This window comes from Psammomys obesus, unplaced genomic scaffold, assembly GCF_907164565.1.
Source record: "Psammomys obesus unplaced genomic scaffold, mPsaObe1.curated_primary_1811, whole genome shotgun sequence".
NCBI classification, from domain to species: domain Eukaryota; kingdom Metazoa; phylum Chordata; class Mammalia; order Rodentia; family Muridae; genus Psammomys; species Psammomys obesus.
Genome location: NW_026590062.1, coordinates 13997628 through 14069716, shown reverse-complemented (window position 1 = coordinate 14069716; position 72089 = coordinate 13997628). Strand labels below are relative to the sequence as shown.

At 46.6% G+C, this 72089-nt stretch overlaps 1 protein-coding gene across 1 annotated transcript; it reads right to left on the bottom strand.

Annotated features, from left to right (window-relative positions):
• Positions 1-15508: 15508 nt before the first annotated feature.
• Tmem132b (transmembrane protein 132B) lies at positions 15509-55633 on the bottom strand. Its single transcript, XM_055606201.1, has 5 exons — positions 55406-55633; positions 28253-28458; positions 23528-23798; positions 21977-22168; positions 15509-21103 (listed from the first exon to the last, which is right to left on the bottom strand). The coding sequence occupies exons 2-5, from the start codon at positions 28414-28416 to the stop codon at positions 19970-19972; spliced, it is 1761 nt and encodes a 586-aa protein (XP_055462176.1). The 5' UTR covers positions 28417-28458; positions 55406-55633; the 3' UTR covers positions 15509-19969.
• Between the last annotated feature and the right edge of the window lie 16456 nt (positions 55634-72089).

Here is a 72089-nt window from a genome sequence, read left to right as displayed (position 1 = left end):
ACACTCCAGGAGACATCAGGACCATGGAGACATGACTGGGCCATACCTGGCATTTATATTGACTGTTCTGCCTCCATGTAGAAACCTGGTGTGCCCATGCAAGCTGGAGAACCATATCCATCAATAGAGATTGCTGTGGTCTAAATGTTTGTCTCCCCACCCCCCAGGTAAGATGTCAAAGATGGCAGCCCTGGCAGGCAGATTGTTAGGGAGGATGACTTCAGGCATGAGGGTAGAGTCCTCTTGAATGTGACAGATGTTCTTATATGAAAGAAGTCCCACAGGGCTTACTGAACCTCCACACCACAGGAGACTATAGACAGAATGCTCCATTTGCAAGCCAGGTAGGCGGCCTTCAGCAAATCTGCCGGGGGCCTTGATCTTAGGCTCCCAGCCTCTTTATCAGCCATCGAGTCTCTGAGAGTATAGTGACAGCTGGCTGGCTGGTTCCTGGGTGAGACAGGTCACAGCCAGGACCACTCCTGGTACTCAAACACTGGATGGGAGTGAACATACCATGTGCTTCTGTTTTCTAGTCAGAACAGAACGCAGAAGAATGCCTCTAGGACTAAGAAACAGGACATGGCTTTGTTAATCTCAGGCCCCAAAAACTAACGCAAAAGAGAAAGATAGATTTTATGCAAGAGTTGATAGACATGATCATTAATCTTGGTTATCAACTTGACTGGCTCCGAATTCAATTAAAATACAGCCTATGGTCACTCCTGTGAGGGATTTTCTGGATCAGATTATTTGAATCAGGAAGACACACTCTAAATGTGAGTGGGACCCTCTGATGGCAGATTAAAGGACTTGAAAGATGGAAGCTTTGATTTTTGCCTGTTTGTCTTTACTCTTGCTGGCAAGCTCATCTATCCTGTGGCTGCTGCCAATATTAGAGCCACATCCTTTGAAATCCCATTGTACACTGAGTTTCCAGGAAATTCACAGGCCTTCAGGTTGGAATTGCTGAACCATCAAACATCACAGACTGAGCAGCCATGGCGTTCTCAGCCTCCTGTGTGAGACAGCCATTATTAGGTTATCCAGACTGTCCTGTAAGCCAGTCAAATAAATTACCTTTTTATTCGTGTGGTGATTTGAATAGAAATGGCCCCCATAGACTCATGTGTTTGAATGCTTGGTCCACAGGGAGTGATACTATTAGGAGGCCTTATTGGAGTAGGTGTGGCCTGCTGGAGGAAGTGTGTCTCTGAGGAGGTGGGCTTTGAGGTTATGTATGTTCAGGATATGCTCAGTGAAATGGATAGTCCCCTTCTGCTACCTGCAGATCAAGATGTAGAACCCTCTGCTCCCCAGCACCATGCCTGCCTGTGTGCTGCCGTGCTTCCTACTATGATGATGATGGACTAAACCTCTGAAACTGAAAGCCATGAAAGCAATTGTTTTCCTTTATAAGAGTTGCCATGGTCATGGTGCCTCTTCACAGCAATAAAACCCTAACAAAGACAGTGTGTGTTCATCCTACCAGTTCTGTTCCTCCAGAAATGACTAACACAGTAGGCCTCCAGAGAGAGAGGAACAGGTACCCACTAATCAATACAAATTTCAGTTTGTTTTTCTGGTGAATATAAATTTGTTGGTTGTATTTTTTTGTGTTTGTTTGTTTTGGTTTGGTTTGGTTTTTGGTGTTGTTGTTGTCGTTTAAGTAGAAACACATTAAACCTCTTCATCCCTGACTGGATGGCAAACCCTGAGCCCACACCAGCTCAAGTGATTAAGGCATTAGGAATGTGTGTACACTGAATACAAAGTTATTCCTGTCAAATTCTGATGGGAGATAACATCAGCCATGTGGGCAAGCCTAGAGCCTCAAACATTTAACACAGACAAATGGAGACAAACTGTCAGCAGCTGGTCTCGCCGCCTAGACGAGGGCCTGAGAGCTGTGTTGTTATTTTCCTTTATGAACCTGCAGTAACCCTGCTCATTCACTGCGTTTATGATGCTAACTTTGGCACTTTTCCTTGGCCCATCAAATATTTCCTCAACAAACTGTCAGCTCACCCCCATCTCAATGGTAATGACGTTCAGATTAAGTTCATCTGGACCACTGGGGTTTTCAGAAACCTATGCTGACAGAAAATACAGCAGAAAGAATATTTTTCATTATCTTCGAAGAAAGACATAGTCATTCACCTGATGCCTTCCCCCAGCACTGACTGTGCGCAAGTTCAGGGCTGAGCCCTGTGTCCACAGATACCTGGGCACTCTCAGATCCACTGTTAAGCCGGGAGGCATTGCGCAGACACAACCCTGCAGGGCTTCCTCACCTGCAGCCACCCTGGCCCAAGGCTCCTGGTCTCCTTCCTCCCCTAAAGAGGGGCCACACCCAGCATCACCCATGCCTCCAATCCAAAGCCCAAAGCCTATATCTTTTTAATTGGATTTATTTTATATTATTTAATGTTTTGCCTGCATGTATGTATGTGCACCATGTCCATGCCTGGTGTCTGAAAAGGCCAAGGGAGGACATTAGATCCCCCGAAATTGGTTAACAGTTGAATGTGAGCCATCATGTGGATAGTGGGACTAGAACCCAGGCCCTCTGCAAGAGTAACAAATGCTGTTAATGGCTGAGTCATCTCTTTAGGCCCCCAAATCCATGGGCTGTCCCTGACGATGCTTACCTATTCTATGAAGCCACATGTGAAATGTGATGCTGATCCTCAAAAATAGACTTCACCTTATCAATAGAGAGGATGCTGCAGCTGGTGGTGCTGCAGGTGCTAGGGGAACTCTGAGAGAAAGTTCCTTAATGTAGGAGGGTCCCATGGAAAGCAAGAGAGGAGGCACAACCTGGACTGGAGAAGGGATGGGTTGGGCCATTGCAGCAGGGAGAGGCGCGATGGGGCTGAAGACATTTGAGCAATCCCATGGACAGTTCAGTTTGGGGTTTCTTCACGTATATAATAGTTACAGGATTGTTTTAAAGTCTTGCTTAAAGACCCATGATGGTTGCATGAAGAACACTAGTTGGAACTGGGTGGTCCCCAAGGCCCCAAGACTGTAAAGTCCTGAATGTGGTGTACCACCCCGAAGCATGACATTGGCCTGTGTACACAGCCCCACCTGTTCTCTGCAACATTGCAATGTTGCATCATGTAGCTCTAGCATGCAGCCTCGTGAGTGCTGGCCTGTGCACATTCTTGAGACACACAGACAAACAGACACACACACACACACACACACACACACACACACACAGACACTCAAAGAATCAGGCCCAAACCTTCTATAGTTTTGTTTATGGCTCAGAACTCTGGATTGGTGGACAAGCGGTTTCAAGAAGAAAGATTGCTGGATGCAGCCAAAGCATGGAGGCCTGTGATTTCATTACAGAGCTGCGGGAATCTGGCTCATTTCTTTCCATACCACTCACTCTGCACAGCACATGAGACATTGGTTTTCCTCAGCCTGGATCATGAGCCCAGATAAGATTCAACTGCCCACAGGTACTGGGGAATACCAGTAATTGTTTTTCAGTTCGAAAACATCCATGCTTTTTAAGCACCCAGGATGACATCAGGCAGATCTAGGTGTTTGGGGTCAGAGCTCCTCTCTTCCCAAGGAGTCCCCCACCACCAATGAGGTGGTCACATGATCACAAGTGCACCATTCTCCTTGGCCCCATGACAGACCAAGAACACATGATTTGAGGAGACGAGATGGGCAGATTTTTAGGCCATCTCATGCATAGCAAAGTGCAATGTTGAGAGTGCTGGAGAAGAGGTTGGCTGACCCCAGGCCTTTTCTCATAGAAACAGCTGACGACCGCCCCACAATGTTCCAGCTATGGGTGTTTCCTGCAGTAACAGGGAGTTTAAAATAGCACCCTCGCCTCTCCCCCCTCCTCCGAGTGATGGGCGGCAGGCCCACGGGCCACCAGGCTTCCTATAGGAGAAGCCTCTTTGCTTCCCTCAGAGCAGCTCTCCAAGAAAATAAATAGCATGTGCTCATTATTCAAATGAGGCTTAATTAATGCAGAACTCGCCCCCAAACTTTCCAAGACACCCATGGTAATGAGCTCGTGGCTCTCCTCCCTCCAGCTTATGATGTCAAGCTGAAAAGCTGCATGTAATACTGATGTGGGGATGGACGATTGTGAGGACTGGACTGTGGTTTGGCTCAGTGGTCTCAGAGCTTGCTCAAGTATCTCACCTCCAAAGCCTGTGTGCCACCCTCCTTTCGAGGGTAAAGTTGGTGGAGTTGGTGGCTTGTCCTCAGAGAGCTTCCAGGGTTATAGAAGAGCCTCAGCTCAAAGGACTTTGAGGCTGTCTCTACTTGAACTGCCCCCTGCCCTGTACCAGCCGACACATTTCATAAATGGTACGGCAAGAGACACTGAGTCGCCCTGACTTTTATTCACAGCCTCATGGCCTTGCTCTCTAGAACCGAGGACAAAGAGAGGGCACACCCTCTGGAGTTCTGGAGGGAGCAACGTCATGCCTGAGGTTCGAGCAAGACAGAAAGGAAGACAGGAAAGTTAAAGGTGACACTGGAAATGGAACGAAGCCTGTTCTCTGGGGTCTAGCTTGTGTCTCCTGATGGTTGAGCACCAGAAACGTCAATGCAACTGATCCAGCCGGCATTGCCTACAGAGATAATGCGTGTTTCCTTAAAGATATCTTAATCAAGGGTGAGAAAGAAAAAAAAAAAAAACCCATACGAGCCTGAAGAAATAGCTCAACAGTTAAGAGCATGTTTCAGTCTTGTAAAGAACCCAAGTTTAAGCAGCTCACAACTGCCTGTAACTCCAGCTCCCAGGGATCTGGTGCCCTTTTCTGGCCTCCAAGAGTACCCGCACTCACCACACACACACACACGCACACACAATTGAAACTGTACTTACTGAGTAAGGGTCAGGAAGTACATGGCCATTGGTCTCACAATGTTACTGATCCTCTCTCATCCCTAAACCCAAACAATGTAACTCAAAACCATCTTAGAGCTTTATTTAAAAAAAAAATCTTAAGAGAAACAAGGGCTATAGAGATGGCTCAGTCACTAAGAGCACTGTCTGCCCTTGCAAAGGTCTGGAGTTCTGTTCCCAGCACCCACATGGCAGCTCACAACCATCTGTACCTCCAGCTCCAAGGGATCAGACACCCTCTCCTGATCTCTAAAGATACTGTATGCATATAGTGCAGATACATACATGCATGCGAAGCATTCATACATATTAAATAATAAAATAAATCTTAGGAAATTTAAAGAAAAACAAGTAAATTCGTTCACTATATTTTTACCTGTTTTTTAAACTCCGCTTCACCCTTCAATCTTGCTGTAAATTATACCTTTTGAACAATGGTGCCCAAAAAGCCACAGAATTGTGTGTAAAACACTCTCTAAATGGCCACATTCAAATCAGAAATATTGATGGTTACCTTCTCTGTGTAATAAACCTACTGATTCTCCACACACACACACCCCAAGCCCCGTGGTGTAGTTAGGAACACAGCTTTACCTGAGAGGGAACTTCTCAGGCTCTGACTGCAGTGTTCAGGCTCCATCACTGCTGATAAAAGGACGGCGTCCTCCCCAGGTCTCCCATAGACTCCAGGAGCTGGTGCAGCAATCCAGCCTCTTGATTTCCCCACCTAGAACGTAAAGGTATCCATTTACCCGCCGCAAAGGACCTGCAAAAAGGCAGGCTGGGTACCATGGACAGTCAGAAGCATGCTGCGGAGTGAGACCTCCTCCCCGACCCTCCCCAAGGTCCTGAGAGCATCCATGGGCTCCAGCCCACAGAAAAGATGGAGGCGGCCTGCCGAGGCTGTGGCAGAGAGGGTAGATAGAGGAGACAAACACTCTCTTCCTCTTCTGGTTCTCATTTCCTTAAATATGAAACACACAGCTTTTCAGCTCCCTCAAGTGTAACCTCAGGGGCTGAAGAGATGGCTCATCACTTTTGGGACCCAAATGAACAGAACTTATATATCCAGCACCGAGGATTTCTGCTTGGAGCCTCAGTCCTTCCAGCATGAGTTCTGCCAGCAGGGAGGCTTCCATTCTCTGCTCCCTTCCGGCCACGCTGTATAAGGCAATAATGCAGCCCCTGCCCCATCTCTGCCTCACATTCACTTACTAATCAGTAGCCATGGGGCTCAATCACTGGCTTGAAGAAGAGCATGAGAACACAGGATGTGCGCAGATCTAGGCTGGTCATATGACATTTCCGTGATGTCACAGCCATGGCCCTCCAGGACTACTCGGGGATCCATTCTCTCTGGTTTAACACCGGTGGAGAGGACATGATTCGAGGTCTCCAGAGAAGGCAGTCATCAGGGATGGATTGAGTCTTGCCAATTCCCCAGTAGGAAAGTGGTCCCCTGCCACAACCCTTTTCACTCCCTCATCCACTTTAGCCTGTGATTCATGAATGAAATTAATAGAAACCAACCAGGCGTGGCTGTGCCTACGGTGTCACGACCAGCAACAGATGTTGCCTGCAGTGATTGTGTCAGAGTAACCATAGCCCAAGGCTCATCGGCCCTAGATCACCTACACTAACGAGACTGATAGGGGCTCTGGAGAAGGCATCTGGGACCAAGGCTATGCCCAAGCTGGCCCTACCTGCTACCTACCTCAAAATCACTCATCACTGTTTCCTCCATGGGGAAACTGAGGTATCGGACGTGGATCTCAGCTCTGACATGTAGGCCTGTTTTAGTGAGTGTCTGAGATGACCTAGAGGCCCTAAGGAATCTGGCCTGGGAGAGGAGAAACACTTCTCATCCTAGATTCACAGTGGTTCCCCCAAGTTTTGACAGCTTAACATAGTTTGCCTGTTTGCTTGATGTTGTCCTGGTTGGTCTGCTGGCTAACGGAAGAGCAACACCGCTTCCTCTGCATTCAGAAAAGTCCACCCTCCCTCCTCCCCGGAGGCTTCCATAATATGCACACAATGACTCTTTAAAGGACTCTAGGACCCCAAAATGAGGAGAAACATGGAGTAATTGTCCATTTTGCTTGGGATGGGTTCTCCTGCTCTAAGCCCTTCACTACTTAAAGGACCAGATACCAAACAAACCCTCACAGGCCTATCTTCACTCAGGATCCCAAGAAAATACCCGAATTTCCAGTCCTCAGAGAATCCTGGAAATCCACCTAACTCTACCCCCTTTCTTGCTGTAGCCCAACACATCAACACACACAAATACACACACATACACACTGCCTGGCCCTTTCTTCTCCTAGACCTGTAGATAACAACTTCTGCTTTCCATCTTCCCAGGGATCCCTGTGGTCATTAAAAGGACCCTTGAGTCTTAGAAAACATGACCTGCCAGATCTCCAGCTCTAGGTATGGGAATGAGTACCATGACCAACCTCACTGTCCCCAGTGCCTAGCTTTTTTGTTCCTAGGCTACACCCCTAATTTCCTTACACAGAATCAGACAGTCCAGTGGTTACTCCTGGCCTAGCAACCCAGGCCCACAACTGCACCTCTGAAATGCTCTTTCCCTTCCTTCAAGGAAAAGAGTTATTGGTATTTGGAAGCCTGAGGCAGGGGGATCACTGCAAGTGTGAGACCAGCCTAGGTTAAATAGTGAGACTCTATCTAAGAAAGAGAAAGAAAGAAAGGAAGAAAGAAAGAAAGAAAGAAAGAAAGAGAAAAGGTGAAGAAAAGAAAGAAAGGGGAGGAAGGAGAGCAGGAGGGAGGCAGAGAGAGAGACGGGTTAGGGGGAAAGAGAGATGATGGAAAAGATTGGAAGGGAAGATTGGAGTTGCCTGCCTTTTCTCTTCCAGTGGCTGCTGTAAGCATTTATCTCTAATGCTCACCAACACAGCTATAGCCTTCATGGGCCCCATGAAGATTCCCAATGTGGGGGCTACACAGCCATTCTCTGTATATATACACACATACAAAATTTCATCCCATGCAAAGCCCCCGTCAGAAGAGAGAACAAGCTGCCTTGGCTCCGTAGATAGCAGTCAGCCTCAGCATTTGGACACTGTGCCGGTAGAACTCAGAGGATGCCTGCACAGTGTCCTTACTGTGGCACCATTCACAGTAGCTAAGACAGGGAATCAGCCTGAGCATCCATCAAAAGACCAGCGAGTAAGTAAGATGTGGTACACCCACGAGGGACTTTTATTCTGGATACAACCGGAGGCCACCATGTTAGCAAAATCAACCAGACACAGAGAAGCAAATGCTGCATTCTTGTCTCATTTGCGGGTCCTATAATTCTTCACAGAATCTTTATGGATTCTTTACAGATCCAAAAAGCCATCTGTATCCATATGGCGGGAAGGCAGACAAGGCATGGGGAAGGAAGGGAGATGAAAAGGTGGAGTGGATGGGGCAGAGCACAGGCCATGTTTAAAAGAAGTTGTCTTTCTGTGACCCGCCGCTGTGGAGAATGAATAGACACCGATAAAAATAAAATAAAATAAAAAAGAAAAGGCTACAAGTTCAGAGTCGAAGGCACCCTGATAAGGCTGGGGACCGCTGACTACATTCCAAACTGCACCAAGAGCCTCTGAAGTGGCTTAGGCATCATTCCTTCGCAATTTAAAAACATGTGCTCACGTGCTCAGTCAGAGAAGAGCATTTGACAATGCACAACAGAGGCCAGGAAGCCTAGGAAGGCAGAGTAGGGGGATCCAGAGAGCAAAGTGGCAAGCGGAACTAGTCCTATCGGTGAGCTCTGGGTTCGATTAAAAGACCTTGCCGCAGAGACTCCAAAGGGAAAGCAATGAAAATCCTTAACCTCACATCACAGATTTGCCTGCACAACAACACACATCCAAACATGAGTACATATACACAACACACAGACAAACACACACACAGAGGGAGAGAGATGGAAAAATAAAACAACTAAGTAGAAACTGCAATTAGGCTTTATTTAACTGTAAAAAGAAACAGGTTGATCTAAATGCCCTGATTTATTTTTAAGTGGCGCTAGAGAGAATCCAGGGCCTTGTGCAGGTTAAGCTCTCTCCCTGGAGCCCTACTGGAAGCCCACTGACCAACAAAAGGGCAGACGGTCCTCTCAAATCGGAGGGACGTGGCTGTGCCCAGCTCAGGGGTGAGTGTAGCTCGGACAGGTGTGGACTCACGGAGGCACCTTCCCTCTGGCAGACGCGAGAGGGCGCGCGTGGCCCGGAGCCCCTCAACGCATTCTTCACGCTCCAGAAAGGGTTCCTCCCTCACCCTGGAACTGGCCTCTACTCTTACAGAAAGTTTTCCTCTGTGAACAAAGGAAGAGAAGTCAAGTCTTAGAGATCCTGATGGTGACTTTTGCTTTGGGAGCAATGATTAGGAGTGGGGATTTGCAACAGTACCTGAGTCAGACCTCCCCGAAGGTGAATCTCTACCTGCCCTTTGCGTAGAATGAGCCTCTTAGCTGTAGGCTTGGGGCAAGGATTGTACACCATCCCCCACCTGCAGGGGCCTAAGAGATTACCTGTAGAGACCTGCGCCTGCACCCACCCACGCACAGCTCCGGTGTGGAGTTTCAGCTCAGGAAGAGAAATGCTTACTTTCTGTTGACCCACACGATGGCTTTGTGTGGCTAATCAGCTTGAACTCTATTCTATTGTTTGTCTACAGTGAGAGCTAAGCGTTGATCTAATTACCCAGGTCGAGAAATGGACTCTCACCCTGAGCTGGGAGAACAGCTCCGACAATCTACTCCTTCCAAACGAAACCCTTCTGAGAAGGCGGGAGTTCTCCTGGAAGCCTCAAAGTCACCAGGAACTAAAAGGCAGGTAGCAAAGGGAATCTTATTTTTCCCCCAAGCCCTAACTAATTATGGAATGTCATCACAGCCCGGTGTGTATTTACCCAACAATGCGCTGATTCCTGATCCAGCCAAAAGCTTAACTGCCATTTAAATGGAGCATGATATTTAAATCTTAATTTCATTACCTCCTGGTAATAATCTTACAATTATAAATCTAAAGTATCACTCGGAATACATTTGCATGTGTAAAGAATCCATTCTCATTGTTTCTCCATGGCACACACGGCTGTTGATTTGACTTTTGAACCAGAACTGAGTATCCTTTTATGGAGATAGAGGTAATATAACATGTTCCTGCCTCGCCGCCTGCTCAGTGTGGGAGAGAAACAACACAATGAAAGGGCAGCTGGACAAGTAGGAATGCCACATCCATCACCCGTGAGGCCTAAGCCACCTCTGTGTGGCTTAATGATGCCCACACTCTCTGCTGCCAAGTCAGTCAATATAGGAAAAGTCACCTCAGAATTCCCCAAAGTTCAACACTAATTGTCACAGAAGGGGTAGTGGAAATTGTCAACCGCTGTAAAACTCTCAGGCTGCGGTGGCTACAGTCTGGCCGTTATTTCTCCAGGGCAGCATCCTCCAGGGAGTGGGGATTGTGCCGTCCTAGCAGCAAGAGTGTGTGTGCGTGCACAGAATATAATGCTCTCAGCAGCTGGGAGTCCTGTTTACAGGGTGTTTCCTTCAGGTTGCCGTTTCACTGGAAATACCCTAAGACCCTTTCAACTCTAGCGGCTCTGATGACTAACCCTGAGAAAAAGTGGGTGCAGTTCTGAGAGGAACCTGCAGTAGTAGGTAGCCAGACAACTTCAAGCATTGTCCAAACCACCATGACTCCACTACAAATTCTTGCCTGGCTGGAAACCTCTCACCTTGTTGCCCCTGAGGGCTCCTTGGATAGCTGGCAATCCTGATATCCTTAGAGCCTTTGTCATTCCTCTTCTCTTTTTGGAACATTCTATTCCCTAGATATTGCCTAGCCTACCCACTCTATTCTGCTCGGGTATCAGTTTATTGGTGGCCCATCAACATTTGTCTCTACCTGGCACTGGCTCACCTCTCTGCTTCTTGACTTTTCTCTATAACTCTTTACCCTCCACAGTTCCTTGTTTATGGTCTCTCTCCACATCCTCTGTGCCTGGAACACTGACTCTCATGTAGCAGTATTCAATGAATATTTATTAAACTAGGCATGATGCCACAGATCTATAACCCCAGCTCTTGAAATGCTAGGACAAAGAAACTATCAGTTCTAGGACAGTTTAGTGTTGTAGGGGTTTTGCCTTCTGGCCCCAAGCTCCCAGAATAAAAATATCTATGAGACTCAAAATATTATTTGCAAATACCTTGGACATATAACTGGGCTTTTCTCTGACTAGCTCATAACTTAAAATAACCCATTATACTAATCTACATTCTATCATGTGGCTGGTTACCTGTGCTCAGGTACCATGCACCTGTCCTCACATCTTACCAGCAAATATCACAGCTGGCCTTATCCCATAATCTTTTCTACCTTCTAGATATCCACCTTATACCTAAGCTATAGGCCATCAGATTTTTTTTTTTATTGACAGGTATTGCATCCATACAGATACAAGATATTCTCTCAACAGTTTAGGCTACATACGGAGACTCTGCCTCAAAAAAAATTACTAACTGATATTTGTTGGGACAATGAATAAATAAACACCAACAGCAACATTACCCCATCATTGCCATTATCATCAACAACACCTTTATTACCATCATTATTGCAATACCATCATCACCATCACCATTATGACCACCATCATTATCACCATCATCATCAGTGCCATTATAGTCATCACTATCATCATTATTACCACCATCATCAATATCAGCAGCAGCAGCACCATTATTACCATCATCATTTTCAATACTGTCATCATTTCCAGTATCATCCTCATCACCATTATGACCATCATCATTGCCACCACCATCATCACCATCATCACTCCATCACTGTCATTATAATCATCACTATTGCCATTACCACCATCAACAATACCATCATCACCATCACCATTATGACCACCATCATAATCGCTACTACCATCACCACCACCACCATCATTACCACCACCATCATCATCACTGTCATTATAATCACCACTACCACAATCAACAGCAGCAGCAGTATCACCATTGTCTCCATCACCATCATCACCAACATCATCACTACAATCATTATCACCATTACTGCCATCATCATTACCAACATTGATATCACTAGCAGCACCACAATCATCATTACCACCACCATCACTATCATTTCCAGATGGAAGCTGTCAACAGAGTGACTGAGGCAAAAACAATTACACGTAGAGTATAGTACTTCCCATAAGTTCATAAACAAAGGCACCATGAGTAATTATCATTACCACCGATAAACTGACTCTGTGCATTTGGACAAAGCAGATGCAAAACTTCTGAGTGTGTGAGCCCAGGCCATGTACCATGTACTGATGAACTCCTTGTGAGTAAACACTGGGTAGCAACACAATGTGACCAGTGCAGCAAATATCTTACACAAGAAAGCAATTGTGCTAGGCTATATAAAATACATGGGTGGCTCATAACCACCTGGAACTCCAGCCCCCGAGATCTGGCGCCCACTTCTAGTCACACACACATACATACACACACACACATACACACAGAGTGCTGTAACAGTGTGCCCTGCTCATAACATCTTGTGTTCAACAAGAAACCCAAATTCCAGTTGTGAACAGTGAAAAGTAAGGAATGACACACATCTTCCCAAATTCGAGACAAAATCTGTTCCTACTATCCTGAAGCCACCCCAACAGAAACAGCTAGCTGTGCTGTGTAGTTTTGGCTGTTCTCTATTTTCTGCAGAGTCAATACCAGATACTTCAGCATAAGAAGAGCCTGAGTCCGGGAGTTGATGGTTGGAACACAAAGTTAAATTGCAAGACTTCAAGCTCTTTATACACACATTATAAGCAAGCAGCATTGTAACCCTCATTTTTCAGAGAAATAAGAAACAGCTGATACAACTCAGTATGTGACTGTCTCTCAGTCATTTCCTTTCCTGTGGGTTTAATCATTTCCTCCTTTCTTCTTCATCTTTGTCTTTTTTTTTTCTGTGCTTGGAATTTAACCCAGGGTTATCAGCATTCTACCACTGAGCTATGTCCCCAGCTTTCTTCTAACTTCTGTGTTGAGAATCTGTGTCAGATTCTCACTGAATTGCCCAGGTTGAACCTGAACTCACTCAGTATAAACACCACATGAGCCTTAAACTTGAGACCTTCTGTCTTGGTTTCTTTCCTAAGTAGCTGGGGTGACAGGTGTGAGCCACCGGACCTGGACTGCTCATTTCTTTATTTACTTTCTTCCTACTCATATTTCTTTTTATAAAATTTATCGCGTGTGTGTGTATGTGTTTAGTGTAATGTGAAATGTATATGTTCTCATGTGAGTGACTATCTGGGTAAGTATGCAAGCACTCATGAGGCCAGAAGTCAGTTTCAAGGGTCTTCCTCTACACTCGGAGCCTATGTGTTGAGGCAGGGTCTCTCACAGAACCTAGAGTTCGCTGATGCAGCAATGAGCCTTGAGGATCCTCCTGTCTCTGTGTAATGGCTATTATTGCTTGTCAGGTTGGCTACATCTAGAATGAACTACAATCCTGAAATGGAGGACACAACTGTGAGAGACTTTTTGTTTGATTTAAAGTGGGGACGAGAATTCACTTCTATCCAGACCTTTCAGGCAGGAAGATACATGTCTTTGATCCAGATTTTGAGGTGAAAATACATGCCATTAATCTGGGCCATACTGTCTACTGGAAATCTATATAAGGACATAGAAGAAGGAAGCTTTTGCTGTTTGCCTGCTTGCCTTCATCTTGCTAGCACATCCACTCCTTCAAGGCAATAGAACCTACCTACTTTGAGACTCCAGCATATACTGAAGATGGGCTGAGGCATCCAGCCTTGTGAACTGAACAAGTACTGGATTTTTTTTGGACTTTCCGTTCACAGCCAGCTATTCTCTCCGGTATAATAAGTAATGCAGAGGTGATCGTGAACATGCAAGAGGCTATGTGTAAACTGTATGAAAATCTTCCTGGGATTGCACTCCTCTCCTCAGAGACAACTGTAACCACATCTACCCCCGCCCCAAAGACAATGAACTGGAAATGTAATATTTTCCAATGGGCAGAAAATCGCCATCAGTTGGCCCTGAAACCTGAAATAGCATCCACATGTGTGTTTACAAACACTTTATTATGATATCTGAAAATTCACCCTCCTCAAGTTCCTGCATCTAAAGACAATAAAGTCCTCAATGGGAAGTGACAAATTTTTATCTCACAACCCACTAAGAGCCACAGTGAAAGCCCGAGGTGTAGTAGAGGTTTTTCACAAAACACGGCCCAGTGCTGTGAGTTGACGCCTTGATTGCTTCTTTGAACTGGAAAGATGACTTCCCTGAGGGAATCATTCTTTCCCATCTAGGAAGTAGTGGTTCCCTGTCTGCACAGAGCGGCGGAGGAGCCTGTGAGAACGAGACCCCAGGCAGGATATCCCTGCCCTCCCATTTTCCTTCTAGAAATATCTAAGTCAAAGCAAGAGCACATCACCTGCTATAGTTGCACAAAACCAAAAGGAAATGAGCAGGCGAGAAAGGTTTCAATACCAAAAGAACCAAAACACAAAACAAAACAAAAAAAAACCCCAGTATTTGTGTTTTGGCCTGGTGCATTAAAAAAAAAAAATCTAAACATAAAGGTCTATCCTTCGACCCATCTCACCTCCTGTTCTCTTCCTTTTTATTTTGTGGGAGGTTTTACCAAACTGAGTACACCTACTCCAGGGTCTGAGTCGCACACCGATATGTGACTCACTGCTCCTAGAAAGCCATTAGTGGGAAGCAATTACCCCAAATGGACCTGTGTGCCTGGGAAAGCTCTGGAACTCATTTGCTGCCAGAATTCAGTATTTTCTAAGCATGAAAGCAACCCTGATTCCTCGGAGGCCAGTGTCTGTACCCAGTTTCTTAACTGACATCTTTTGGGCCAGATGAAAGATCAGATGTAGTATGAGGCATTGCCAAGGCATTACCAGGAGACATCCCCATTCATCCTGAAGGAAATGAGGCAGTTTCAAGATTCTCCTGGACCTCAGCCAATGAAAAGTTCATTTGGAAGAGCTGGAGACAAAAGAAATGATGCCCACAGCATGGAGACTGACAAATTTCTCAAGCCCTACAAGGTTTTTAGGTTTGGCTTTGTGTGTGTGTGTGTGTGTGTGTGTGTGTGTGTGTGTGTGTGTGTGTATAAAGGTTTAGAAGTAGGAGAAATCACACATAAACACACCACTTCAGCAGTTTAGAGCATTTTCAGCTCTTGCCAAGGACATAGGTCCAGTCCCCAACGTCAACCTTGAGTGACTCACACTGACTGTAACACCAGCTCTTCTGGCCTCTACCATACCCATGTGCACACACACACAATTTCAAAAAATATTTTTTAAGTGAAGGCTTTCTATAACTTAATGTTTTATAGGGAATGTTTTCTTTTCATGACCATGCAGTACTGTATCAAGACTGTTAAAATCTTTGACCAAAAATTTTAAAAAAAAAGGAAAACACATCTGTAAGTATAACCCATGACATGAGTGCTAAAACTCAATACAGAATACATAACCAAATAATACAATGATTGAAGAATGTTCAAATGTTTATTTCCATGTTAAAAATGATGAGTTACCCTGTGGTTAGAATATACCTTTATGCTGAAAAATGAAGTCATTTTATTTCCGAAATATTTCCAATGTTGGGTGGGGGAGGGAAAATTCAGAAAGTAATGAAGAGTAAGATCAAAATGTTCTGGAAGATTCCATCAACAATCCCAGCATGAGCCACAATGTCCTTTCCAGGTCAGAATTCCTAACTTGGTGTCTTTTTCAATGTCAGGCCCCAGTGCTTTGCCCATCATCCATTTAAATACTGTTGAACTGGATGTCTGTACACTTAAAAGCTACAGTTTCACATGCTTTTATTTGTAAATGTATTTATTCCAATACACTGTTCACAGTTTCGTTATATTGCCTATATTACATACAAAAATATCTGCTGTCTGTATTTCAACAAAACTTTGTCCCACCATCCTCCTTTATGTGACAGGTGAGACACATCACATTGTACAAACACGGTTTTGATGGAAAAGAAAAGTACAGTTTACAAACCATCTGTGGTGTCATTTACAGAGACCTGAAGGGAAAAATGTGACCCTCTTTAGATGACCAGAGTAGAAAACCCAATGGGTTGAAGATAGGATTCAGAAACACTGCCTGTGCTCACTGCTGGGGACAGGAGGACTCCTCACTAATGGATATAGCTTCACTCATTGAGAACCCCATTCTTTTTAATTCTCTCTCTCTCTCTCTCTCTCTCTCTCTCTGTGTGTGTGTGTGTGTGTGTGTGTGTGTGTGTGTGTGTGTGTGTGTATCAACCTCAGGTGATTTCCTCAGGCACCATTTACCTTCATTTTGAGACCAGGTCTCTGACTGGGACCTGGAACTTGCCAATTCAGCAAGGCTGGCTGGAGCAGAAGTCTTGGGTGCCTGCCTGTTTCCATCTTCCATGCTGAGATTATAAGTGTACACCACCATGCCTGGATTTTTATGTGGGTGCTGAAGATCGAATTCCAGTCTTCGGGCTTATGCAGCAAACTTTACTGACTGAGCTCTCTCTTCAGCCCCACAAAGAGTGAAACAACAACAACAAAATGTTGATTAGAACCCCCAAAGATGGCACCCTAAAGCTTAAATGAGTGAGGTACAAGTTACTTCAGTCAATAGGTATGGCCAAGGGAGTAAAATAAAATCCATGCATGTCTTGCCTGTCTGCATATCTGCGAATGGAAACTTTCTGCCTAGACAGCTAAGAATTGCTGTGCTGGGAATGTACCCTGGCCAGTGTGCCAGACAGTTTTCTGACGCTAGTTACAGGCTGCTCTTCTGGCCAAAGCTGGCACTGAATATAAGTCTCTCAAATCCAGCACACCTTTCATTTAGCTCCAGTCCTTTGGGATGGCACCTGCCTAATGAGTCCTGTACCCTGACCCCAAAAGTACCACATGCAAATCCTAGAGACAATGACTGCATTGTCTCTAAATATCCCAGGTCACACAACCTTTGTCTATCTCTTGTCTCAACCTCCCTCTGTGTGGTAAAGGAGCTCACAGCCTGTTACTCTCTCCTGACTTCCCCAGGAGGAATCTAATCACAAACACCATTCTTGTGGCAAAAGGGTGAACTTGATAATGAGTGTCTGGCTCAGATTATTTATCAAGAGTTATAATTTGGATATCTCAGCCATGAGAACTGAAATCCAGCAAATGCAGGGCCCTGGGAAATTGGATTTAAGGCTTGATGGTTTATGCCATCTCCCCAATTCTAGTTCAGGTATTTTAGAGGCTAGCACAAACATCATAGCTGAATCGGTGGGAAATCAAGTGAGATAGCCACAGCTTATGACCTGCAGGAGATACTTAGAGCACAAGATGCTTCCATGACTCTGTGATGCTGAGGCCTGTTCCAGCTGGATCTGAGAATGACTGGCAGCCTCTTTTGATTCCCATCAAATGACTGAGTCTGTGACTCCTTGGTACCCGCACACAGCAATGTGGATACATGTGTGTATGTGTGTCTGTATACATGCAACTATGTGTCATGTGTTAAAAGGATCCCATTTCCCTCATAACCTGCCACTTGACTTTGATCTGAATTGACAGTGCCCTAATGCAAAAACTCAGTGAAATGTGCAGAGGCCATTTCACTGTGTCTAACAGATCCAGGGAGGCATCTTTCAGGACCACGGTCAGCTCCCCATCCTACTTTGAGCCTGCCAATCACAGCAAACGCCTACTTCCTGCTAAGTTACAGGCAAGCCAAAGGCCCCACCTAACCAAGAGAAGGAAGCCTGCTTTGTGTGCCCTTGTTTCCAGTGAGGCGCCTCACTTTCAGAAATGAGTTCCCATTATTTCTGTGATATGAGACAGGGCTTCAAATGCCTTATAAAAGGAGCCAGACTTATCTAGAACTCTGCTGGCCTGCACAGGTGGTTTGGGCTACCTTCCCCACTTCAGCCTTTCCAGAAGCAGCTAGCTAACTAGAGAGCTCTCAGCAGGAGGAGGTGTCAGCCAAGCTCATGCAATGCCTGCATCTCCTGGCTTCATCCTCTAGTCAAATGCAATGGATCCCAATAGCTTCTGTTCTTAGGGGCCATTCTAAACAAAGAAGCAAGTGAGCCTACTTCTGGAGGGCACCACATAGGGCCTGCATTCCCAGCCTGTTTGTAAACACATTGCAGTGCCACGGACGGGAGAGGCAGGGAGAGCATCTCAGCTGCCCTGTAATCTACAGGAGGGTTGGCTGTCATGTTTCCATCCTGGACACATACAAAATGAGAGCAGAGGAATGAGAAAAGCCTCCTCTGAAAGATTCAGATAGCAGCCATTAGACATCAGTGACACCACCCCCACACCCTGAGCCTTTAAAAATCCCATTTTTGAGGGCTCAGTGAGTTCACAATGAGGCGTCCTAGTCAAGTGTTTGCTTTTCTAGTTACGACATCATAATTTTTAAAAAGTCATATCTTGCTAAGCCAAAATCACTGCCTTTCTTGAGAATATTCATGATGCTTGTAAATTAGCACTTTTATTGAAAATTATGCAAAAAAAATTTAATACCATTGTTTTTTGTAACAGCTTATTGTTGGGATCAGGGACGGTCATTTATTATTATGAATTTGGGAAAATCATTGCTTTCTCTACCAAAAGATGCCTGAGATAGTTTCTCCTCTGCCAAGTGACAGCTGAGGTTTTTCTTTTCAGTCACTGGATAGATTACTTCTATATATTGCTAAATTGAAACATTTTTTTAATCTGCAAAGTGGAGAGTTTAATATGAAGGTGTTTCTTTATTTCTTTGTCATGCAGATCAATCATGACTTTTTTAAACATTTGGTTATCTTTTTTTTTCTTAGTATGTGTATGTATACGCACATGAGTGTAGTACCCACAGAGGCCAAAAGAGGGCATGAGATCCCACTGAGCTGGAGTTACAGAAGATTGTGAGCCACCATGTGGATGCTGTAATCTGAACTCCAGGTCCTCTACGAGAGCAGTTAGTGCTTTCAACCACTGAGCCATCTCACCAGTCCCTCAATCCTTTTCATGTTAGTTTGAATAATACATTGTGTTGCACTCAGAGGACTTACATCCACACTGTGATCCTGGAGTCTCTCTGCCCTCAGAATTAACCCAGGAGATCCACAAATAACTAACAAGCAGACATTGAAACAGATATTTGTGACACAACTTTTCTCCATATTTGTTAAACTTCACGTGTAAAATGTTTTTGTTGTTGTTGTTGTTGTTTTAAAAAAGCCCTCTCTTCTGGGTCTCCAGTGAGACTCCTGTTGTTGAGATAGATGAGAAAGTCCAACAACAAGAAGGAGAAGACAAAGCATGAGTATATGTTTCTTAAACACTGTCCCCAGCAGCAAAATTAAAATTAAAATAAAGACATCCTATGTGGAGAACCAGAAATGGCAGGACATGATGAGGCCCAAGGAATAAAACTCATAGGAACATCAAACATAACTCTTCTTTATGTGTTTCCAAAACAACCCCTCCCCCTCAAAAAATGTAAGGTCAAAAGAACAGGTACGAGTCCAGATGTATATAAAAACAATGAGCCTCACTCCTTGACAGCTAAGGAAGCTACATTCAGTCATCTTCCACCACGGAGATCCGAACTCAGGCCACGTGCAATGAGTGTCCACTGTGCTTTAAAAGGGCTAGGAATAGAAAAATCACCATCCTGGACGTTCCTAATTACACACGGCCATTGGTCGTGGTGAGGTAACTAACAGTGTCTGTGGGGTCCTGTCTGCCTCTAGGCTGCTGCCTCTGAATGTCTCCTGTCCCCAGGAGCCACTGGTTTTTTTTTAGGCATCGCCCAGCTTGATTCCAAGCTCTCCGGACTGCTGATACCCACTTAGAAGGATCCCTCCAGACTCCCAACTCTGACACTTTGTTGAGTCACCCCCTATTGCTGATCAAACCCACTGTTCCACCATTCAGAAAACAGAAGGCATAAAGGTGAATACGAACTTAAGAAAGGACTTTACATCTGGTCCTGTAGTCTTTCCATATAGTCTCTGAAGTCCTGAGAGTCCCCCAGCCCCATATCCTGGCAGACCCACTTGATGCTGTCATCACTGTCAAACAGGATGGAGTTGGTGTACGGGCCGCCATCCTCGGGGAGGATGGTGGTGTAGGAAGTAAACTTGACTCTCTTCCTCTTTGGGCCGGAACTCATAGGTTCATTTTTTAGCTCTTTTTCATACACATAGTCAGGGGGTCTAAGCAGCTGACTATGAAAAGTCTTCTGGGAACTGCCATTCAGCAGGAAGTTCCTCTCCTCAAACTGCAGACCCCTGTCAATCATGGTTGTGCACTCCTCCGAGGGGAGAGTGATGTCCACGGGGTTCTCCAGGAGTTCTACCTCATTCCCGAGCCAGACCCAGTCGTGGGAATGGGGGATATTGCCTTGCTCACTCACTGCGAATCTTTTGTGTCTATACTTCCAGGCAAATGCCACGCAGTTGATCAGGAAGACCAAGATGGCCAGACAGAAGACACAGAGTAGGGCGTACATGCCAATCTCCAAATCTGTTAAACCCCTAGAGGTCATCGTGAGGTCACCGGGGTTATTGGAGTCTGGTGACTTCCCTTGAGTGGGGAAGCTTGTGAAGGCATCTGCTCCACCTTTAAGTAGTTTTCCTCCCATGGGAGACTGTGGGGTTGTACTTTTGTTGGTCCTGTCCTCACGGCCAACTGATGCACCATGTTGGAACCACTCCTGGGCCGCTCGCTCCTGGCTTCCTTCACGCTCTATGGAATTGCTGAGGTGGCCTTTGTATTCCCGGTTTACTCCCCCAATGTCATTGCCGCCTCCTCGCTGCTCATGCATCCCAGGGTCAAACCGGACCTTGACATTTCCTTTGCCCACAGCAAGAGTACTCTTCCTCTTGTTCTTCTGACAAGCCTCGCTGATCGACAGCTCTAGCTTAATCAGGGGCCCTTGTCCTTCACCCTCGGCAACCACAACTGGCCATTTGGTCTGAAGGTTTGGCTGGACAGACACCACCATTTCATCCAATGAGGAAACGGTCAATGAGAAATCCTTGGGATCATAAATGTCTAAAGGTGTCACTGAGCCATCACTGAACAAGATCCAGGAACTGACTATGGCTTCCTAAGGAAAACAAAACCACATCAAAGTGTTACAGCTGTGTTCCTTCAAACTTACAAGCATGATTTCCTCCAGACATTATTGGCATCTTCAGACAGAGGTGAATTTTCATATGTGATGGTCTTAGCTCTTGGTAGGCCTTGACTTTGTGTCATTAGTGTACTATAACCCCACTGACATGAGATGCACTTTGATGAAGACATTAAAGTATAAATTAATTTATTGCATGCCTTCCCACAGAATGTGACTTTGGCCTTTGTGGAAACACTCGGAAAGATTTGGTTGATTTATCTGAATCAATATCAGATGTGACTAATCAGGTTACCTTTCAAGACAATGCCACTTTGAACACCGTTTATCAGGAAGTCTGTGCTGGCACAGCAAAAACCACTCCTGGGGGAAGTCCTTGGTAAATGAAGTGCTGTGGGCCTGGCTCACTTGAATGACACCTTGCCCCTGTCTCTTTTTAATAAATGTTTTGTACATGATTTAAGACACATGGGAGCTTTAGAGTTGACAATCCCTGCCATCAACAAGACAATCTGGTACCAATTGGCCATTCTTGCTCAAGTAGCTGAAATGGAGTCTGCAAGCCTCAAAAAAAAAAAATCACCTTCTCTGATGTTTGGCATGAGTGAGAACAGCAGACCCCTTGATTATGTTCTGGTAGAGAGCCACGCCTGGCACAGATCAACCCACGGGGAAGCAAAGGGCATGGGAAAACATAGCTAAGCCCTGAGTGCTTTTCTCAGAGACAGAAGGAGGTTCAAGAGCTGCCAGGCCTGGCTATGACGCTGTTAGCCTCTTGTGCAAGGAGCCATAACTGAGGGTAGACCTGACTCCACGCACAGAACACAGGTCCTCTAGCAGTCTCACCTGCTGCGGGGCTTGCAGAACATCCTGGGCAGCCACTGTGGAGACAATGGCCTTCTTGTCTGCCTTGTGAGGCTGCAGAGAAAGGGACAGGCCAGCCACCAGCTGTACACCCAGCTCCGTGATGGTGACTCGGTCATCCAGGACAATTACTGTCTTCTCAGCCAGGATGGAGTCAGAGAGAGGCGAGAGGACCTGAGAACCAAGGGAAAAATGCATGTGACTTTGCCCCGCAGGACCAACTTGAACTCCTGAGCAGACAGGGCCATCGCGACCAGGTGTTCTGGTGTTCTGGTAAAGGAACATAGTGACAAATGTTTAAGTGGGTCTGTGGTCATTCAATAGCATGGACTGAAAACAATTGAGATAGACCACCTCTTTCTTAGTATATGACAATAACTAGAAATATATTCTGAGGAAAAGGGGTAGAGGGTTTCAGATTAGAAGTCCTCACCAAATTTTTCTACCCTGATGATAGGTACGGAAGCAGGGCATTTTCAATAGCTAATAAGCAGTTTCTGAATATGCTGGCTTGATGGCAGTCTCTGATGAAGTGATGCTCAGACTGGCTCTCCGTGCACATCCCTTCCGGTGAACTTTTAGGAAGTTTACTACTATCTACTCTGCTATGCCCCTTGGCGTGGGCCAGCAAGATGGCTCAGTGGATGAAGGTGCTTGCTATACAAGCCTAGTGTCCTGAGTTCAATCCTCAGGACACACAGTCATGTGGAACCAAAGAATCTGCTCCACAAAAGGTGTCCTCTGACCTCCAAATACCCACACACTGTGGCAATTGTGCCCATATACATGCAATCATAATATTAATAAATGAAAGTCTTTTAGAAATTTTTAAAAGCTCTCATTTCAAAGAAAGTAATGTCTGGTAGTGTGTATTTAATTTAGCTTTCTCTGGTGAAGGACATATATTTCTAGCCTCTGAAATACAAAAGGATTTTTTTTTAATGTTTAAATAACCTTTTCAAGAATTCCATGCAACTTGTTTTGATCATTTTCATCCCTTCCCCATCCTCCCAGATCTATCCTCTTCCCACCCAATCCAACTTTGTGTCCTCTTTATTTGCTTTTTTTAATGACGTTTCATTTGCGCTGGCCATGTATCCCTTGGTATGTGATCTCCACTGGCGTTGGCTTACCCGCGCCCACCTGCGTAGAGAAAGCAGACTCTCCCCCAGCAGCTATCAGTGCCAAAAGCTCCTCAGCCGGGGCGTGGACTCCGCGCCCACCTACTCCCTCCATGCTGGGCCTGCATCCGGCTTGAGCTTGCAGAGTCTTGTGTGTACTGTCACAACCACTGAGCTCACGTGTGCCTCTTCCCTGTCTGTCTGGAAAACACTGCGTTCTCGCCAGTGTTGCCCGAGTTTGGTGAATAGCTCCCTGCACACAGGCCAAACATGCGTAAAGCCATACACGCCGATATGTGCTGTGCACACGTACCACGCATGCACAGCACTGGATGACAGCAATTCCCCGGGCAATCACCGGTTCTGGAGGAAAAGTGTCAAAGACCCTCACACCCACTCCATCCAGCAATACCTGCACAGTGGTGATGCCTGGCTCCCGCCCTGCCAGGATCCTGCCATCCTGTAACTGGGCGATCTTTGGTTCCTCCACCTTCACAAACTGGGTTACGAGGTCAGTGATGTCAAACTGCCAGTCAGGACCCAGCATGTAGGTCAGCTGACCCAGGTCAGGTGACTCGGTCACAAACTGGGTGAGGACGCGCACCAAGGCATGTTGGTACTGCAGGGTACACCCACGCCCTTTCTTCTCCTCATCCTCCTCGTCATCGCTCTCTCGTGTGGGCCTGGAGCACAAAGGAAGCAAAACAGATTAACGCTCCTCCTTGGAAGCCTTGCCAGCCCTTGACTCAACCTGCCTGTCAAAGGAAATGCAACAGGTTTTCTCGTATTAGGTTTCCTCATCCACTGGTGGATTCACTCATCCAATGAAGGCATGAATTCACCCATTCGTCCATGTCTCTCTCTTTCTCTTCCTCCTCCCCTCCTTCCATTTTCCACTGGCCCCTAACTGCCAACAGATTGCCCAGAAAAATCCTCTCTGTCTGGATTCTAGAAACTTCCCTTTGAAAAGAGCTTGCCATGTGGCCTCCCAGGGGAGGATTTTGCAGGCTGCCGGCTGCTCTGGGGATGGAGACCGAGACTGTGTCAGGAAGGGTGGAGCAGCATTCACAATGACTCCTGGAAGCACAGTTAGATGGACCACAGCCCATTCTCCCAGAGTGAGACGCCATCCCTGTGCATTGAGTGAGACTACCATGAGTCCTGCCCCCTGTGACAGACAGACAGACATCACCATGGCCACACAAACTTAACTCATTCAACCTTCAAGGACCCAGAGACTGAAGATTCACTGTTATTTTAATCTTACTGATAAGGAAACCAAGATGGGGAGGGCAGAAGCTCCTCAATGAAGGCCACATAACTGGTCATCTGCAGAGGTGATGTCCAGGCCCAGCTGGCTACACCCACATGAGGCCTCTCCCTTTCTAGGTCCATTCCATCCTTCCTCATAGTGGCTGTGGGCAAGCCAAGCTTCATAGTGCTCACCAAGCAGGCCAGCCAACTGGCAACTACAGACTTGAACCCAACTGTCCTTGATTTCTGAAACAACTCACTGTCCCCCTTAAGGTCTGAGAACAACATAGGAAGGTATATAAAAACTCTCCAGCATGGCCATAGAGCAATTCTAGGTTCCCAAAGAGAGGACAAGGTATCTTTACTGAGAAGAAAAAAAAATGGCTTTTGGGGACAAAAGGATATAGCATTTAATATCAGAGTGGCACACTTGCTGTGATCACATGTGAAATATCCCGCACAAGCTGTGTGTCTGAATACTTGGTCCTCAGCAGGGTTGGAGAGGTTGTGAAACCTAGAACCTAGCTGGAGAAGTAGGGTTCCAGAGGAAGCCTTACAGTTTCCAGCACAGCCTTGCCATCAGCCAGCACCACTTCTTGATTTCCCTTGATGTGAACAAGCAGCACCCTGCCCCCACTGCCAAACCCTCCCCATCATGGGTGAAAATAAACCCCTCCTCACCTAGGTTGCTTTCGCCACATATTTTATCACAGCAACAAGAAAAAAAAAACCTAATAAGTGATGAGAGCCTATTATCGTTTTATTTTCAGTCCCTCAGAACACATCGCAGAGACAGTATTCATTTGGTCCATTGAGTCTCATCCATGATTTCCACACACGTGCTGATCTCCCTTAGAGAAGAAACGCACATGGCCCCACACAACGCCGGCAGCATTCAGTAACATGTCCATGCTTCCTTTGTATTGCATTTTAGATTAAATGCACTTTACAATAAGGGGTATTGGGCTAGCGATGTAAATTTTCCCTTAACTAAATGGGTAGAACTGAAAGGCCATCTTAAACACGCCAGAGATTCACACTATGACAGTTTGTGTTAATCATCAGTGTGGCTCTCTGACATGTTTAAGATCCCCTCCTCTGTCTCCGGCTCTCAGAAAATGTCCCTGTGAGATGCCATCATGTAGATTTCTCAGTGTGTCCCGTTGCTGGTTTCCTCGGATGTTTGCCTTTGTATATTCACATACTTCACTTCGCCAAATTTGGTCAGTTTTCATCATGCACCCCAGCCCCACGTCCATTGTCCTCTCCCTAGATGCTAGTTCCAGGAACTGCAGACATCTCGGCACTGTCTCACAATCCCTGATGATCTACCCAGCTGGTCTCCTGTGTCATTTAAGATTGACTTTTATCTTCCATCCCTGGCCTCGTTGGCCTTATTCTGCCACCCTTCCCATGCCGCTTGAGACTATCCACTGGGGGTTTTCTCTAGTTACTTCTCCTTTGCTGGGACTGCCTACATTCTCAGTGATGCCGAGGCTACTTATAATTCTGTAGCCAAAACTCCCATTCCCCAAGGTAACAAGTGGTTTCAATATTACAATGCACATGTTTTGGATATTATGATTTAAAAACCACTGGCACTTATAGGAATCCATTTCAGTTAACATGTTCTGGTTTGGCACGCAGGCTCTGGTTTCAATAGGGTTTGGGGTCTAGAGGCCATCAGGGGTGTTACGGTCTCAGTGGTGTTTCCCCTGACATTATGGCTCCCATTCCATCTCTGCTGATCTTTCTCTAACGGTAATGTCTCCCTCCTTCTTCAAGGGAACAGGAGGAAGGTGTCACCCATTCAGGCCATACCACTTCACTGTGTATGTCCTTCCTAGTTCAGAGGAGCCTGGAGTCTAGTCTTGGGCTTCTGTGGCCTCCTGAGCTCATGTTTCAGAGCAAGTCTGAGTTTTCCCATCACCTGTCATCTGGGAAAGTTGATTGTTTCGATGCCATAGGTGCCCATTGCCCTTTTGACAGTGGAGCTCTTGCCTCCATTTCTCTCTCCTCTAGCATTTAACTGTAAAAATCAAGATGAATCCGAGGCCCGCACTCAACACTCTGCCTGGGAATCACAACTCCATAGCCAGCCTCATTGCCTCCCATGTTCCTGCAACATGTCACGTGACACGCTGGCATTCTGTAGTGGCCAAATGAGCATCCATGTTTCCCCGCCCTTGAACATTTACCAGTGGTGTTTGCCAAGTTCACTCTTGTCCATGGACGACTTTTATTTCTGACCAGGTGACGGGAGCTTCCCCACAATGTTTCACTTAGTCAAGTTCATTGTCAGTACCTTCACCACCCACGAGTCTACAAAAAGTCTGTCAAAGGCCACCCTCTGCCCACTGTCTGCTTCCAGATAACCCCTCCCTAGAGAGCTACAGCTGCACCCCAACGCTGGGTAACAAGAGCTGGTTTTTCCTTTGTGGTGTAACAAATGTCCACAAACCTCACCGTTTACAAAGACACCACCATTCATTTGCTTGCTTGTGGTTCTGTGGGTCATGGCACAACCGGGCTCAAAGGAGGAATTCTGCATAGAGAGTCAGAAGCTGAAATCAAGATGTCAGCTGGGCTCTCGCCTGAAGCCGCTGGGGAAGAACTCACACCCAGACAAGTGGGTCAGTTGGTACAAGGTGTAAAGCTTCCACCCACTTTCCACGGTGTATGATTCAGTCCATCTTCAAAGTGAAGATGACCACCCTGTCAAGTGGTCCTTACCCTCGGACCTCCAGTGCCTTTCTGCCAGTAGCTGGATGGGACGCTCTGCTTTCAAGGGCCTCAGCTGATGGGCCTGGCCCTCCTACATCATCTCCACATCCTAATATAGATTGGTTTGGCAGTAACTGCATCTGTGACATCTCCTTGGCATGGTGCTAGATTAGTGCTTCACTAGACTTCTAGTTTCATTTCTGCTGCTGTGATAAAATACCCTGGGAGAAAGCAACTTAGGAGGAAAGGGTTGACTTTGTCTCACAGTTCCAGGGAGATATATACAGAGAGAGAGCACATCATGGTGATGGTAAGAAAGAAATGGCACCAGGAGAAAAAAAAATGTCTGATCAGATTGTACACATACCCAGGAGGCAGAGAGTGCACACAGTGACATACTTCCTCCAGCAAGGCTCCTCCTCCCAAAGGTTCCATTACCTTCTCAAACAGCACCACCTGCTGAGGACCAAGTGTTCAAACACATAAGCCTGTGGTGGACATTCCCATCAAACCGCTACATCTGAATGAGCAGCAGATGGGGATCCTGGAGAAGAGTTTGACTTTAGGACCTCCCTCTGCAGAACACATCATTTCACTGCATCCTTGGGAGGTTTATTTTTTTTTTTACTACTACTGTTCCCAATTTAGAGTTGCGGGAACTGAAGAATATGCAGGTGAAGTCATAGGGTCAACGTGGCTGTACCTGGGAGAAACCATGGTTAACACTCAGGCAGTCTCATTTTCAACCACGTGGTTTTTAACCACACAACACCTCTCTCTGTGACTGACAGTCAGGAGAGAGAGAATGAGTGAGGAAGAAAGGAGAGGAGGGACGGTGCAACAGACAGTGGGAAGCAGTTACGTTCCGAATGCCAGGCGCTGTTTAGGTGCTTCTTAGACCTCACATGACCTTCCTGCACCCTAGAAACCACTCTCCGAGGCCGCCAGTGCCACCACTGTTGCTGCTAGTATTGTCTTGGATGTAATTTCCTCACGTCCAACTGTTCATGACCATCCAAGTCAGAGCCACCAGGAGCCCAAGTCCAGAGCACTGCCATACACTACCGGAAGCCAAACCCAGAAGATGGCAACACACTTCCGCTGTCGCCTCCCGGGGCCCCGCAGCCTCTAACCCACAGGCAGGTCTCCTGTTCCTCACCTCCTGTTGGAAGCCACCGGGATTCTCCAGCCTTTGACCTGGCTCAGCTCTGTGTCTGAGACCTCGATCTGCAGCGGCAGCCGGGGCACCCAGACGGTGATCTCCACCTGGGAAGTGAAGTGCTGGTGCGTGAAGTTCACGATCGTGCCCACTTTGCTCTTCATCTCCTTCCCGTTCACAAAGATCGAATCACAGGTGTTGGAGACCTTGGGGGAGTGGGGAGAGCAAGAGCACAGAGACACGTCAGCAAGAGACACACCGTGCGCAGATCTTGACACCGGCAGAAGTTCATCAACCTCGACAGCTCCGATTTATAAGGCACCAGAAGAGCAGGACGGGTACAAAGAGTAATTTGTAGGCACTAATTAGTGACAAATAACTGATAGATAGACTCCAGGAAAGCTGTTTTGTGTTACAAAATACTGACACGTTAAACCATAAACATAATTTAGCAGAGTTGTGTAACGTCAGCGCCTTTTGGGAGAACACTGTTTTCTCTACCTTACCTTTTCTTGTATGCTCAAACCACCACTAATCAAGCCCCAGGGTACCTTATCCCACTCTTGTTCCACATCTGAAGGTGCATAAAAGGTTTTAATGTTTCTAAGAAAACACTTTGTTCCGGCCATAAAGTGGAACATCTGAAAAAATTCCAAGAGGGCTCTGCACTAGATTAAGATGCTGGTAGGCTAAGAGCCTGTGGGGTGCTTGGAAACACAGATGGAATTAATCCTGCACACAGTAAACTGCAGGTTCGGGGGCTGCAGAGGAGGTGGCGGCGTCTCACAGTGGTCTCCGGCTCGTCCCCTGCCGTGGGGCCTTGCACACCTGTCAGCTCCCGGCTTTGCTGCCCATCTCCTGGGTGAGCAAATAAAGTGCTGTGGTCTCGTTCCCCATCAGGAAGGTGTCTTTGTGGGAAGTTCAAGGCGGGAAATGAGGAAGGAGGGCTGGAAACCACGGGGAATCACAGAATATGTGGAACCTGTGATTTCATTTGTGATCAGAACACTGAAGCTGTGATGTGGCAGGACTGGCCGGGGGCACACGTCACCTGTGTGTGTGTTGTGTGTGTACATGCAGAGGTCGGAGGTCAACTTGAAGTGTCGTTCCTCAAGTGCCGCTCCCCTTACGTTTTTGAGACAGGGTGTCTCATCACACTGGGTGCTCACTGATTTGACGAGGCTGCCCAGCCAGTGAGGCCCTGGGATCTTCCTGTCTCTGCTTCCCCAGAGGCCAGATCACAGGCATACCTGGTTTTCTATATGGATGCTGAAGACTGAGTTCGGGTCCTCGTGCTTACAGGGTAAGTACTTTACTGACTCAGCCACCTACCCAGGCCCTATTTGCAAATTATTAATGTGTTGAAGGAATGACATCTAGAATAAATGGGAACTTTAAAGGCCCCGCTATAACAAAATGCCCCCACCCCAAAACAGCCTCCCATCAGCTTAGGACAGATTTGCTGTTCAGAGCAGTAGGCCATGGAGAAAGGGGGACCTTAGATGGCCAAGGTCTGACCGAGTAGTAAAGGGGCTTCAGGCCTGACTTTAGTTACTCAGGGATGGGGATCATGGGAGGTTAGACACTGCATGCCAGAACACAGCAGAATATGATCACTAGACTCTGGTGCAGAACAGCTAGAGTATTGTCACTCAAATAACCTATTGTAGATTTTATGAGTCTCTACAGGAGAATTTGCAGGCTCCAACCACAGAGCAATGATAAGAAGATACAAGTGGAGTTACCAGATTTGTATCAGAGTACCATACTCCATCCCTCCAACACACACACATCAGACCAGACCACATACACACAACATAAACTAGACCACACACACACGCATACTAAAAATAAATAAAATTCATTTCATATGTCATGGATGGAAACACACCAGGAAAAGACACAGAGCTTGAAGCATAGGGACCCGATGCTGAACATCTGTGACCTTGGAATTCCAGTGCTCAGTCCCACCCCTTTGACTAGGAACTGAGATTACAACATGGAGAAAATAAGAGAAGACATGATGATGTAAAATCCAAATCCCCACTCACATCAATCATCTATCTTTGAAAAAAAATTATGTGTGTGGTGTTTCCTCTGTATGTATGGGGGTGCACCACATGGGTGCAGGGCCTGCAGAGGCCAGAAGAGGGCATCAGTTCCCCGGTCTTGGCCTGTCATGTGAGTGCTGGGGGCTGACGAGAAGTCCTCTTCAAGAGTTCTGAGCAAGTGCTCATAACTGCTGAGCTACCTCTCCACCCTCCATCATTCATCTAAATGGCGCCTCCAGGGCTCTGAGCCACAAGGGGAGCATCGGAAACCAAGCGCTATTCATCGTCATATAAGGAGAGCAGAGGCCAGGAGCATGGAGATCGGGGGCGGGGGTGAAGACTGAGCTGTGTCACGTTCATCTTCCAGTGTGTGTAAAACAGCTTATAAAATGTCATCTTGTGAAAGCTGCCTTTAGAGGTGAATATTTTTACTGTCAAGTTATTACACTTGTGCAACTCCATTATCCCAGGATAAAAGACACAGAGGGAGACTTTGCGACATGGTGATGGCTCCTTGGGGAATCTTGGGAGCCGCTTATTTCATCCTCCTACGTCTTACGGAGAGGATGTAGCCTGAGCCTACCATCCTGCATCCAGCCTGCCGTTGCTCAGGCTGCAGACAGGGGAGGGGTGATGGGTGCTCTGCCGTGGCCTTTCCCAACCCGGAGACTGCACCTACACCACAGAATCAGAGAGAACGTTTCTCCTGGATATTCACAGAAAAGTCCAGAGATCCCAGACTCAAGCCGGCAGAGGATCAGTTGTCATGGGAACAAAACACTTTGCAGGTCTCCCTGCATGTTGCAAAATGCATGAAGACTCAGCAGGGGTGTGGACGGTGCTTGTTTGTTTATTGATTTTTAATTTTCATATTGCTTTTGATGTGTGAGTACACGTGCACACACACACAGGAGGTCAAAGGGCAACCTGTGAGGTTCAGTTCTCTCCTTCCATCATGGGCATCCTGGGCACCAAACTTGCGTTGTCAGGCTTGGCAGCAGGTGGCTTTCATTTCCTAGGCTACACGCTCTCGTGCACACACTTCAAGGTCCACACCCTTGTCCCTGCTTTCTTCTATCATGATTTCAAGTTCAGTCCTTGCTTCTGCCTGGCTGGCTATATGGTGGCCCCAGGCTTTCTCTTGGTTTCTTCCAGGCTAAGACCGTGCAAGAAGGACCCTGAGAAACCTAGGCTCTCCGGCTCTGTCTTGCACTCAAGCAGTCTCCCAGAAATCAAGTTAGGAATCCTAGCGTATTCTGTTACCATATAACTTTTCTCTGCCTGAGGCACATCTCATCTGTAAATAAAAATTAAAGGCCCCTTTGTTTAACAAACACTGGTTCTGAGACCTGGGAGCTATCCTAGGTGCTGAACACAGAGCAAAACCAGACACAGACCCACCTTCGTGCTATTTTAAAAGCTGGCCGAGAGAGATACATAATTAATACAATCATATAGTTATATAATAAATAACTGAGTAGTGAAAAAGGCTTGAAAGAAAAAAATAAAAGCAGGAAAAGGACAGAGAGTGAAAGCAGAGAGTACTGTTGCAGTTAAACTGGAAATCACGCCCACTGCAAAACAGTGGCAGGCACATTTTGCCCGCATTGCAAAACAAAAGTAGAATGGCAGCAGTTCACCTCTGAAATAAATAACTTAAGTTCCAAATCTGTGCTGATAAAAAAGCCTATCAAAGATAAAACTTTTAAAAAGTGTTTCCCCCCCCCGCCCTCGACAAAACCCAATGGAATTGCTAAATAATTGAGCGAATTGGAGACATGTTAAAGGGTGGGACCATAGAGATGACACCGTGATTAACCTGAGTGTGTGGATCCAAGTTCCCAAGTCTTCTGCCTCACAACCACCTGTTACTCCAGCTCCATGGGATCTGTCGCCCCCTTCTGGCCTTCTTGGACACTGCGCTCATATACAATAAATACACAGGGACACACACATACAGGCTATTATAAATTAAAAAGTAGAAGACTTTGAAAAAATGTTAAAGAAGAAACATCTAAGGAGAAGGAAAATGGGTCAGAAATTCATATCTACACACAGAAGTAAGAGCATGAGAAATGTAGTGATAAACAAGACTAAAATTAACATTTTTTTCAGAATCATAATTGTTCTTTAACATAAAATAATAGCAATATATGTTCACATCTGAAGTAAATATAAAGTAGATGGCAAACTAGAGCATATGGAAAGGAGTAATTGGGAATATCAGATTCCATGGGCTACATATTAATACATTTAAAGCGGTATTTACCTAAAGGTGCGTTCAGATTCTTTGACACATATTGCAAATACCAGCTGTGGTGGAAACACATAAAACACATTTTCATTTTCTTTTGTACACATCTTGATGCTGAGGATAGAACCCAAATTTTTGCATTTGCTGAGCGTGCATCCTACCACTCAGCATAAATATTTTATTTATGAAAAAATTAAAACAGTAAGTTAATAAATTGAGACAAAATGTACAGTTGGCCAGATGGGCAGCAGAGATGGGGGAGAGAAACAGAGAGCAGATGGGAAAATAGACAACAGCAGGACGGCACCTTCCATTCTAATCCTACAGATAATAATTCTAACTATGAATGATTTCCGTGCATGAATTAATACACTGGTCACCGATTTGTTTTCTAAAACCAGGGTCCAAGCACAGTCTGTACAAGAAACTCATTGTAACTCTAAAAGCATGAGGACACTAAAGATAGATCTGCCGTGAAGACCTAATGAGGTTGAACCGGAGAGTTGGTACACACCCCCAACAAGAAGGGTATTGCAGAAATGATTGCTAGAAATAAGAAGAGATGCTTCATGAAGAAAGAGACCTGGGAGATGGCTCGGTCGGCAAAGAACCTCCCGAAGAAGCATAATGACCTCAGTGCAGATCACCAGGCCCTCAGAGAAGCATGCCACGTTTGTGATGCCAGCACTGAGAAGAGACCTGAGGAGCCCCAAGCCTTGCTAGCCAGCCATTCAAGCTGGATTAATGAGCTGCATGTTTGGTGAGAGACCCTGCCTCAAAAAAAGATGCAGTGGAGAACTACTGAGGAAAACACCTGACACTGACCTCTGTTCTCCACAGTCATGCACATATACTCATATGCATACGTGCACACACCCACATGAAACACACATACACACAAATATATAGGTATGTATGGGCAGAGCGTTATCGTATAGGAGCTGGAGTAGTCGGTGCAGCCACAGTTACACCAGACTTTGACATTGAACACGCCTTTCTCAGTAACGAAAATCAGTAAAGACAGAGATGACACAAACAGCACTGTCAGCCCCTGTGAACCCATCAGCCTCTGTGGAGAAGCAGGCTGCGTGCTCTGCACCACTGACCACGGAGCGAGTATTCACCAGGGGAGACTTGATTTTAGATGGTAGGTGATGAAAGCCAAGGCTAGGGATTCCCCATGGCAGGTCAGCCCGGCCCTGCCACCCTGCTCAGGCCACCTAACAGGGTTTTCTCTTTGTCTGTCAGCTTTGAACAGCGTAAGCTTTGCTTGTGGTTTTCTTCTCTGTGGTGTATGGCCTCCTCAGATTTGAAGTCGTGTATCTGTGATTTTGGCTATTTTCCTTTCAAACACTCCTTTTGACCCATTATTTGGACACACACACACACACACACACACACACACACACACGAAAATAAATCTTTAAAATCAAGATAACTGCTGCTGTCATTTACATTTCTAGTATTGCTATTTCATTTTTTCTTATGACTTTAATCTCTGCTAAAAATTTCCCATCCACTCTCTATGTTGGTTATCACTTCCTGTCTAGCCTTTAACATGTCAATCACAGTTATCCTAAATTCTAGTTTGAACATTCCACAATCAGAGTCAGTGCCAGTCTAATTATGAATCATTAATATCCTCCTTGGGGGAATGCTTTTGTATCAATTTTTCATGTGTTTTGGAGTTTCTCATTCAAGGATGGATATGTTCAAACTCACCCAAAGGGTGCCAAGATTAACTGTTTTTGTAATCACCAACAGGCATACCTGTCCCTCAAGGCCTTTGGTAATGAGTTTAAAGATCTATCCAAAGCCTCAGCTCGGCTTGAGGTCATGTTCAGGGAACCAAGGGCTTCAGAGTCCCCCATCTCCCACACAATTAGAATATGAGATGGTCTCCAAGAGCCTGTGTTCTTGAGTCTTCTCCTTGGCTTTGGCTAGTCCCATGGTTACCCACAGAATATCTGCCTTGTGGCTCCCCCAGCTGCCACCACCACCACCATTATTTCTTCTTTACCCTCTTTGTTTAGTGGAAGCCTAAGGCTGCATTCTCTGGTGTTCTGGGCATCAGACTCAGGTTTGTACCCAAACTGTAGAGAATGTGCCCAGAGGGGATGAGTCCACATCCCTTGCTGCAATAAAATATTGCAAAAAGTGTTGAGGAAGAGAAAGGGTTTGTTTCTGTTCACTGTTCTAGGCTACAGAGCATTGCTGTGGGGAAGGCACAGTGGCTGGAGCTTGAGATAGGTCGTATCACATCCCCAGAAGAGCAGAGAGAAAGGAATATACCTGTGTTCACTTGCTTGCCTCGCTCTTATATAATTCAGGGGCAAAGCATGGAGGTGAGAGGTGGGAGGTGGGGGCTACCGCCTCAATTAAAACAACCCCACACAGACATGCCCGTAGGCCAGCCTGACCCAGACAATCCCTCCTGGAGACTCTATACCACTTTAGAGGCGTGGGGAGTTCACAATACATCTGAGGCTAAAATCCAGGGCCAGCTCAGGGTCAGCGATGCTATCAAATGGGCTCTGTGCAGGTCTCTAAGACAGAGCAAGTCAGGTAGCCTTCATTCTTGAGGAGGTCCAGCTGAGCTGTGAAGGTGCCTGCTGTGATGACAAAGAGTACTCATGAATGTGGGCCTCACTGGCTGTGTCCACTCCAAATGAAGGACAAGATGTGGTCGCTGCTCACAGTGACTTGAGATGCACAAGACACCTTCCAAGGAGGACTCACTGCTCCCTGCTTTCCCCCATTGTGGAGGAAAGACAGTTATTTCCATCACTCACCTGTAGGAAAAGCACTGTCCACAACTTGCTCAGCAAGGTTCAACCCCACCCTTTACGAAAGCCTGATCCAAATGCTGCTGCACCTTTTGAGGACTCAGTAAGGGCCAGACCTGTGACCCACCCTCATGCAAAGTGCATTCCATCCCAGGGAGATTTGGATAACAGATTTTCAAAAGCACCAGTACTTAAGAACTTAGGATGAGACCCAAGCCTTCCTCGCTCATCAAAGGATGCCCAGAGGAATGGGGAAGTGTCTCCCTGGTGAGTGCCCAGCATGGGGTGCTGCCCAGCTTCCAGCTCCAGTTTTTCTCAATCCTGATCCTGCTGGGGAAGGCTTGCTGATCGGGTGCCCACAGCATGAGCACAGGGGTCAGGAAGCTAAGGTGCTTGGGGGTGTGCATAAATTAATCACATAGAAAAGAAGTATCTGCATAGGTTAAGCATCTTCTAGAGGGATGGTAGTGAGCCAGACCAGCCCCAGACTTTCCCAGAGGCCCCAGTGAGAGGACAAAGAGAACTTTAGTTCTGAGTCCCTGTCCAGGAGCAAATATGGCAAGGCCCATTGGAGGATGAACCCACGCCTTGAAGAGGTCAAACCTGAGGATTCTGGGGGCCCCAACTCTTCCTCCTGAACTGTGGCTATCAGTCTTTAGGCAGCTGTCTCTGAGATATCCCGTGTTCTCTTTCCAACATTGTCTCTGCTGACCTTGGTCCCCCCCCCCAACATTGCAAATACAGTCTATTCGATGCTGAACTTCCTAATAAACTTACTTGGCATAAGTCATCAGTGTATGCAAGAGCTCCTGATCCCAGCTATCATGTTTACCTTCTTTATTTCACATCCTGGACCCTCCCACTCGATGCCTTACAGTTTGGGGACATTTATTGGTATTCAGGTCAGGGGATAAAGAAAGAGAGAGCTGGGCCTGCCATGCAGCACATGCCGATAATTCCCTGCACTTAGTTAACTTGGAAAGGAAGATTTTGCCGTGAGTTTGAGGGCAGCCTACACAGTGAGACACTGGAGAGAGTAGGGGGTGTGAAGAGAGGGAAGGAGGGGGACAGAGAGGGGAGGGAGAGGAGAGGGAGAGAGGGGGAAGGTGAGAGAGAGAACCCTTCTCAGGGTTTGTATTTTTAGAACATTTAAAAAGCCACTTATGGCTTTTGTTGTTGTTTGTTGTTAGGAAAAGAAACTTCTGGGACAGATACATGGCTACTGGTTGGTGATTTGCTTGCATGAAAGTATGAAGATGTGAGCAAAGTCTCCACACCAGCACATGTAGCAGCATATACATAAAACCCCAGAACTGGAGGGAAGGAGACAAGGAGATCTTGGGCCTCGCTTCTCAGTCAGCCTAGTTGAATCAGGAATCTCCCAGTTCTGTGAGAGACCTTTGTCTCTGTGAGAGACAAACAAAACATAAGGTCTATGGCAGCTGAAGAAGAATGACAGCTGAGGCTGTCCTGTGGCCTCTGGCCACACACACTCACGTATGCATTGAGCCTGCACACACATGAACACGCACATACACACACGAAGAAAGAAAAGAAACATTTGCCAAGAACCACTGTGAACTCTGAAGTCTGCCTCCCTGCCCAAGAGGAGTTTTCATCTGAAGACATGAAGGGAGGGAAAGAGTCCGCACAAACAGCAGCCTTCCTGCCACCTGCTTCAGAGCACAGAAAGGCCCCAGCTGAAAGACCCAGCACAGCCAAGTTTGTCCACTGCTGCCAAGAGGCGGCTAGATGCCCAGGCTCCCAGTCGTGGGGGAAGATTTCCAAAGAGATCTTTGACTTAATTTTCCATTTCCAGCCCTTCATTCTTCTGAATATTTACTCCGTTCCTAAATATTACCACCATTTTACCCTCTGGCCCTGCCCTCCCCATGTGTGCGCACGCACACACAAGCATACCCTAGGCTGGCTGGCTGGCTTATGAGCTCCCAGGGATCTACCTGCCTCTACCTTCTGAGGGTTGCAAGCATGAGCGACCATGCTAGCTTCCTTACATGGCCTCTGGGGATTGAACCCCGGTCCTTGTGCTTGCAAGGCAAACACTTTACCAAGTAAACCATCTCCCCAGCCCACATAAGCCTCTTTAGTTATAAAGTGGAGAACTTTAGCAAGGAGAGGCGAGCTTTTTCATACTTACCGGATTCTGTTCACTCCACAGGTTTGAACTGGAGCCTGGAAACAGAAGGGCTTGGGCCCTGTCCCCCTACCTCAGCTGTCACCTCTGCCTCCCTACCCTCACTTTGCACAATGGCAAATTCTACCCTCCACATTCCAGCACACGTACCTTGTGGTGGGCACTTTACCCATTAACAGTTGCAACTGATCCTAACTGATCTTAAAGCCTCTGAGGATCGGATCGGATTGGCCAACTTAGCTGGCTCCAAGTGTAAACATGGCTGCCAGCAGCCCACTCACATGTGTGAGGAGAGGTGAGAGGAGGTAATTACCGGAAAGAAAGAAAAATCAGAAAAGGAAGGATGATTATCCCTGCCTGGGAAGGCAGCCCACAAGGTGTCCACTGTGTTGATATAATTAAGTGAGCGAGAGTTTCAAACCAGCTGCTTTCTCATTAGTGGGGACGGATACCACGTTCCTTGGGAGCCAAGAGTCACCGAACAGCATTTCCTCATTTTGATTCCCATCGTCCAAACTTCTACTCTCTCGTTCCCAGTTAATAATCACCAAACCTCCTGCCCAAACCCTTCTACGTACAAACTCTCCTCCTTTGTGGCGCAGAGGGGGTCAGCCGGGCTGTGACTCAATGGTCGTCTGCTAAAGCCACCGCTGTAGGCCCTGGCTATGGACTCATGTTCTGCTAACCTCACCAGCCATGACTTGGGTCAGACCCTGCCCCAAGAAGTCCTAGATGTCACATGTTAAAGTTCCCCATCCTTGACGTCAAGAGAGGATCTCTAATATGTTTCTCTTTTGGATGCCTGCAAAAGAACAGAGTCCTGTGGCCAGAGGTTGTCCTTAGCCATCCCAGCACATCCCAGGGGCTCCTGGCCTCCTGCCCAGCAAGCACTTGCCTGAATGCTTCCTTATGGGTTCATACAGTGTCCCTTTACATGGCTAAGTAGATCCTGGAGAGAAAAATCCTCAAACACCAAATATTAAATTATTCCTTTTTCCACATTAAGCATAATGGCCATTCACTGGTGCTGCATTAAAAACTGAATCAATGAGTAAACAGGCTAGAGGATTCCTGCTCATTCATTTATCTAGTTAATGCTGCTAGTTAATGAGATGCTGTAGATGTAAAAGAGGGTGATGGACATGAGGTCCCCACCTTCATTGGGTCCAGGCTACTATGAGAGACAGAAATACAAAAGAACAGCAATAGGTCAACAGGTAAGTATTATTATCAGACAGTGCCAAAGGGCACAAATGAAGACAAGGAAGTAAGTGGGGAGAGGAGGGGCAAGGCTGAGTAAAAGGTAGACCAGAGAGGAGGCTCCTACACATGGCACATGGCATGGTTCCGTTTATCCTGAGCCTTTAAGCAACACATGCAAACATTTCCTGTGGGCTTCCCTTACTTCCACAGTGGTTTCTGGTTCTCACAAGATGGGAGGGTTCTCTCTAATTCACCCCTCACACTTGCCAAAATTACACTCCTTCCCAGTTAATGTCTTCAGTTTCTCTGTAAAGTAACATCTCCCAGTAGTGGAAGGAGAGAACAAACAGCCATGGTCAAGCCCCAACCCTTGTCCTCTTCACGTCACCCTGACTCACATCTCCCGCCCAGTGTCCTTCAGCCAGGGTGCTGAGCCTTGCTGGCTTCTTCATCCACATGAAGGACACTCCTCAGCTTGGTCTCCCTGGTGAGCTCCCCCAGTCATCAGGACCAAAGTTAAGTTGGCCTGACTCAGCGAACAGAGCTTGGCAGCTGCCCATGCTCAGCTTGCTTTCTGTCTACACCTGCCTTGTACAGGAAAGCCCAGGTAACCACAAACAGGGTCTCTCTTTCCAGTCCTCCAAAACTCAGTGGTTAACCTGGAAACACATTAACAGTTCTCACACCTGAGGCAGAAACCTTCCCAAGGAGGATTTTGTTGCATTGACTTGCCCATCAAGCTTTGACTCTTGCTTTGTCCTAAATCCTGACCTAGAGTAAAATGCTATGGCCACGTATGACCTCCAGTTTCCACAACATCTACTAAATCACTCATCCTCCCCTGCCCACCCCATCCCTGGGGCCCAAAACAAACCATAACACTAAGCTGTTATGGTTATAAGTAAAAGAGTATTAGACTATACAATGTTTATTATTTGCCTTATGATTATCATAGCAGTATTATCTAACCTGCCATCACAAATAATAAGACACAGACACCTGTTAGATTTTTATAATTGCCTTATTTACCTTGTGTCAGGCAGATATTTCACTTACACTGTCTCAATATCCTCACCACCCCTCTTCCAGCCCCCATCCAAAGCCATCTGCCTTAATCACCCTCATCTGGTCTACCTTCCAAACATAATCCCACGGTACTTGCTTGTATTATTCATCTGGGCCTTTTCACACCATTATAGGAGTCCTTCCTCTCAGCCCACATGGTTTTTTTTCTCCACGCTAACCCATCATGGGTGTCCTCCTCCTTCCTCCTCTCTTCCTATAAGTCTGTCTTCCATGATTCCCCTGTCCTCTCCAAGCCCAGGAACCTTAGCCACGCCTACTCCATTCTGCCCTGCCCAGGTATAGGCCGTTTATTAAACCAATCAGGTATGTCTTAGGCAGGTTTACAAAACAAGGATGGGTATAACCAGATCTTGAGGGCCAGTAACATGCCTCTAGGCCCAGGATTAAGATCATGCCAATCAGTTCTAGGCTCTTCCCTCAGGAGTTTTTAAAATAAAGAACATGGGAAAGAGCCCTGTCTTCCATCATCACAAGGACACAGGAGGAGTCATGACATGTGAGGAGATATCATACCTGGATGAAGAGAGAAGGAAGTAGGTGTGGGAATACAACAAAGTGACAACATCCTGGCACAGATCTGTCCTCTAGCTTTTGGCGTACTCACCTTGGCTTTCCTACAGCTGGGGAGGATTTGAGAGTTCAATCTCCCCAACCCAAAACTAGGAGACCTGGAGAACACAGCTCCGCCTCAGGTTTCTGGGGCCCAGAGCTCACAGTGCCAGTCCACAAGCCATCCCCAAGTGTTATCCTTTACAGATGAAGAAAACCTCATTGTGACAGGGCTAAGGATATGGCTCAATGGTAAGTCACCTGCCTAACCTATGCAGTGCGCTGTGTGTTTCTACGTTATATTCCTTTACCTGTTTGTCTGTTGATAGACACCAAAGCTGATTTGATGCCCACCTACTTAACACTGAGACTCAGATGTGTTCCACCATGCTTTCTTTATGTGGTGTTGATTGTTGGCCTGGTGATGCTAATGTATTTAATTGTTAATTACTGGTCCCCCAAATTCTGGTTACACCCCAGATGAGTACATTCTCATGTATAACAAGGGATGCTGTATAACTTTGCTCCTCAGTTATCCCTGATTGGTTAATAAAGCTGCTGAGAGCCTGGGCTGGGCAGAAGAGAGGTAGGCAGGGCTTAGGTTCCCAGGCTTGGGGTCTAGGAGAGACCATAAGGCAGGGGAAAGAGAGAGAGGAAGCAAAAGATGTAGCAGGACAGGAGGAAGCTTGAGATAAGAAAGTAACCATGGGGCAGTATGGACCATGAGGATGTAGCCATGAGGACAGACTGATGGAATAGAAGCAGCCCAGACAGGAAAGATTAAGGCAAGTAACATGAAATATGTAGCTGGGAATTAGCAAAATACTGTAGAGGGTTGATATATGCCCAGCTCTAGTGCTTTAAAGCTTATGAAATAAATTATAGTCTCTCTGTGTCAATTATTTGGGAACTAGCTGAGGTAGAGAAGCCTTCAAGAGTCTAACACCCCCTTTTACACCAGAAGATGGAGCAAATGCTCCTCCAACTAAGCCACAATGAGGATGGATAAGCATGTGTCTCTGTGCTATGATGATGTAGATTCCCTTGGGGAATACACGGAGGAATGGCCTATCTAGACTGCTCGGCTCCCTTAGGGTCCATCAGCCCTTACTCACCGCAGTATCTCTACAAAAAGGGCTCTTGCTGCAGATGTGGACCTGAAAGCACCTTCACCAGAGCCTTCACAGCTGTAGTTAGCCATCTCTGTCATGTGACAGGCCTGGTCCCTGAGCTTTTGTGGATGGAATCAGCCCACTGATTCCTTAGCACATGCACAGTCTGTGCTTGGATGGACATGTGTGATCACCTTGGATTTCTACTAAGAGATACTGCTGTTGGCAGTAATATATATTCTCTCCTATTTCTCCACGTGGTGCTTTGATTTGGTTTGGTTTGTTTGGTTTTATTTTGAGACAAGGTCCCTTGTGCTCCAGGCTGGCCTCAAACTCACTATGTAGCTGAGAATGGCCTTGAAATTCTGGTCCTCCTGCCTCCTCCACCCCAGGTGCTGGTAGTATGGGTGAGCACCACCATGCCTGTTTTCCATGGTGCTGGGGACTGAACTCGGTGCCCTGTGTATGCAAAGCAAACCAGCAGCTGTGCCACCTCCTAGTCCTTCAACCACGTTGTTCTGTGTGCTCACTTCACCTTTTACAGAAGAATTAGCAGCACCGTGACTGCCCTGCAGTGATTCCATTCTGCTGGATCTGCCATCTGTTCAGCATGTTCGCTGCTTTAGATGTTTCCAGAAGGGTCAGTTTCCTCCTACAGCACCAGTTAACCCCAGCACTCTTCATCACAGCGGCCATTGCCCTTACCTATGTATGTGCTGGTACCCTCGACACCTGTCATCCTCCCATGCCCTGCATACCACAAATACCCCAGCCTGGCTAAAAGTCCTCAGGGCCTATCAATGCCCCCTAAACTCTACAGCTCACATCTATCGGGAAAACACATGGTAGCAAAGCTCCCTGAGCCATCTAAACCCTCCTGGACGATGAGTACATAGTCTCTCAGAACCTCAGTCTCTTCCTCTCTGCAGTGGGGGGGGGGACCAGCTGTTGTCTGAAGGGAAGTAGTCAGCACAAAGGACCCAGGTGGAGAGTGATAGGCAGACGTGAGGTTTCCGTCCCTGCCTTTTATGAAGTCGCTGATTTAAATAGTCTGTTTAAAAAGTAATAATAAGGGGAGTATTCATGGATTTGGTAAGTAGTGCTGAAACAGGAGGGTGTGCCCCATGCCTGCTTGGTGATGGCTGAAGTACTGTTGCACAATTCACAGGCTTGGAGAGGATGCTTTCTTGCAGTCCCAAGACAGTCAGAAATCAGGAGTAACAGAAGGACGACAGCCTTCCCCTCCCCCATAAATTTCTGAGGGACAAGTAACCTAAAGCCAGGCTTGCAATATTCTCGACCCCTTTTAAACAACATGAAAAGTACAAGGCAGGCCCTGCAGCAGCCTTGGGAATGCACAAGCTTGGGCTCTGTTTCAGACTTTTTCTTTTGGACCTTCTGTTGGAAACACGGTATATTTTATATAAAAATGGCCAGAAGACAATTCACAGCTAAAGAGAAAGAATAGCAGTATCAACAGTTATCTGCATATTCTATGCCAGACATGGGTCCGAGAACTTTATTTTCAAAGATATTTTTGAGAGACAGAGAGAATGTGTGAGCATGTGCATGCAGTGCCCACAGACACCAGAAGACGGCATTAGCTCCTCTCATGCTGGATTGTGGATTGGGCTCTGGAAGAGCAGCCAGTGATCTTAACCACTGTGCCATCTCTCCAGCCCCTCTATAGATTTCTAATATAGATCTTATTTATACTGTGTTATCATGTGTGCTTGGTTGGGGGTTTTGTTTGTTTGAATCAAACAAATTAGCCCAAATTGACCCAGTAGTCCCTGTGTAGGTTGACCCTATGGGCACAAGTGGAACACAGCCTGATAACTCTTGACTCTTTTCCCATAGTCACTCATATTTGGCTCCAGAATAAACTGTCATTTATTCTCTTTGACCCAGGGGAGGTCAAAACTGTGTTCCTACACCAACACCTTGAACTTCTGACCCTTCAGAACCCACTTCCTGAGTGCTAGGATAACAGACAGGATTGCCGTGAGGGGTCCGTTATCCTTCCTAGTCGGTGCTGTGCTGAGAATCAAACCCAGGGCTTTGTGCATGCTAGAAGAGCCCTCTACCAACTGAGCCTCACTCCCCAGCCCTGCACTGTACTGTTTTAGCTAAAGTACTCTCTCCAGTGAGCCGGGTTCACCCCCAGCCCCACCTCAGCAGTGCCTTGGCACAAGCTCTGAAATCAGAGCCATGAAATTCTGTAGGATCCTCGGCACTGTTTTGTCCCCATGGGCTCAGTCAACAAAAGCACATGTTTCCCATATGGCCTTTAGACATAGCTATCTCAGCATGCAGTTACGGGGGCTCTTTCTCCCCTGTGTGCACAGAGAAACAAGTCAGGCTGTCCCCCATGTGCCACCTGATGCTACAGGGCTGTCAGGAAGACTCTGATAGATCTATCAGCGTCCATGCTCTCGGGAGCACATGCCATGGGGAATGACACTTTTGAAGACTGTGAAGGCAGAAAGTGCTCCCCCCAGGCCAAACCATCTGAGGTGATTCCCACTGAGGAAGTCACTCTGGGCTGCTTGAGACTTTTGCATTTTCAAAAGGGCTTGAAGGAACAAGCAAGATGGCTCCTGGAATAAAGCCGCTGGCTGCCGAGCCTGGCTGTTCCAACCCCAGGACCAAGCCCTTCTCCTTGTAGGGTGGAAGAAGAGAACCTGCAGGTTGTCCTAGGACCTCCAAATGTGTGTGAGAGCACACACATACTAAAAAAAGAAAAGAAAAGGTAGAAGACGCCTGCTGAGAAATGACACCCGCAGTTGGCCTCTGGCCTCCATGCGCACATGCAGTCACGCACAAGTACAATCGCACACACATCAGAATATATAAGTTGACAGTGAAAAAAAAAATACATAAGCGTTCACTGCTGGACCAGGTGATGAGAGTGAGAAGCACCGTCTGCCTAATTCGGGAGGCTGAGGAACCCGCCCCTCTGCTCTCTAAAGACTCTCATCCCAATGCTCCAAGCCGAAACAGAATTTATATTCCCGCTGGCTGCACGAGGCAGCATTCATTTCTAAAATCTGTATCAGTCTGCTGATATGCATCAGTAAGGCATCGGGTTGCTGGCGGTGAATCCCCTGAGTGTCTGGGGGAGACGTGAGAGTCTCACTGTCTCCTTTTCAAGTCATCGCCTCTTGGTTCAGGGAGAGCTCTTGTCAGCCACCGGTTCCTAACATCTCTACTTTCCCTGTAGACATCTGAGATATTTAAGAGGAAAGGGACACATTTTCATATGTGGAAGACAGAGTAACCTCCCGGGGTAAGCTTGGTTAAAGTCAGTTTGAGGACAGTCCAAGAGTAGGAGGACTAAAAAGCCTGAAAGCAGTGTCACAAGCCTTTCTGGGGGCTGCATTTCCTGTGACACTGGGGCAGTCTTGCTAATGCTGTGGTCAGAGCTCCAGGGCTCGAATCCCAGCCTGGCACCTCACAGCTGCCCTGCATGGCTTCTCATAGGTAGAGTGTGGAGTTTAACAGCCAAGCCCCAAGGGGCTTGAAATACTGTAGGAACTGACAAGCATGAAGAGCCTGGGTGTACAATAAATGCTATTTCTTATCTCCTGCAAAGTTGGTGCCTAAGAGGCTGGGGAGATGGCTCGGTGGGTAAAGTGTTTGCTGTGCTGGTGTGAGCACCACGGTTCTAATCCCCCCAGAAACCCAAGTAAACTTGGGTGTGCTGGATAGAGAGGCTAGCTGCATTGCTCAGAGATGGCTTTGATTGAGAGGGCCTGCTTTAAGAAACAAGGTGAGAAAATGATTGAGGTTGATTCCCAATATCCATCTCTCTTCCTCTAAGTGCATGTGACTCTACCCCCATGCAAACACACACACACACACACACACACACACACACACCACAAACACACCACACACAATTTTTTTTAAAAAGTCAGTGCCTAAGGCTCAGTATGAAAAGCAGATTTACCACAATCCCTCAGAGAATGATGGTCGGGGTAATTCAGAATCCTCGTCCAATGGACTCCAAAGAATCTCTGTCTTCCCTGAGCAATGACACCATCTTCCAGTACCTGTAGCTCCCCCACCAGACCACAACAGGGATCTGTCCACTTGCACAATGTCACCCAGGGTGACAGGTGACCCAGATACACTGAGAAGAAAGAGGTCCTGAGGTCCCCACCTCATCGCAGAGCTTTCAAGCTAAAGGAAAGTGCTCACAAGGCCAATAAGCCAGGGAGCACTAACACACCCTGCTGCTATCAGACACAGCCTTACGCTCACATTTGCTCGTGTGCACTCACGCCAGAGAAGGAGAGCAGAAGATGGCGAGTCCAAGGAAAGACCCCACTGCACTGCAGTCCCTCCAGGCCTCCCTGCAGTCTACAGTGATGCCAGACCCTGATCCTTCCCCCGTATTTACTGAGAACTCTGAGCTTGCCAGGCACCACGGTAGGTACTGGGGCTGGGAGGTGACAACTGAGACATGTCTGTGTTCCTTGGGGACTCATCCATCATTCCAAAGGAATCATCAGATGGAACATTTTGTCCTAGATACTGTGAAATCACCGAGTCGGCTCAGATTTCAGCCGCAGCTGATGTTGACGGGGCCGAGGAGAACCTGACATTTGAGATGGCCAGTTCCCCTGGCTCCCCAAGGATTCCCTTAGTAATTCTCTTAGGAGCTAACCCTTCAATGTCCTACAAATGACATCTACTTTAAAGCTAACACTTCAAAGCTTGAAATCCTCCAATGAGGTGTGTTTGGCTAACACAGCCATGCTATTCTAGATACCACAGAACTCTCTAGAGAGTTCTTTTCCCCCCAAGAAGGATAAGAGGATTAAGGGAAAACAGGAACCCTTGGGATATTACCGGTAGATATTTTTGCAGTTTGTGCCTTCAACAAATACTTTAAAAAGCCTACTGTCCACCAGGTCTGCCCACGTGGGAGAAAAATCAGCACTAAGTGAAGTAGACAGAGGATAGCCCCTCCTCCCATGGGAACCAGGGTAGCACATTTTAAAACAGGCTGGCCACTGACACCAGTGTCATCTAAGCGCTGTCTGACTCTTCCGTGTATAAACTTAGTGACATCAGGACAGATGAAGAATGAGACACATTTATTCCAAAACCAGATAAACAACTGTGGGTTTAACAAAAGTCAGTGAAGCTTAGCAGAGTGAGATAACACCAAGGAAAAGTAGTTCATCTCTTTTCATTGTCATGTCCCCCAACAGGCTTTGTACCTACACCAAGACAGGCCTGAGGAGAAGAGACGCACACCACCAGCCTCCCTCCTATACCAGAGAGCACATTTTTACACCTAACCCTCGACTATTGACTCAAATACAGAACCAATCTGTGTGCACTGTTTAAGTAATTTCTTTAAGATACCAGCAGCCCCTGCAGCAGAAAGCACAGAGGATGCTACTTGCTGGCTTGCTTGCAGCCTCCTGCTCAGCTAGCTTTTATATATAGTCCCAGGACCACTTGCCAAAGGAATGGTGCCACCCACAGTGGGCCCTCCTATGTTGGGTAACAGTCAAAGACAATCCCTCACAGATTTACCCACAATCCAACCTGATGAGGCACTTCTGCAATTGAGATTCTTGCTGGGCCAGGAAGACAGTTAAAGCTAACTATGGCAGCGACAGTTACTAACTTAGATAACATCAACAAACTGATATATATAAACCCATAACATAGCATAAAACCTATGAGGTTTTCCACTTAAAGATGGTATGTCAATTGCAGCTCTGAAAAACTAAAGAAAAAAAATGGCAGAGACTGACAATAGCCTCCCCACACAACCTTTATACCTAGATCCACGCCTGCCTGGGACTGGATCTTACATGTGTGTGACCTGGCTGAACTCAGAGGTTTGTTTCAATCATCTGAGTTTCTTGAGGATGCCAGTGGACCCCAGGGTAGAGCTGATAGGTCTGCCCACCACGTAAGCCACACCCAGGCCAGTACCGAAAGGCATTCTTTTTCCTTCCTTCCCACTGAATGCTGAGAAAAACAAGTCTCTAGGAGACAATAAATGCATCACAGGTCCCAGCAACCACAATCCGCCTGGCTCTCTGCCTACGGAAGGACCCGGAAGGAGAGCAGCAGGCGTGCAAGGGCTGGAATGGGCGGGAAGGAAGCGCAGGTGCACACCTCCTGGGAGAAGGTGGGAAGCATGCAGGTTCGAAGCGCGCACTCTGCGATCTCCCAGAATTATGTGGCAGTGATTTCCAGGATGTTTAGTTCTTAATTAGAGATGCCAACGACAGAAAGGAGCGAATGCTCTAATTGATATTGGAAGCCTCATGAAGTTGACAGAACAAAAGGTTGCGAATACAGCAGTGTGTATCCGTGGCCAACAAGAAAAACATGACACATCTCCAACTAGAAATGCAACAATAAAAGTCCAAATTACTAGCATAAAGAAGGACAGAATTAGGCAATAACAGCCAAACTGCCTGACAACTTATTCTTAGCTGCATGGCTCCTGGCAATGGGGGGAAGGAAGGAAATTCACGCCCAGAAATAGACTAACAGCGGGGCTTTTTTTATATGGAATTTTTTTTTCCTGTGAAGCGTTTCAAGAAGGAAATAAATGGCTTTAAATCTCTTTTGAGTTTTTTTTTTTTCCTTCTCTCCATGTTCTTTCAAGTAAAATTCGCATCAGTCTGAGGCAGGTGGATTTGGGTTTCTACGACTTGCAACAACAAAGAAAATAATAGTTGCTTGTGCAGGAATTCATCTGCCAGATGCCCCCAGCCCACCCTAGTCTGTCACACCTGGCTGGCTCCCCACTGCCTGAAAGGTGATGTCAATTCAACTGTGTCTCCTTAAGGCGCCCTCTCGGAACACACCTGAATTCTATTTAATCTGCTCTGTGAGCCTGGCTACTTCGGAGGACTTTGAACACAGAGCCTGATAAAGGTGGTACACCCTGACCCAGGTAAAGCTGCTACTGTGCGGCTTGCTGTCATTTCCCACGGGTGTCAGCGGCCAGCTCCCCACACAGCGTAGCAAGCTACAGAACATTTTATCCTTTTCTCTGACATTCACCCTCCTAGCCTTTCTTCTCACACAAGCCAATTTCTTCAAGAGCAGGACCCTTCCCTGGGGTAGAGAAGGCTTTAAAAATGTTAATGCCTTTAGATTAGCCTTTCGAGTTCTCATTATTGTGAATCCACCTGATACATGTAGGCTGGGGATGTAATCATGGCAGCCAAAGGTAACAGCAGCCATCTCCAAGATCCACATGAGTTTACATTTATCTCTCCTTGAGCATGAGAATCTGTCCACCGTGGGTGACAATGGGTTTCTGTGGTTGGTTCTAGAAGCTACTGACATAGAACACGTTGTGGTTTGAATGAGAAATGCTCCCCACACACACACAGGTTCACATTATCCTTGGCAGTTAGTGCTATTTGAAAAGGCTGTGAAACCTTTAGGAGGTGGAGACTTGCTGGAGGAACTACGTCACTGGGGGCAAGCTTTAAGAATCTGTAGACCTGCCCCACTTCCTGCTCTCTCTCTCTCACTCTCACTCTCTCTCAAGCTCCTGCTGCTGTTGCCATTATTGACTGTACCCCCCTGGAACTGTAAGCCAAGATAAACTCATTCTCTTTTAGGTTGCTTTTGGCATGATGTTTTATCACAGGGACAAGAAAGAAAGATTTTTTTTTTTATATTATATACCTTCAGGCACGTAACAAATATGAAACCGTCACTCAGAAAGATAGATGCCCTATGATTAAATCAAAACTATGATATGGAAATTTCATTTCACTTACATCCTCTGAAGACCTTTAAAGGTTCTCTTGAACAAAACAAAGCACACAGAGTAGCCTGGAGAGTGGGGCCCCTTCCCAAGCAACCCAAGTCCTAATCCTGAGAACCTGTGAATGTATTCTATTACACACCGAGCAGGAGTGCACAGCACCAAACCCTGACCCCCCATGAGTGGGGCCTTGTTTAGGAAAGAGTGAGAGAGAGAGAGAAATTTTTGCATATAGACACTTAGAAGACTCAAGAAAAAAGCCATCCCAAGTTAGGATGGCCCTTATATTCCATGACAAACCCCTATATAAGAAATGTCAAACAGAAAAATATTGGTGAGCTCACACAACAATGAAGACAGTGAGTGAGGCTACACAATCCAAGGAGCGCCAAGGGCCACCTTCCCCAGGCACCTGGTTTAATGGCGACATTTCACATCAGCTCTTGAAACTAACGTATTGGACAAAGTGTATTGACGATCCACTGAAAATCCTGAGGAGCTCCCATTTGTGAGAACAAATGTCTACTCACCCCAATATGGAACTAACAGGAACCCAAAGTCCAACTTGGTGAACCAACTAATTTATTGGCATTATTACTTACAGGAATATAGGTGAGGGGTTACAGGAGCGGAAATGACTCAAAGACAGCTGTATCGCCACAGCCCAACCCCAGCTTGGGTGACAGCTCACAAAAGCTGGGAACCTGGAGCTCACTGCACAGCCTGCAGTGAGAATGTCCTTTCCTGATGGACCAGTTGGTCTGAGCCTCTCCCTTAGGCAAACTGGTTGGTTTTCGCCTTTCTCGGGCTTCTTGGTCTGTAATGGTCCCTCAGCAGTCTTCCTGTTCATGCGCCCTTAGAAAGGAGGGACCTAATAAATCTGCTCAGTTTCAGAAACTCCCTAAAGCTATTTTGAGTTGTTTACTTCCCGCCCTAAGGAGTTTCCGGGCAGAATGGAGTCTACTGCCCAACACCCCTTGTCACTATTAAAGTTTATGAGGAAAGGAGGGAAGGTCAGAGTCAGAGAAGCATGTGCAGTGATGGAATCAGAAAGGAGAGGGAGATAGAGATAGACAGAAGAGAAGCAGAGAGAGTAGGAGGTACTGCCCTGTAAGTCTTTAAAAATGGAAGAGGTGACATGGGTTAAAAAAGTGAGTGGCCTTTAGGTCCAAAAGAGCCAGGAATGGATTCTAGCAACATCTCTCAGAAGGAACACACCTCTGCCAACATCCTTTAGATTCCAGTTTACAGAATAAGATAACGAATGCGTATTTTAAGCTGCTAATTGTTACAGCCACCACAGAGACAGATGTGAGGACCCTGACTCACCTTTAGGTGTGGCAGTGAGTTTAGTGTTATTAGGCTAAGAATGCTAATTCCCTATCAGCACTTCCAGGAGTTGGTTTTTCATTTTTGTTTTTGTTTTGTTTTTTGCTTTGTTTTTTAATACCCTTAGCTTTAAGGAGCAAGCTACTTGGTCCCTTGAATAGCAGCTGATAGGACCCCTCCCTTGTGCCTGGAGCAGGAGCTGTCTGTCAACCAAGCTGTGCCTTCTCCCAATACTCTACAACCACCGCTGAGGAGGCCAAGTTCTGGCTGCAGAGCCCAGTCCACCCATAGTTGCTGCCAGAGACACTGTCCTTACCTCAGCCACAAAGTCTCCAAGCAGCCAGTGCAAGCTTTGCAAGACTCTACTCTGAGAGAGCCAAGCCACAGTGAACCACAGATTGACCCTGTTTCCCTTGAGTTACCCTCACCCAGGACAGGACAAGGCATGTCTCCCTAGAGTCTCAGCAACAAGTCTCACTGATGTAATGCTAGGCTTTTGGCTGGCCCATAGGGAAGCCTTAGGACCAATAGAATTGGAAGGTGTGCATCTGCCAGGCTGTGATGGCGATCCACACAGGCGCACCTGCCTCTCTTCTGATGACCTGAGCAGAGTGCCTGCTAATTTGGGAAGCACCTCCCCTGGTGTTATAATATCAGGGCCCCAAAGGCTTCTCTGCACTGGTCTTCTGCCCCAATATGTGGCCTCTATCTCAGGTGCAGTGGTATGGAAGCGGTTGTATGAGGGCAAATACCTAGAGCATCTAGCCTGGTGCTCTAGTGTGGCTACCTGCCACAGCCACAATTACAGCAGCAGCAACACAGAGGCAGATGAAGAATCCTGAGCATCCCCAGAAGCTGAGGACCCAATACCCAAAGCTAAGAAGTGGCTCTAACACCATGGAGGAGCAGGGGAATTTCAGAGAGTGGATACAAGCAGACTCTGGAAGGAGCTAAGACTGAAAAAGATGGCGGAAGTATTGCAAAGGTAGAGAAACTGAGACCATGGAAGACAGGAGTCTATGAAGAGTCATAGGCAGTCACTGAGGAAACAAGGACCCCAAGTCCCAGTCATGGGAAAATACTGAGAGCTCTGCCAAGAGCTAAGGAGCCAAGGGGCCCAATAGCCAAAGCTCAGGAGCTAGACCTTCAGTCCAAATGCCAAGCAATGAGCCTCCACTTTGAACATCACCAGCAACGAGCCTGGCTTCGAAAGCAAGATGCTACCAGCATAGACCAAGCATCGTGTTTCCTTTGGTTGTGCACTTTTACGTAATTGTCCCCCAAATTTGCCATTGAGACTTTATCACAAACAGATTTAACAGTAGCAGGTCAGTTGCCCATGCTTGGGATAATTCAGTGGCCCTCTGAAGACTTTCACCAGAAGACATGAAAGAGAGGAATCAAAGGCAGCCACTTTCGAATCTCACTTGTCTAGATTCCTCCAACAGTCCCTTTAAAGCTATGCTGTGGCCTTTCCTGCTCCAGCTGCTTACAGCTCTTTTTTTTTTTTTAAACCAACTGTCTTAGACTGCTGAGATAGTTCAGCCAGTAAAGCACTTGTCACACAAGCATGAGGACATGAGTTTGATCCCTTACGATCCATGTGAAAATCTGGGCATTACAGGCATGAGAACTAGTGCTGGGAAGACAAGTGGATTTCTGGGACTCACTGGCAGGCCTAACTGAATTGATGAGTTCCAGGTTCAAAGACAGGGCGTGCATTAATCATGACAAAAATTGAAGACGATGTCCAGTGTCAACCTCTGGCCTCTATATGCATGCCTACACATGTGTACATACATACACACACACATACACACACACACACACACACACACACACACACACACACACTCTACACCCCTCTGAGCCAGATCTGGCCCTATGGCTGCCTCACCATTGCTCTACAGTGAAACACAAATGCGGTCTTGCATGCCCTTAAAATCACCTATGGACAGCAACCCTGGCTGCGGGAACACCTGTTGAATCTCACCACTAATAATAAAGGTCAAGGTTTCTCACACACAGACAGACAAACACACACTCAGGCGCACGGACAGAGAAAGACATACACACAGTCATGCACAGACACATATAGACACACATACACCTAGATACTCACCCAGCTACAACTATATGGCTGTCTCCTGCTTTTTTTAGTGTGTTAGCTCCTCCACTCTCACCAGATGCAGAGGACATCTGGCCCTTTCCAGCTGCTTATACCTCTGGACTCTGTTCTCTGAAAGTCCCAAGATCCCCAGGTCAAAGAAGCAAGCCTGTTTGTCTCCATGAGTCAAACAGTTTCTCCAAACTCAACACTTGACTCAGTCCTCTAAGTTCCCAGATCTGATGTGCAGAAATGGCTCAGCGACAGACACACAGATCTCTCCAGAGAGAGCTAATGACTATGTCGGTGTCACAGCAACCCCTGGGGTGACAGGGTGGCCAGCACACAGCCCTGTAGACAACTCCATCTATCCTCGAGCCGCAGCAAAATGTATTACAAACACAGAGAGAGGAGCCATAACAGATGCATCAGAGCCACTTAATTAAATCCCAGGGTCGCCAGCAAAGCCTGCCTGAATGCAGCCCTGGGCTTCTCCATCTGACAACTCACTCTATTTGGCTCCTCTAAAGAGTGGACCCTTCTTCATGAGGCTCTCACAATGACAGCAAAGAAGGGGGAAAATGTCATCTTCAAAAATATATCCTTCAAGCAGGACAGAGGGTGGTTTCAGCTCATTTCTGTGCAATGGGAACAACTATGGGCGTGACAGCAACAGGATTCATGAATTTGGGCACAGTTCTCTGCAGCAGGCTTTGCCAGAGCAGGTGAACAAAGATTTCATCCTGCGGGGTCCCACAAGGCTCCCGGGAGAGACCCAACCACTCGGGGGGAAGCAGAGCAAGTCATTTGTTTGGGCCCATGCCAACATAAGCGATCAGATGCCGCTTGCCTGAGCCACTGCCAATGTCCCTTTTCCTTGAATGATGTGGAGACAGGAAAACAAATCTACCGGGGTGGGGTCACGGCTAAGTTGGTGAAGTGCTTACAGCACAAGTGTAAGGGCCCGAGTCCAGCTCCCTGCTGCCAACGTAAGTAACCAGTTGTGTGGTGTGTGCTTGTGAGTCGGGCTCAGGGACGGGAAGACGGGATTCCCTGGGGCTCACCAGCCAGCTGGTCTAGACAAATCAGTAAGTGTCTAGTTCACTCGGAGACAGGGCTCAAAAATAAGGCGGAGCTCGGCGCGCACCCTCGTGTGCGTACACAAGCTCCGTCTGGTGCGCGCACGTGTGTGTGTCTGTCCGTGTGCCTCATGTATACCAACCTCCTCTGACTGGATTCAGGTCTGCCTGGATTCTTCATGCGGAAGGACTTAGGTTTATTTAATCTGGCTTGTCCACAGAACATGGGATTGCCAGGAGACCTGGGCTGCGGCCAGACTGCAGGTTTTAACCTAGCCTGCCTTCGTCCTTGGGGAGAGTTCACACCCCATGCCCAGGGTGCAAGTCATGCCACAGCGGAGGCTGCTGTGACTTCATGACTGCTCCACGGAGCCACCCTTCTCCCTCAGGCCAGAACACAGTCTCGTGCAGGCCACGCAGAGAAAATACCCGCCTATTCAGACGTTACCCTGCCAGCCACCAGAACATGCCTGTGACTGACGCCAAGGGCTGCCGAGGCAGCTCAGCAGGTAAAGGCACCCTCCTCCAAGCTCCATGGCCTGAGTTCAAGTCCAGGGAATCCACACAGCAAAAAGAGAGGAATGACCCCAGAAAGCTGTCCTCTGGCCGTGGCAGCTGTGCATCTCTGCACACACTGAGAAGTTAAGACAATTGGGCTAAGTTTGAAAAGACTAAGGCCAAAGCCCCATTTCCACCCTGAACAGAAGCAGACGTGATGTGAAGGGCAGGACTCTGGGTGTTGGATTTCCCTAAAATATCTGAGCAGATTGGAACTGGAAGCTCTCTTAGAGACCCAGAGATGGAATCCTTTCTCTTTCTCTCTCTCTCTCTCTCTCTCTCTCTCTGATCGCTGTTGCAAAAACAATGGGCAAGCAATGTGCTAAGGAGGTGGGGAAGTGGGGGGGGGGGACAATGACAACAGCAGACCCAGTAAACCTTAAAAGTTTCCACACAAACAGCAAGGACAATTAAACTCCCGGCAGACTCCAGAAGAACTTGGAGCCAAAATAGTCACTGATCGGTAATGAAAAGAATCCAGCGGAAACACTCCGTGTCCAGATTTCTCTGCAAGCCGTGTCCCTTCGGTAGTATTCAAATTAAGTCAGGAGGTGCGTGATGAGGTTTCTTTATCATTATTTTAATAGTCATTTACTTTAATGTATATTAACAAAATTTTAACACATCAAGCTCGTGTGTTTTATTATCTTATAATGACCTTAAATTTGTTTTTAAGCTTGAGGAAGGGAGGCTCTTATTAGCATCAGACTTCAACCAGCTGAGGCAAACAGCTGCTCCAGGAAAGCAGGGCCTGTGAAGGAAATATACTCAGGCAATAACCCAACTGGGCATGGACAGTTGGTAAAAACTGAAATGATGTATGGATTGCTAGATTAAAGGAAATAGCATGCTTGTGGGAAAGGCAGACAGAAAGGGAGAAATGAGAAAAGAGGAAGAAATTAGAAGATATTTTTCACTTGAAACCAAGAAGGGAACAGCAGCCAAGGGCTGACCCAAAGGCTTCTCTTTGGACACTGATCTCATTCTCAGGACGTCATTCTCCCTCCCTTCAAATGAGGGACATTCAGGTAGAACACGCTGGAGATGAAAGGAGGGCAGGAGAGAGACAGAGAAGAGACTGAAACATTCGTGAGCCTGGTCATTGACTGTCTCTAATACCTTCACGACATCTTCATCCGCCGACCTGCATTCCACAGAGTCCAAAACGTCCACCACAGATCCGTCTTCCTGAACCCCCACGACCTTGACAGGAACCGAGACGGGCTTTCCTGTGAGAATGGCGGTGTTCAAAACTTCTGTGTCCTGAACAAGAGAGAAAAGGGCACAGGTGAGCAAACAGAAGTGAGTCACAGGGCGAGGTGACTGACAAGCCACCTGCCAGCTGGGCTCCTGTTAGGAGTGTGAAATAGCCTCCACGGGTTCACATGCTTGAACATTTGGTCGTGTTAGGACAGTGGCCACTCCTGGGCTGGAGAGATGGCTCAGCAATTAAGAGCACTGGCTGATCTTCCAGAGGACCGAGGTTTGATTCCCAGCACCCACATGGCGGCTCACAACCACCTGTAACTCTATTTCTACAGGATCTGACACCTTGGCCTCCATAGGTACTGCATGCACACGGTACATATGTATACACAGACACACACACACACACACACACACACACAGGACTTGCACACATTAAAATAAAATAAATATTTTGTTGGTTTGTATTAAAATTGGTGGTCACTCTGAAGAGGCCAGGTCCCACAGTGATGAGCAGGCCACATCCGTGCTTGCAGCTCCTCTCTGAGACAGAGTTAAGAAACTGCCCGTTCAGTGGCCTAACAGCAGTCCCTGATTTATTGTCCTAGCAAGTGCTGCACTGCATGAAGGCAGACATACACTGACACAGAAGCTGGAATCAGGCAGACTGGGCTCTGTGATGTAGAACCCACAGCACCGCACCGTGGAAGCTCAGCGAGTCCATCATACACAACTGAACAGGGACATGGGGTTGTATAGCATACAGCTCCACAAGGAGGTGGGGTTAGCTCATCTTCGTGGGAGCAATCTCTCCCAGAAAGCAGGCTTCAGGCCACAAATACCAGGGGGAGAAAGCTACGGTGGACACTTTCTGCACATACTGTCGACATCGGCACCCAGACCAGATGAAAGCTTTGCCATGTACACACACACACACACACACACACACACACACACACACACTCTCCAGGAGCTTCACTGGACAAACGTTTTGTGGTCCCCACAGAGCTGACGCACTGGCCTTCTTGACATGGCTGTGCCCATTTCAACAACACACATTCACTCAGGACCTCACTCCCTACGCACAAGTACCTGGCTCCTCCACGCGTCCTGTCACTCAGTCGTGTGATATGAAATGCCCTGTGACCCCTAAAATCTTACAGAAGCATGCTATCCTCTCTGCTATGGGGATTTTTCCCTGCAGAGGCTCCTCTGGCCTCCCGTCCATCATCCCTCTCATGGCAGTGTGCTTGCTCTCCCCTGCCATCTGCCGGTCTGTCTGTCTCTCTCAATTTCATCTCCAGGTCTTATAGGGAAATATTTCCTTCCCTTTAAGGCCCCTGTCATGCTCATTTGCCGCATATATCACAGTAGTTCCATCTGCTCGCCCTCCTACCTCCAGACCTGATCATGGTCTCGAGGCAGTTACTAAACCACACTCCTTGAAGAAACATAATTAAGTGCGGGCCTCCTCTCCTAAACCTCCCACAGCCGCTCTACCCTAGTTAACAGCCAGCAGCAGGCGGTACCATTTGGGATGTTTCGGACCCTGTAGTAGGTGGAGTTGCCCAGAGGAGATGGGTCCAGACAGTTTGGTGGGATTCCACCACACACAGGGCACTGCCTGGCACTGTGAGCACCACCTCCCTTCTCCCACCTCACCTCCTACCATCCTGCAGACATGACTGTCACTTGGCAAAAGAACTGTCTTTAATATTAATTAATAATTAATTTGCATGTATCCATCTACAGTTATGTGGAAGTGTCTTAGAGGGTTTGGGGGGAAGTGGGGGTTGGAGGCTTTTTCGTGTGTGTGTGTGTGTGTGTACATGTAGACCAGAGGACAACTTCAGCTATCGTTCCTTCCTCAGAAACCATCCGCCATGTTTATTTAGACAGGATCACTCCCTGGGACCTAGGCTCTCAGAACTGAGTAGGCTGCTCTGCCTCCCCACCACACCACCACAACAGCAAGCTCTTACTGGGGTCTCTGGAGACTGAACTCGGGTCCTCACATGCACAGGCACTTTATCAACTGAGTAAATCTCTCTCCTCAGGATTCTTAGTTTGAGATTCATCTGGAAAGTGATTGCTCATTTGGGTGTTGCTTCACAGCACAGTGATCACAGGCTTCCTTTCGGGTTCAAATTAAGAAAGCAATGGCACAAAGGGCCACAGAGAATCTCTTCCCCACCCCAGCTGCCGCCAGGGCCTTCCTGCCCCTCGCCGTCCAGCTCTCCCAGAGACCTCCCTTCAAATCCAGGCATGTGGAGGCTTTCATTTCTTCTTCTGGTGAACCACTGAGGCCCTGTAGATTCTGTCTTCATCATTTATCTCCATCTCCTGCCATTCTGGTTTGGCTAGGGTTGATCCCAGCTGACCTGATTAGAGCTTAATGACAGGTCACATGTCCCTCAAAATAGCCAGTGAAAATATCCTGACTGAGTATCCACAAAGACTGTGAAGGGGGGGGGACAGGGCGAACAGAAGCTGCCACGTTCCTGATCAAGATTTCTGGGTTTCTGAACCCTGCTCTGCCTGAAGGTCATAGTCTTTGGACATTCAGAGAAATTCCTGGTTTTATGACACTTCAAGTTTGCCTAAAGCCAGTTTGAACTGAAGTTTGTCACTTGAAACTGAAAAAAGTCTTGAATAAGACCAGGTGAGAGGGTGGGCTCTAGGGAAAGAAGCCAGATAATGCATCAGTCTGCACCCTGGGGAAGCCCTCAGAAGTGACGCTGCTGTCTCTCCCAGACTAAGCTCCAAGGGAGGGCACAGGTTCTAACAGGGGATCATGGCTGGCCTTACTTACAACCACATTCTAGGCAGCTTAGTAGCCATCTTTCCACATTTTGACTCTTCAAAAGTCAAAATAGTAGCTTAGATTTCTGCACCTTTCTCCTCATTATCTCTGGACAGCCTCTCCAGGCTTCCAAAGGTGACCCTTCCCAGCCCTCAGCACACTGAAAGAAAAATCACCATGTCCAGCATCTTGGAAACATCATAAGACACAATATCCGAATCTGTCCAGAGATGTGCCCCTCAGTTCCTGACTGCAGTTTAGACTTCACCCTAAGGTATAGATAGCCTTCTTGGAAATGCATTTCTATTAGTGTTGAACAGAGTGACATGAGGAAAATGTCATAGTGGGACCAACAGAAGAGTCTCTGCTCCATGAAAGCACCAAGAAAAGCCAACAAATGCCATGAAAATCTACTATAGAAAGACGATAGATAGATGATAGATAGATAGATAGATGATAGATAGATAGATAGATAGATAGATAGATAGATAGATAGATAGATGATAGAGATATAGGTGATAGATAGATAATAGATATATAGATAGATGATAGACAAGTTGATAGAATAATAGATATATATACAAATAGACAGATACATAGATTGATACACCAACAGACAGAATAATAGAAACATAGATGATAAACAGATGATAAAAATGGAGAATGATAGATATACAGATATATAGATATATCACCGATACAACGACAAATACACAAACAACAATAGAAACAGATAAATAGACATGCTATTTTGACAGAGGGATACATAGGTAGTTAGCAGATAGATAATAGATAGCTACACAAACTGATAGATGTGTAAATAGATGACAGACAGTGACAATGAATACATAGATGACAGATGAATGCTTGATGATAGATGATTGATGATATATAGACTGATAGAAGATAGACGACAATTGATATATACATTTATAGGAGATAGATAGATATATGACAGATGGATAAATAAAGAAATGTTTAACAAATGATTGAAGGATGAGAGAGAAAGTAATCCTCCTGTCAGCCAGGCCCTAGGGAGAGGACAGAAAAGAGCCCTACATCTGTCCTGTACTTGGCATGCAGCACGAGCAAGGCATGCCGATGCATGAAGCTATTAACAGTAGTTGCAAGTAACTTCCTGACACATCGACTATAACCTCTTGGAGTCAAGCTTCAAAACTGATGCAATCACACACTGAGCCTTGGTTGGGTTTGTCTTCCACAGCCTGGCGGGCAGGTTAGCCACTGAAACCACTTCAGTGCACTGGGTAATGAGAGCCGCAGTTCTTACCACAAGACAAGTGAGTCTTAAAATGCAAAGGAGATGAAGTAGGAGCTCAGAGCGTAAAGTAGATGGCGGAGAACTAATGAGGATCCTGTGCCGGGCCATTGGCATGTTTACGTGTATACAGTAGGGAGTGGGTAAGTGTGTGTATACATGAGGCCTTTCCTCACTTCAGTTCTCTGAGAGGCCTTAGATACAAACACCGGACTGATTTAGCAATCGGCACGCCAAGTGCTGGAGTTTAAGCTCTAAATACCATTCTCTGAAATAAGAAGATAACAGGGCTCCGTGGAGAAATGGCGGGTTGATAGGCAGAGGGAAGCAGAGAGCAGGAGCCTAAAATATCTCATGCAGCCAGGAGGTAACTAAGAGCTCAAACAACAGAAATGTCAAAAAGGACACAGGAGACAGCATGAAGGTTGTCTGTTGCCGACCTGGGACAATTTAGCATCCCGGTAAACAATCATAGCAACCAATTATAATCTATGGAATAAAATGAGTTCCTGAATCCACACTACTGTGATTAAACAAACAGTGGAAAAGGAAGCTGGGTCCTTGGGGTGGCATGCCAAGTCACAAATGCAAAAGGAATCATGAAATTAGAACCACCACCACCTGGCAGCCACCATTTATGCCTTAATTGCCTTGAGTAAGAATCATTAATGGATTCTGCGGCTAACTCCAAGTATAAGAAACGGGTTATTTGCGAAGTGTCACAGTGTCTCAGTGCAGTCGAGCTAATGATTTCCAAACGAAACAACTTCAGCTTTGCAGTGCAGATCCTGGCACGCCCCACCTCATCCTGGTGGTCAAAGATTCTATCACTTGTGAGGGGATAAGCACTGGATCTTGAAAAGGACACCGTGCCACTTTTGAAGTGCAGACTGAACCTGGAATGAAGACATGTGAGATAAACCCAACCAGGGGCATCAGACAGAGCGAGCGTGCTTTACAAGTGTGTTGCAGTCTGAAAAATAGAGGTTGGGAATGTGCTATTGATTGAGGGCGGGACACATGCAGAGAATCCTGGACTAGGACCTCAACCTGGGAAAGTAATTTGGCTGCAGTGGACACAAGCAGGCAGATGATACAATGTGGGGAAAGCTTAGAGATTGTGCATTGAAATGTTTCTTTCTGCACTCAAGAGCTCCAGGGAAATTCTGTGTATGTGTTACCTTTTGTTGTAATAAAATACTCCAGAAGAACCTAAGAGAAAAGGGGTTTATTTTGCCTTATGATACTAGAGGGGAAGGCATGGCACCAGGCAAGGTAGGCAGGCCTGGCTGTCAGGAAGCAGAGGAAGAGTAGGAAGTGCGGCCAGTCTCAAAATAGCTTAAAGTCCACTCCCAGCCCCCAGCCAGTGATAACCTCCCCAAACACTGCCACCTGCTGGAGACCAAGTGTTTAAAGGTGAGAACCTGTGGAGGACATTTCTCATTGAAATCACCATAACCTCATTAAAGTAACTACAGCAAAGGGCCATTGTCTATGTGACTCACTCTCAAACAGTTCAAAACAAAGTGTTCAGTTGGGTATGATAGTGCAGGCCTTTAATCTCAGCACCCAGGAGGAAAAATAAGGTCTGTGTGTGTGTGTGTGTGTGTGTGTGTGTGTGTGTGTATGAATTCAAGACCAGCCTGATCTATATAATGTATTCCAGGCAAGCCAATGCCACAAAGTGAGACCCTGTCTCAACAACAATAATAATAATTATTATTATTATTTACTTTTAACAGTTATAATTAAATATAATCACAATATATTTACTTATAATTAAATATGATCAAAATAATTAATATTGATAATTTAACATTATTTATTTAATGGATAGTATTGTTATTGATAATAATAAAATAACGTGTTTGTGTTGAGAGAGACATGAACGCTTAGGAGGACTGTAGAAGAGGAATCTGAGAAAGATATTTCTTCAGGCTCATGGATCTAATCAGAGGGCCAAAAGAACACAGAAAGGAAGAATAAAGGAATAAATGCACAGATAGAGGATTCAAGTGCATAATAAATATAACTAAACATAGTTAATGTTTTTCTTAAATATTAGATAAGAGCCAGGCACTATGACAAGTGATTTATGTCATCTATAAAAATTATTTCTTCTTGATAATATTTCATTGATTTCATTAATGTGTTATTTAATCCTGATATAACCCCACTGGAGGGTGACTATCTGTGTCCCCACTGCACAAATGATGAAATGGAAGAGTTCCATGATTTGGCCAGAATCATGGTGTTGCTAAGCAACAGGGCTAGGATGGGGACAGAAGATCTTGGATGTCCCAGCTCCCATCCGGGGTGCTAAGCTGGTCTTCTCAGTGCACCTGCAAAATGGGCCCTCAGTCCCATTCCATCTCCTAATTCCAAATGAAGCTTTAAGGATAAAGGATGGATTTATAGAGACATTGGTTTCAAAATCCCTCACAAATATGTTATGTAGGGGTTAGGGAGATGGCTCGGTGAGCAAAGCTGATTGCCGCACAAGCATAAGGACTGGAGGACAGGTCCCCAGAAATCCACACAAACGCCAGGTGGCCGTGGTGGACAGCCATTAATTCTAGCCTCAGACAGCAGAGGCCAGGGTCCCCAGAGCAAGCTATCTAGTGAGACTAATCATAGTGTTGAGCTCTTGTTCGAGTGACAGATTTCTGCCCCATGAATAAGATGGGAACGTGATAGAGGATAATTCCCAACATCAACATCAGGCCTCCACACCGCATGTCCTCACAAGCCCATTTGCCTTGGCACATATGCCTGGACCATGTCTACATGACCAGTGGAAAATGTTAGGTGTTACACAAATACCAAGCTGATTTCTATAAAAACAAAAGGGCAGTCTCGATGCTTCAGATGAGGAGCATGTGTGGCTCCTGGGAATGCTCTATCCTAGCTTCTGCCCCAGCCCACGAGGCTCTGGATCACCATGCTGATGCCTGGCCTCCTGGATTCTGAGTAGGGATCTAATTCTAACCATATTTTGCTCTGAGACACCATGATTTCTCATTTTTTAAAGCCCCAGGGAAGTTGTAAACTTCACTCAGAAACCAGCAAGAACATGGGCTCTAATTTGGACAACATCCAACCCAGTGTTTTGGGTTATACAACTCTGAAATCAGCCCGGCTCCTCCACTCTCTGTGGCTATTTTTAGATGGTGGTCATTTGATATCCACAAGGCAGTAATGAATGTCAGAAATCAGCCCTTTGCCAGTCTTGAGCAGCATAGGCAAGATTGTTTCAAACAGCATAGGCCTCAGAGAGCCGAGCTGGCCTCCAGTGAAAGGCTGAGCTGCCATGCCCGGGGTGACTGCCTCAGGGTTGAAGAGAAGGCTGTTTAGAATAGCAGCCACCTTCACCCAGTGTCCAGAACAGTCCCTTCACACCAGAAGCTGAGAGCAGTACAATGTCATTCACTGACTGATGAAACTAAGCTTACCCATAAGGACACTGGAGGTCTACCACAGCAAGACACAAAGCAGGGAATGCAGCCAGCTCCCTTCACATGCCAATGTTCTACAGAGAGTAGGAATTGCATCATACAAAGCCACAGGACTAGAATCTACAGCCCTGTTGTTGCTGTGGCTTCCCATGCTGCCGGGAACATATTAAGATCTCCAAGACTGCACCCCTCAGGGGGAGGTGATCAAAGAGCCTGCCACTGAGTTCATGCCAGAGAAAGCCCCTGCTCCCCCTACTAGGACCCCACTTGGATACTATGGGCTACATCAGAGCTGGGGTTTTAGGTCCTCTCCATGCATTGTCCTTGGTTGGAGTATCATTCTCTTCAGGGCCTCCAGGGCTCAGTTTTTTTGGCTCTGTTGGTCTCCTTTTGGAACTCCTGTCCCCTCCAGGCCTTGCTATCTCCCCCTTCTTTCATAAAATTCCATGCATTCAACCCAAAGTTTGGCTATGAGTCTCAGCCCATGCTTCGATAGGAAGACAATGCAACCAGTCCTTATAAGACCTGATAGGGTAGGGTCAAATAGAAGGGGAGGAGGCCCTCCCCTATCAGTGGATTAGGGGAGGGGCATAAGGGGGAGAAGGGGGAGGGAGGATGGGATTAAGAGGGAATGAGGGAGGGGGGCTACAGCTGGGATACAAATTGAATAAATTGTAATAAGTGATAATAATTTTTTAAATGTTGTAAAAAATTGGGCTTATAAATGCTACAGATAATTTAAAGCCTTACATAATGTAAGTTAAAGTCAAGATCTGGTATGAAATAAAAATAACTATAAAAAAAATCTCAAAGACTGTGGAGTGGTGGTAAAGTCATCCAATATGATGTAAGGACCAACCGTGGAAACCTTTCTCCTCTGCTCCCTTATCACCATGGTAACAGTGACAAGGTACCAAGTCAGCATTTTTATAGTCACTGTTGACTGGTGTAGATGTGAGCAACGGTCCATGCTAAGCCAACGAGCTGTCTCCTGAACAACAATTTAGAACTGGGGTTAAGAGACTCCGACCTTTACACAGCTTATTTCCAGAAAGGAAAATCTGAACTCAGCAGCAGCTATTGGGTGCTCGTGCCAGCAGAGAGGCAAGAAAGAAGGGGCAGAGATAATAGGTGGAGGCCCCCTGCAGAGCTCCAGGCATTGCTTGCATTCCACACCTTCCTCTTTTCCCAGGATACATCTGTCCTTGTGAGGAACCCTCACACTGGGCTTCTATCACTTGCTGCTTGTCCTGGGTTAGCTTCAGCAGTCAACTAGACATAAACCTAGAGTTACCTGGGACAAGGGGATGTCAACTGAGAAGTTTCTTCCATCAGATTGGACTGTGGGATGTCTGTAGGGCTTTTTCATTGCTAATTAATATAGAAGAGTCCAGCCCACTGTGGGCGACTGTGGGCGGTACCATCCCTAGGCAGGTGGGCCTGGGTTATATAAGAAACCTAGCTGAATATGACACTGGAAGCAAGCCAGAAAGCAGTGTTCCTCCCTAGCCTTTGCTTCAGCTCCTGCCTCCAGGTTCCTGTCTTGGGTTCCTTCCTTGATTTCCCTTCTTGATGGACTATAAATTATAAACAAACAAAAAAAAAATCATTCATCCCCAAACTGCTTCTGACTCATATTCTATCACAGCGATAGAAAGGCAAACAGGGACACTGCTAAAAGAGTTGTACCCAAAGAGCCCTAAGGATGTCAATGTCTTTGAGCAGCTTCGGTCCTACAGAGAAGACAGATGAGCTGCCAGCCTAAAGCGTCTTCACTCCCCTCCTGTGACTGTGTGCATGTGTGTGCATGTGTGTGTGTGTGTGTGTGTGTGTGTGCACATGTGTATGGAAGCCAGAGAGTAAACCTTGTGTGCAATTCCTCATGTGCTTTGCACCTTGTTTGTTGCGACAGAATCTCTCACAGCCCTGAAGATCATTGAATAGGCTAGGCTGGCTTGCCTGCCAGAGGGCCCCAGGGCTCTCCCAGGCTCTATCTCCTCACTAACAGGACAAACACATTGCCTTTCTTATGTCTGTTCCGGGACCAGCCCAGGTCCTCCTGTTTGCATGAGAAACACTTTAACCAGATCGAGCCCTCTTCTCGGCTCTGCTTTTCAAGGTAACACCAAAGTGGCAGACATGCTCACCTTATTAACTAGACCTGAACGGAAGCCTGCATTCTTCCCTGCAGGGTCCTATGCCTGGGTGGCAGGTGGGTGGGAAGGGCCAACATGAAAGACCCTGAACTAGGAGTCAGGAGACCTGGCTGCTGACACTACCTTCTTTAACAACCTTTAAAGAACAAGATGTCAACAATCTCTTCAGTAAGGTTAAGCTGATCCAAACTATCAGCTTCCCAGGGGTCCGAAGATACCTGCATAAAGGCACACATGTGAAAGGCAAAGGGTTGTGACAATGCTGAGTACATAGGAGTGGGAGAAAAACAAATGGCCAAGCCTGAAGGTGCACAACACTAATCCCAGCACTCAAGAGGCAGAGGCAGGCAGATCTATGATGTGGGGGCCAGCCGGGTCTACAGAGTGAGTTCTAGGCCAACCATGATTATATACTGTCTCAAAAGGAAGATGAAAGCAAGGAAGAAAGGAAGGAGGGAGGGAAAGAGAGAAGGAAGGAAGGAAGGAGTTTGGGAGAGAAAAGGAGGGGGGCAGGCAAGCCCATAAAGTCCAGAAAATGTTTAGAAACAGAGGATTCCATATGGACAGCAAAACACGAAGAGTAAAGTCCAGTGAAGGATACCGTAAGAGACAGGTAATGGCTTCCCCAAAGTCATCACTAGGCTGGTCACTGAGATGAGATCTGACCAACTGCAAAGCACAGGCTCTCCCCCATGCTGCAGGAGTGATAGAAAGCTGACATCAGAGGAGGTGAAGCTGGAGGCATGTGATGGACTTTATTCTGTCAGTGTCTGGGTAGAACTGGGCCATGACACAAAAGGTACAGGACACTTGAGTCAATCCTACCCACGGCTCTGGCTCCATATTTGGTAGAGAAGAAGAAGCCTCTCTACACTGCGGTGTTCTGTTGGCACCCTGAGCCCTCCACTCTCCCCTCAAGAGGCTGGTGGAATGAAAATTTGAAAACAGGAACTTTTAAACCCCAACTGGGGTTCTGAGTCTGGGGTGTAGATCTGAAGATATCAGACTCAGACCTTCTCAAGACAGGGTATCAGGCAGAGCTGGGCACCTGCTGACAGACATGAGCCATATTTGTGGGGGAAACAGTCCCAAGATAAGGAAAACACGGAGGTTTAAAGAAAGCCTGTGAGACAGAGGCAGCAGGGAGAACTCTAGGCATGTGAGTGGCAGAATCAGAGCCACAAGACGTGTAAGCCAGCCGGGTTTCCAGGGAAGCCTCTTTCCAGGTCTTCTCATTCAGGGGTGGGGAGGGGACTTTTATCCACACAGCAGGCTCCTGCACTGTGTAGTAATTGCATGCATTTTCTCTAATCCCCCTTTGCCCATTAGCACTCCCTTAATTACAACTGCACCCTCTTAAGAGTGTTCCTTCATTGTCTTGGGTGGAGGGGGATTTCAGCCTGTTTAAGCTAAATTAAAATCTAACACAATTTCCAGTTGCCGCTGGACTAGCAAGCAGGGGGCATCTGTCTGATTAAAATCTAAAACAGGCTGATGGCAACACTGAGGACAGCACCACTGAGACCTGAGCCTACAACGACAACTTCACTTAAACACAAATGCACCTTCTGGGATAGTTACTATGATGCCTGATGCCCAGTGAGTACGGGAGGAGGCACCTGCTGGCCAGTTCTGCAGTCAGACCACTGGATGGAGGGAAAGACAATGTATGTACAGAGAAATAGATGGCTGGGTGGATATATGACAGACAGACAGATAGGCATATAGGTGGATGAATGAGTGGACAATACATGGATGGGTGAAAGGTTGATAGATGGACAAAGAATAGACAGATAATTAAGTCAATAGGTGGATGGATGGGCAGAGAAATGGATGGCTGGGTAGGCAGATGATAGGCAAATGAATAAACGGAAAGCTGAATGGATGGTAGGTGGACAAACAGATGGTTGGATAGATAGATGTATGGATGAACGATACATAGGTGTATGGACAATGAGCAGACAGATGGATAATTGGATAAAAAAATGGATTTAAAAATGGATAAATGGGTGGATGAACAGGTGAAAAAATGGATGGATGGATGGATGGATGGGTGGATAGATGAGTTTGACAAATCATTGAACAGATAGGTGGATGAGTGAATGGACAAAGAATGGATGGATAGATGTTTAGATGGAAGGAAGGATAGATAGATGAGTAGACAAATGATGGGCAGACAAATGAATTGATGAACAGATAGTTGAGTGGACAGATGGACAATTGGATGGACTTACACACTGCTTCACACACATCCCTTCTCACGCATACACGCACATACACACCCTCACACACGTGCACATGTCCCCCCGCCACACACAAAACTAAGTCACCTCAGAAAGATTTTCTATTACAATCAAGAAACTTTTATTAAAAAAAAAAAAAAGTCTGTAAAGAAGAGGAAACTGAACCTTTTTGGGCAAACCTGAGAGAAAGCATTTGAGAATTTACATCTTGAGATGCTAAAAGAAGGTAGCAGGAAGCAGAATTCTGAAAATTACATCCTAGGTCTGTTGTTTTGTGGTATTTCCTTTTTTCTTTTCCATAGTGAACCTGCCAAGACCAAATATGTGGTGTCGGAACTGAAGCCCTCCTTTCTAGCGTGCTCAACGCAGCATCTTCCCTTACTAAACATAAGTTCTGAGACTAACACAGACCATAAGCAGTTTAGCCCCGGGACTGTAACTCAGAGTTAATGCTGTGCTGCTTGTGAACCATGTTTCAATACTCACACTGATAAAAGTGCTGGCTGTAACCCAGCAGATCTCACCATATCCTTTCCCTGCCTAGGTGGTGAAGGGCATGAGCGAGCTCAGATGAGCTTTCCAGGGCTGCCGTGACAAGCTACCACAGGCCTAATGGGCTTAAAACAACAGAAATGTATTCATTCAGAGTTCTAGAGACCAGAAGTCTGAGATCTGGTCAGACCACACTCCCCAGGAGACCCTAAGGGAGAAAGGCTTGCTTCTCACAGTGCCTGACGCCTCCGAGTGTCACCTGGCTCATGGGTGCATCCTCCTCAGCTCCGCATGGCTCCCTGCTCTGTCTGTCTGTCTTCTGTGTGTCATATAAGAACAGTGGCTGGTGGGTCTGGGCACCACCGTCAGCCGCAGGTGGACTCTCTCGACGTATTTGATTACTATATAGAGGCTCCAATTCGAAGTAAAATTTCCATACCCACAGATACTAGCAGTTTAGGAGCTGAATCCATCTTTTAAGCAGTCGGGACTTATTTCTATGTTTTTAAGATCTGCCTTCTCTTTAACTGTGTGTCTGTGGGAGGGCCGGTGCACACATATGCGCATGTGCCCAGTGTCCTGAGACATCAGCTCACTCTGGTAGCTGGAGTTACAGGCAGGCAGTTATCAGCTGCCCAGCATGGGTGCTGGGAATCAAACGCAGGTCCTCTGCAAGGGAAGTAACTGCTTTAAACCACTGGTCCATCCCTCTAACAGGGGTGGCTATTTCAAGAGAATGTGAAATAAGGCACATGATAACAAGCATTTACCTTTATGTTTAGAAAATTTGGTTCTGTTCTATGCCCACAGAAAAGCTCCATTTTAAACATTATTTTAAAACTAAAAGGCTGAGGGTGTAGCTCAGTGGTGGGGCACGTGTATGGCATGCACAGTCCTAAGATTAAGCCTAGAAAAAAAGAGGGGGAGCATATAAACTGGTGGCCCAGCCATTGCCAATACTCAGGAGACAGTGGTCGGAGGATCGGGGCTTCAACACCATAAGGAGACCCTGTCTCAAACATAAAAATAAATTAGGTAAAAATAAATAACCCCTTCACTACTTTTGGGAAATCAATGTACATGTTTACTTTTTCCTAATAAAATCAGCTTGCAAGGAAAATAATCACTTCTCTTCCTGTAGGTGAGACCTACAACATTCCATTGTCAAAAAGCCTGGGTGTCTTTAAAAACTCAGTTATGTTATTGTAAACATGTTTTTATTTTGATCCCAGGTGTGGGCTATAGGGCTGATTCATACTGTCCACAGAAGCAAACTATTTGCCTCATGCAGGCTCTAAGAGGGGCTGTTTGGCAGCTGCAGATATTTTAATTGAGGACTCTGGGGTGGGAATAAATGCCAGAGCCCAGAGACAGGGGCCTCTGAGAAAGAAGGCTGGTGCTTCCCTCCTGCTGCACCTGGCTACCGTTGATGCAGTTTGACAAGAAGTTGTTGGAGATAGTCTGAAAAGAAGATTGGACTTGTCCCAAGGAATTAATGACCCTAACCAGCAGGAAGTAGCTAAAAATAACTACACCCTCTTTCCCCATTAACCTTCTTTCCCTCCTACTGGATGTTGGGGTGTTGGAAGGGATTGGGGTAGAGAAGGGAGCTAGAGGTATAAGAACACACACAATAAAATAAAATAAAATAAAATAAAATAAAATAAAATAAAATAAAATAGATAAAAAGACGCTACACTAAATGTTTTGTTGGTGGTGGCTGTTCGAGCGTTTTTGTTTGTTTGTTAGTTTGTTTGTTTGTTTTTTCACTTTCAAACACTTGAACCAGACAAGCAATGCCTGTCCACTTCTGGAAGAGGGGAAGACAAAACTGATTCAGCCATCCCTAGCCGAGTGGTGGACCATGCTTTTCTACAATGTGACGCTGTCTTCAACTAGAAGATAAGCAACAGCTGCCTCCAAATTACTCAGGCCTTGCCTGGGTAGGAAATTGATTGACAGTATGGTGCCTCTGACATCCAACAACCGATCAGCACTTGGCATTCCTCTGGCTCGTCTGATTGGCTCAAAGTCCTGCACATGACTCTAGCTGTCCAATGAGATCTGGCTTTCTCTCAATTGATGGACTCCTCCCTGCCACTGGGAACAAGCTACCCTAACGGATGCCTGAGACTTTGAACGCTTTTGTGATGGGGTTGTGGTTACGTTGGCTATAGTCTATAAAGTCGGGGCTGGAGGTCAGGCTGAAAACTGTGTATCCCAGGGATACCCACACACCCCACCCGCCCCTGCAAGGCAGCAACCAACCTGCCTCCCTCAGGCTCAGAGACAACCTTTTTTAAAGGGGTTGGGCTAAATTCAGTTATTGCCTAAGTAAAGTGGAAATATCACTCACAGGAGTGTTTGGGACACGCCCCGCTCCCCAAGCTCAGTGGGAGAAACTGTAAGTTCCCTGATATAGCTGTTTTTGCAACTAGGACCTCTGAGAAGAAATTGAGGTTAAATAAGATCAGGCTGGGCTCAGAAGAGGAAGACACACCAGCAGGCATGTCTAACCCTCCGCCTATTGTAACATGTGTCCCAGGACAGCTATGAAGGCCACCACAAAATGTTAACTCATTGAAAACATCGAGGGGCGGGGAGAGAGGGAGCGAGATTTTTTTTCCTTCAGTAATTCAACTGTGCAGTTCCTTTTTAAAATAATTCTTTAATGTGATTTTATGTGCGTTGGTGTGATGGTGTCAAACACCCTGGAACTGGAGTTACAGAAGGCTGTGAGCTGCCATATGGGTGCTCTTAGCCACTGAGCTAGCTCTCCAGCCCAGACTGTGCAGTTCTTGGGAGTTTGAATTTTGCAAGTAACGCTGCCACTCTGTGGTGTCAGAAGGGCAGATGTGCCTTCTAGAGCAAGCCACCAACAGCACGAAGATGGGACACCTGTGACATCATCCACCAGATGAGAAGAAAAAACATCAGGAAGAAACACACCTCACCATCACCTTGGTCTTGGACCATCCTTGAGAAAGGTGAAGGATTGAACCCTGTTGCTTAAGCTCTCCTGCCAGTGGTATTTTGCTATTGCCTGGTGCAAGATGTCAGTCTCAATTATGTATCAACCCAAGGCTCCCAGCCAGAACAGAACCCCGGGGCCACCACATCTGTTTGCAAAACGATGGTAATAATTTTCCCTCCTAATTACACCTGCCAGCACCTGCTCTCTTCGTCCTCAGTTAGATGTGACTGTGATTTTGTTCGAACAGTCACACCACACCATTCCTGTCGCCCGCCTGTCAGCAGCTTCACGCCATCCCTGGGAGGCAGGCAGGGAAGGAATGACTGTTCCCATCACCCAGAGGAAGATGCTGTGACTCAGAGGGCATCCTGCTTGTTCAAGGTCACAGATCTGGTTATAAAATATTCCCTGGGGAAAGAGCCTACATCGTCTGTCTTCTGAATAAATATTGCTATGGGGACATATTCATTATTACTTATTTTAATTAGGTTGGGTACACTTTCTACTCAAATCCTGCTCCTCAGTATGCATTGTGAGAGAGAGACAGAAAAATAAACACCCGGGTCATTCTTAACCCAAAATCTTAAGCCTTTCCCTTAGCAAGTGGACCTGGGTAAGGGGCATAATTTTGCAAAGACTTAATCTTACCATTAAAAATATGATTGGGGGCCAGTGAGATGGTTCAGACAGTAAAGGGGCTTTCTGTCAGGCCTGATGGCCACAGTTCAATCCCCAAAGACCCATATGACACAGAGAATCATGTGGCATCCTCTGACCTCCACAGTACACTGTAGCACAACAGCCCCTCCCCCCAAATAAATGAATACATGTAAGGGCAGGGTTGACTCTGCCCATAGTCTTGAGTCTCCACCACAGGACACTGATTTGTTTTTTTCCTTCTCAATTACATATTATTTTCTGAAGTTAATAGTATTTTCATTCTTACAGGTCCTCCTGTAGGGGAGGTTAGTGAGGCAGTCGACTTACCTGTCTAGCCTCAGAACAAGCAGATCTAGAGAGGGACCTGGTGAATGAATGGGCAGGTGCATTTACGGGCTTTCCCAACGGGCCATCCGATTAGACTCTTTTTGAGTCCAGCCTGGGAACTCATCCCAATGTCTTCTCATGCTGGGGTCCCCTGCAGCTGAGTGCTGGCTCTCCTAAGCAGTTCCTGTCAGCACTTTAACATGTTTTG

What these genes read in the sequence shown, in the direction of transcription:
- Tmem132b (XM_055606201.1), bottom strand. Translation starts at nt 28,416, where the DNA reads ATGAAGAGCAAAGTGGGCACGATCGTGAACTTCACGCACCAGCACTTC. An exon ending in CAGGCATCACCACTGTGCAG is followed by an intron (nt 22,169 to 23,527) that starts GTATTGCTGGAT and finishes CTTGGTTCTCAG; the next exon opens with GTCCTCTCGCCTCTCTCTGA. An exon ending in TTCTGCAAGCCCCGCAGCAG is followed by an intron (nt 21,104 to 21,976) that starts GTGAGACTGCTA and finishes TGTTTTCCTTAG; the next exon opens with GAAGCCATAGTCAGTTCCTG.